This window comes from Nicotiana tabacum, chromosome 5 (genome assembly GCF_000715075.1).
Source record: "Nicotiana tabacum cultivar K326 chromosome 5, ASM71507v2, whole genome shotgun sequence".
In the NCBI taxonomy this organism is placed as follows: Eukaryota; Viridiplantae; Streptophyta; class Magnoliopsida; order Solanales; family Solanaceae; genus Nicotiana; species Nicotiana tabacum.
In genome coordinates this window covers 153,786,930-153,859,018 of record NC_134084.1, presented here as the reverse complement: position 1 = coordinate 153,859,018, position 72,089 = coordinate 153,786,930, and the positions used below count along the sequence as shown (strand labels likewise).

General features: G+C 40.0%; 2 protein-coding genes and 1 long non-coding RNA gene across 3 annotated transcripts; 1 reads left to right on the top strand and 2 right to left on the bottom strand.

The window, feature by feature from the left end:
- Positions 1–27,705: 27,705 nt before the first annotated feature.
- LOC107783786 (cellulose synthase-like protein D4) lies at positions 27,706–33,144 on the bottom strand. The gene is made up of 6 exons (XM_016604807.2): positions 32,432–33,144; positions 31,079–31,474; positions 30,199–31,003; positions 29,567–29,971; positions 29,156–29,490; positions 27,706–28,916 (listed from the first exon to the last, which is right to left on the bottom strand). Exons 1-6 carry the CDS (start codon positions 32,902–32,904, stop codon positions 27,956–27,958), a joined length of 3,375 nt encoding a protein of 1,124 aa, XP_016460293.1. The 5' UTR covers positions 32,905–33,144; the 3' UTR covers positions 27,706–27,955.
- Positions 33,145–41,594: 8,450 nt separating this feature from the next.
- LOC107783783 (pentatricopeptide repeat-containing protein At1g62350-like) lies at positions 41,595–45,878 on the top strand. The gene is made up of 2 exons (XM_016604802.2): positions 41,595–42,117; positions 45,423–45,878. The coding sequence occupies exons 1-2, from the start codon at positions 41,758–41,760 to the stop codon at positions 45,834–45,836; spliced, it is 774 nt and encodes a 257-aa protein (XP_016460288.1). The 5' UTR covers positions 41,595–41,757; the 3' UTR covers positions 45,837–45,878.
- Positions 45,879–47,580: 1,702 nt separating this feature from the next.
- Positions 47,581–48,268, bottom strand: LOC142180663 (uncharacterized). Its single transcript, XR_012709291.1, has 2 exons — positions 48,054–48,268; positions 47,581–47,926 (listed from the first exon to the last, which is right to left on the bottom strand). It is a non-coding gene; the product is annotated as an uncharacterized LOC142180663 (long non-coding RNA).
- Between the last annotated feature and the right edge of the window lie 23,821 nt (positions 48,269–72,089).

The window sequence follows — 72,089 nt, the reverse complement described above, 5'->3', positions numbered from 1 at the left end:
TTGTAAAAGTTAGTGTCAATAAGGCCTGGTATAAAGCCATGATTACTCCTGTAATGGTTTGGTGTTATTATTTGGTTCAAGCTGTTTCATCTGTGTTGTCTATCATTTTTGTCGCATATGAATTCAGTGTAGTTACAATGATTCATTTGTTCTTGTCTGGATTCAATTTAGGATTGTGTTAGTTCATTTCTATGTATCCGTAACCTTGACAGTTCAATAGGAGTTTGTCCTGAATCATTGTTCTTATGTTGATGCCATTTGATCTGATTTAAATTCTAGTTTGAACGGTCATTTGAATTCGAATTGAATTGGTTATAGCTGAAAGATGTAGTATAGATTAAAGGGTTTAAGGTAGGACATTAAATCACAGGAGTTTTCAGGGGTATTTTGGGGGTTTAAAAGGCTTGAAATGTTTAGTGTTAGTGGTTTGACCGTAAGGGTACTTAATTGACCATTAAACTAATACTTTGTCTAGTAGTAGTGGCTTGGGAAACATAATAGCATGGGGGATTAATTGAATATTATAAGCTGCCCATGCCTTTGGACACAAGACACTTGATAATGGGCTGTAAGAGAATATCATGGGCAAAGATGGTGGTGGTATTAGTTTAAGTGTTTCAAGAGGGCCGTGAAGGGGGTCAGTTTTGGTGGTATAAATAAAAGCATTGAGGACAGATTATGGGGTTTTTTGGAGGTCTTAAAATCAGTTTAAAGAAAGAATTAGAAGAACTAAAAAGAAAAGAAAAGTGTCTTTCTGTGAGTATTGAGAAAGAGTTGAGGTTCAGTTTTAAAACGATAAACTTCAAGGGTCAGTATTTGAGTGTTTTTACTGTTTCATTGGGGTTCAATTTGGTACTATTTTGATCTTGAAGAGTTTGGGGTTCAATCAGTTGCTGAATACTACTGCTGATTGGGATTTCTGGTCATTTGCTGTTGTTACTATTGTATTGGTTGGTTTGGTCTTTCCAAAGCTGCCTCAGTCGCTGGTGTTATTGTTTCATTGGTTGCTGCTGGAATTTATTTTACTGGTTTTTTTGATCTGTTACTAGGCTATTGCCGATTGCTGTTGTAGCTGCTGGTTATCTGTTGTTGCACTGCTGTTGCAACTGCTACTGCTGACCTTCCTCTCTTCTTCTTCCCTATTGTATTCCTTCTAGGTACACATTTGTACACTCTTGGCTTGAAGCGAAATGAAGTGTTGACCAGGCTTTGTTCCTGTTGAATTCATCCTGTTTAGATTTGTGCTCGAATAGAGTTTTCCTTTCTCTGTCTAAATATGTAATTGACTGATTAATGAGTCATAGGGTTGCATATGTATAATGTTTAGTTTTCTGTAATAAGACTGGTTCGTGTAAATGTACCTAACTGGACTGTATCTAGACCATGTGAGCTACCGTTTTCCAAGTTTTTTTTGGATTCAAATGAATTGAAGGTATCATCATATAGGTTCAAAGCTAACGAAATGGTTACTTGAATAATGTTAGCCTAATGTCAATTTTCAAATATTGAGGTATTTTCGACAGTTGTAAAAAGAGTTCAAAAATGGCTAGGTATTACATTTGGTTCTTCTAATAACTCATTCATCTAATAATGTTAGTTTAAATTAATCAAAGAATAGTTAGTTTGTTTTGATATTACTGTGTGTCAATCTCGTGTTCAATTCATAATCTCAACTTTAGTATTATTAACTAATAGAACAAGGAACGATACAATCTCCCTTTGAGCAAGCTCGGTTGCAATTTTCCGTTTGCATTTGTCTTAATCTAATAACTAATAAGAGGCACGAGCTTATAAACATGTAACTAATTAGGACTTCTTCTCTTTTATTTTAGAGACGAACTTAATAGAAAAATGTAGTCACTTTAGGATTGTCCTTTTAAAATAAACGAGATAGAATCACGGAACTCGGGAATGCCTAACACCTTCTACCAGGTTAACAGAATTCCTTGTCCGAATTTCTGGTTCGCGGACTGTAATATAGAGTTAATCTTTTCCTCGATTCGGGATTCAACCGGTGACTTGGGACACCATAAATCTCCCAAGTGGCGACTCTGAATTAAATAATAAATCTCATTTCGATTGTCCTTTAATTGGAAAAACTCCCTTTACGCCCCTTTGCGAGGTGTAGGTAAAAAGGAGGTGTGACAGCTCTGGCGGCTCTGCTGGAGATTGGAAACCCAGAATCTCTGGTTCAGGGTCCAAGAATTCGAGCCTGGAATAATTGTTATTATTTGGCTTCATTTATTATTTGATCTTATTACATGTTTTGGCCTAAATGTGCAAAATGTTGCTTTTATCGTTTTGATATTATCTGAACTGTATATAAACTGCTACGAAACCCTTCTCTTCTCACCTCCGGGGATGTGCTTACTGGTTGAGACTCCCTATTTTGTTAGTGTCATACCCTAAAATAAGAAAGAGGCCGGACAAGTTACAAAGCCAGACGATCTCGCGGGTCCCCGGTACGTAGCCCCCTCCTCGACTCGAGTTGTCCGCTCGGGTACACAGTCTAGAACAAACACCCAGGTTACGAACCTAGAATAACTTAGCTTCATACCGGATCCCTAGTAGGAACGTTTGTTTGCATCATGTGCATTTGACTTTGGAGACTCAACACAGGGGTTGGGTCTGTCTAGGACAGGTGTACCAAAACTACAAAAGACCATCCTGATGCATCCCAACTTGCTACCTGTGCATTTTTTTGCTTCGGACTTGCATGTTGACCGGCTTTTGAATACTTTGAGGAAAGAGAGATAGAGGTAGTTAATCGCCTGTTTTGAAAAAATCAATGTCCAGATAGCGTCGAAACTCTGTCGAATTTTTGAGAAAATGAAAAAAGGTGTTTTGTTTATGAAAAATGGTTTTATTTTCCATTGAAAAAAGTCTAATTTTCAAAAGAAGTTTGTTTTATCTACCCGAACTAAGCTAGTTTGATTCTCACAGGATGCGGGATACGTAGGTAACCCTCATCGGGTCCAACCTCCCCATTACAAAAATGTCAAAATTTTAATTTTTGTCATAAATAAGTCGGGTGACGCCGTTTTTGTCAAAATAGCCGAATGTTCCCAAAAGGGACGCCGGAAGGCTGACTTTGCATAAACAGCCACTTGTAGTCATTTTTTGGATTTTTGACCGGTTGACTCACCCAGCCTCAAAATCTTCGTTCCCGAAGTGCTGAAAGGCCATGTTCGGAACTGGATCTTTCTTTTAATCTGTGAAAAATTAAAAATAGCCAACTGGTTGAGTCAAATAAATTTTATTTTTTGCTTAATCACCTTAATAAATGTGCAGGATGAGCACGATGCAAAATGAACCTTTTTCAATAATGACTAAAATCCCTTTCAAGTTGGGGCTATGGTGGGATGATTTAGGTGGTGAAGGGCAAGATGAGGTCAAGAAATATCTAAAAGGTCTTACGAGTTTATTGGAAAGCCAGCCTCGAGGGGATATCATAAGAGCTTTGGTCACCTGCTGGGACCCGGCACACAATGTTTTCCACTTCTCCGATTTTGAACTCACCCCGACTTTGGAGGAAATAGCCGGGTACATCGGAAATGCTGAAGTTCCGTTGAGGCAAAAATACCTGGTTGCTCCAAGAACTGTCATTGTGCATCGGTTTTTAGATTCGTTAAAGATACCTAGGACGGTCCATAACCCAGATTTGGCCACATGTTTTTGTAATCCGCGCTTTATATACGACAGATACGGTCATGTCGGAGGATTCAACAACCCGGGTAACAAGTTATGCAACAAAAGTAACCGTCAGAAATGGGACGAGCATAGACGAGTGGCTTTTATGATAAACTTTTTGGGCCTTTTTGTATTTCCAAGGAAAGACGGAAACATTGATCTAAAAATAGCCGGGGTCGTCAGTACCTTGCTCACTCAAGATGAAAGCACTCTTGCGCCTATGATAGTATCTGATATCTTCCGAGCTCTCGCAACCTGCAAAGCCAGAGGGAACTTTTTCGAGGGGTGTAACTTATTGCTACAAATATGGATGACTGAGCATCTCTGCCACCGTTCCCAGCTCTTGAGTTATGGTTCCTCGAAGAAAACTTACATAGAAGAGTTTTACACAAGAATCGAGGGGGTCAGTCTACCCGAGGGAATTACGACATGGACATCATTCTTTCGGACCCTCACCGCCAGCCAAATACAGTGGACACTAGGATGGTTGCCCGTTGACGAGGTCATCCATATGCCGGCAGCTAGGACCCACTTTCTATTGATGGGGCTCAAGAGCATTCAGCCTTATGCGCCATATTGGGTTTTGAGACAACTCGGGAGATGCCAAACAGTGCCATAGGAGAAAGATCTTAGTGCTCAAGTAATTGAGATTAGCCCTGACGGACAGTTCCCTGAAGCAAGAGTCTGCCAGATCTGGAGTGAATGCCAATATTTAAAAGCAGATACTTGCGTGCAGGATCAGGCCAAAGGCGAAGTGGCACCAGGATACCTTGCTTGGTACATGAGAGAACTTGAGCATGAAAGGCCGGCTAAAAGACCCCATCTCCAGGAATTCGTCAAGGCGTCGCAAGAACAGTGAGATTGGTTAGCTAAAGAGCACGAGTACAGGGTTACAATAGGCAAGTTGGAGAAGCAAGTTATAAATTTGAAATTTGAGAAATATTTGCATATCGCTGCAAATGAGAGAGAAAAGAGAAAACTAGCTCAGGAAAACGAGGTCCTCAAAGCTCGAATCCAGGAAATGAAAATAGCTACCAGAAACCCAAAGAGAAGCTGGGCTGATGAAAGGCTCATAAACGGTCTAAAGAAGAAAGTCCTCGAGTATCAAGAAGACCTGGAAAAATCTAAAGCTGGTCTAGCGAGAATCCAGGTGAAATGGATAAAAAAGGCAGAAGAGCGAGCACAGTCTATGCAATAAATGAAGAGGGACTACGGAAGGAACATCGCTATATTGAGAGAAACAATATCCACTTACAAAGAGCGGATCTTCAGACAAGCCCGAGATGCCAGAGCAGATAGGAAATGCTACTATGATCTAATGGCCCGCATGGAGAAACAAATGAATGCGTTTCAGGATCAACTCCTTTACAACTCTCAAATGATAGGGATGCGAAATCAACAAATAGAGCGATTGCTTATGGAAAGGGACAGAATCAAGGGAACAATCGACGATATCGAGCACTACATCACCATAAAGTGCCTAGCTTGTGAGGATATGTCCCGTACCACCTTCTTTGCTTCAATAATGATTTATGTCCACCAGATCATGGAAGATTTGAAAGATCTGCAAAGGGGCCTTGCACCAAAGCCCGCGGCGAGGCCGAACGACGCCCCGCGGGCGCCAAAATTCAAAACTCTGAAACATTCATAGTTTGAGTCTGTATTTTCCTTGTCTTCAGAGTTTGTTGTCCGTCGGAGTTTGTATTTCCCTTTTTGGCATAAAGTCTGTAGTCTATATCAAGTCTGTCAATTTCCTTTCAAAAATGTTTTGCCTTGTAATAAAACGTTTTGCTAGTAAAGGTTGAAAAATCCAAAAATGGTGTCTTTATTTTCCGCACTTGTGGAAGAACTACGCGTGGTCTGATTCATGCGGGGACATGATACGTAGGCAATCCACATAAGATTCGACCACCACTAAAAAGAAAAGAGAAAAGGCAAAGTGAATAAAAGAAAGGAAAAGAAAGAAATAAAAAAGAGAGATAAAGAAAGTTTCAGAAACACTTAAACGAGGCACAAACAAAGTAAGCCGGAATGACGCATGCGGTCGAAGCAAAGACATGTTAGAAATGGTTAAACTGCCTAGAAACATTGCATCCCCCAACGTGAAATTGCAATATGTGTTAAACTCTAACGCTAACAAGTTTGTTGTTAATCCAGAGATTTTGAACCAGTTAGTTTGTTAGAACGTTTTGGCAGATTACCATTACCAAACAAGATCCAAAGGGCCCATACTAAAAAGCATGACTAGTTCAGACCAAAGTGTCGAGGATGAAAGGACGGAGAATCAAATGCTGAAGGAGGAAATGGATAAGATGAGACAGGAGATGAAAGAAATGCAGTTGGCCTTAGCTAGGGTATAAAAAGTGTCTGACCCTCCCGTTACTCCCACTCTCCCACTAGGACACATGCCGGAATACCCTTCCCCTGGCCCTTCGACAAGCTTCCCCAGTCACCAATACTATCAGGGAAGAAATGCCTATGATCCCCAAGCTTCACAACCCAATCAGAACCCTCCTCCACCAAATGTTCCTATTTTCGTGGCACCCCCACCAGCCACGCTGCAAAGATCATCCAGCGAGCCGTTGTTTCAGGCTCGCGATAACCAATATTACCCCCTGAACCAACTTTCAAAGCACCCGAGCCTCATACTTATAATACTCACTTCGAGATCCTAATAAAGACTAAAAAGCCGGCTAAGAGCCCAGAGCAAGACGAAGTGCTTCGAAAGTTTAAAAGCCTGGAGCAGTCCTCAGGAATATCCATGGGTTAGGCAACCAAGTCAGTGTGGCCTACAAAGATCTGTGCCCATTCCCCGACATTCAATTGCCGGCAGGGTTCAAGATGCCAAAGTTTGATCTATACGAGGGGCACGGTGATCCAATGTCATATCTGCGAGGTTTTTGCAGTAAGATGAGAGGGGCCGGGGGAAAAGACGAGCTGTTGATAGCTCATTTTGGTCAAAGTCTAAGCGGGTCTGCACTGGAATGGTACACAAGACAGGATCCTAGTAGGTGGTACACCTGGGACGATCTGGCACAAGCCTTTGTAGGCCACTTCCAGTACAACCTTGAGATCGTCCCTGACCGTCTCACATTGATGAAACTTGAGAAGAAGCCTGGGGAAAGCTTCCAAGAATTTGGGTTCCGCTGGAGAGAGCAAGCGGCAAGAGTTGATCCTCCGATGAGAGAGGGGGAAATAGTGGACTACTTTCTGCAGACTCTGGAGCCAACTTACTTCGGTCACATGGTGACGTCAGTTGGCAAATCTTTTAACGAAGTAGTAAAAATGGGCGGTATGATTGAAGAGGGACTTAAGTCCAACAAAATCCTGAGCTATTCGGCGATTAAAGCAACTACTCAGGCCATCTAGAGCGGCACGGGAGGTACGCTCGGAAAGAAGAAAAGAGAAGATGTCGCAACAGTCGAGGCAGGTACTTGGTCCAGATCCAGAGGTCCCCCCTCACTACCAACCTAGACCCCATCACTCAAATTACCCACACATTCCATATGGCCCTCCACAACCCTACTATCCACCACAAGAGCCACATTTCTCTGTCTATCACGCCCAAACTTACACCCAGCCTCCGGCTCGCCCGCAAGGGCATGCGCTGGCTCCCCAGAATACATATCCACCTCTACAAAATACATATCCACCTCCACAAAACACATATCCACCTCCACAAAACACATATCCACCTCCACAAAACACATATCCACCACCAAGGGCCTACAGGAATCCTTCGGGACCAGGTTTCCGTGGGAATCAGACTTTCAGGAATGAAAGGGTACAGAGGCAGAGAACATTCACTCCGCTGGGAGAAACCTATACTACTCTATTCCACAAATTGAGGCAGTTAGGCCTATTGAGTCATGCAGAGCCCAAATTGCCAAATCCCCTCCCCAAAAATCAGGACCACTCGGTAAGCTGTGAATATTGTTTGGGGGCTCCCAGGTATGATACTAAGAAGTGTTGGAAGTTGAAGACTATCGTACAAGATCTTATTGACACAAATAGGATCGAGGTCCAGGAGCCAGAGGCACCTAACATCAATCAGAACCCGTTGCCGGCACACCATGAAGCCCACATGTTCGAACTAGTGCACAAAGGAGGGAAGCTCAAGAAGCCCTCACAAACGGTAATGATGATCCGTGCCAGTCCGAAAGAAAAGTCGATCAATGGAAAAGCGGTAGTATAGTCGGAAAGGGTAGAAGGCAAGCCAGTGGTGGTGATGGGGAAGAGTTCGTCTGATGTTGCCAAGAATCCAGAGCCGGTCAAAGTAACAGTGCAAGGGATATCAAGCAAGCCAGTAGCCGTGAAGGGGGCATTCATAGGACTAGTTGTTATCAGGCCAGTAATGCAGTTGCCGATAATCAGCGAGAAAGCTGTGCCATGGAGCTACAGTCAAGTAATGGTAATACATAAGGGGACGAAAGTTGTGGAGGAAATATGTGAGGCACAGGGGTTAACTCGTTCGGGAAGGTGTTTTGCTCCCTCAGAGATAAGAAGGGCCAATCCAGTAGCGACAAAGAATCCAGTTACCGAGGAAGAGGCGGAAGAATTTTTAAAGAAAATGAAGGCGCAAGAATACTCCGTTGTGGAGCAGTTGAGGAAGACCCCGTCACAGATCTCATTGTTATCGTTGTTGATCCATTCAGACGAGCACCGCCGGGTATTGATAAAAATTTTGAACGAAGCCCATGTTCTAGATAAGATGTCTGTGAACCATTTGGAGAAAATAGCAAACAAGATTTTCGAGGTCAACAGGGTCACTTTTTCAGACAACGAGTTGCCCGTGGAGGGTACAGAACATAATAGACCCCTTTATTTGACCGTGAAGTGCGAAGACTCGGTAGTCACTCGAGTACTGATTGATAATGGGTCCAGTGCCAATATCTGTCCTTTGACCACATTGAACAAATTGAAGGTCGATGGTGATAGGATTCACAAGAACAACATCTATGTTCGAGGGTTTGATGGTGGTGGTACAGACATAGTGGCTGACATCATACTTGAATTAACAATTGGTCCAGTCGAGTTCACCATGGAGTTTCAAGTGTTAGACGTGACAGTGTCATATAATCTTCTGTTGGGGCAACCCTGGATCCACGCCACCAAAGCAGTGCCTTCTACATTACATCAGATGGTCAAATTTGAGTGGGATAGGCAAGATATCGTAGTACATGGGGAAGACAATGCGAGAGCCATAAGTGATGCCATCGTACCCTTCATAGAGACTGATGATGATAAGGGACCGTGGGTTTACCAGATTTCCGATACGGTTTTAGTGGACAAAGTTCCCGAAGGTGAAAGCATCCCCCTTCCCAAAATAGCAGCTACAACTATCATGGTAGCCTCGGAGATGTTGAAGAACGGGTTTGTGCCAGGCAAAGGTTTAGGGCCTGATCTTCAGGGTATTGTTCAGCCGGTTCTTTGCCCAAAAATCTGGATACCTTTGGGTTAGGGTTCAAGCCTACAGCGGCGGATGTGAGATGGGCCCGCAAGTTGAAGAAAAGAGTCTGGATCCTTCCCAAGCCAATCCCGCGCCTATCCAGATCATTTGTCAGAGCAGGTATCAGAAAGTTGTCGGTCTCGAAAGCTCTCGGACCACTGATTGGGCCAGATGGAGATTTAAATGAGGGCTTTGAAAGGCTGTTCGCCAATGTCAACATGATAGAAGCTGGATAAGGGTCCAGTAGGTTAGATGTATAGATTGTGGGGCCTAGGGAAAATATCAACAATTGGATGGCTACTCCCCTTCCTACCCGGAGGGAGTCTTGGTAGTGGGCTCTGATTTTTCTTTCTTGTTTTTTTTTGGATTATTCAAGGGTTGTAATCCAGTTTTGTTTTGTATTCGGCAAAGTGTGAAACTCTGTTATCCCGTATTTTAATAAAGTGAAAGCTTTTCTCTTCTTATTTTGTTTTAATTTTGTTTTCTTCTTTTCTCTTTCTGAACAGTTCTCTTTATATTGGTTCTAATGACATGGCATGCACAACGGATCTTCAACCTAGTCTAAAAAATCAATTTGATTCCGAACTAATTGTGCAAGAGGTCGATTATGGTGATGAATCGGAAAACGATGAGAATGAAGCCTTCGAAGAGATAAACAGAGAGTTAAGCCAGTTTGAAGAGAAATCCAAGCCCAACTTAAATGATACAGAAGCCATCAATTTAGGGGATGCAGATGATATCAGGGAAACTAAAATAAGCATCCACATTGCACCGAATATCAGGGAAGAACTAATCAAAGCACTTATTGAGTTCAAAGACATTTTTGCATGGTCGTATGATGACATGCACGGGTGAAACACGGATTTAGTGGTTCACAAATTGCCCATTAACCCGGCATGCCCTCCCGTCAAGTAGAAATTGAGGAAGTTCAAAATAGACATGAGTGTGAATATTAAAGAGGAAGTAACCAAGCAGCTGCAAGCAAAGGTTATTCGGATCACTCGATATCCTGATTGGTTAGATAATGTGGTGCCAGTGCCAAAGAAAGATGGGAAGATCAGGGTGTGTGTCGATTACCGCAATCTGAACAGGGCAAGCCCAAAGGATAACTTTCCATTACCCAACATCCATATCTTGATCGATAATTGTGCCGGATGTGAGATCAGGTCTTTTGTGGATTGCTATGCTGGGTATCACCAGATTCTAATGGATGAAGAAGATGCGGAAAAGACGGCTTTCATTACGCCGTGGGGGACTTACTGCTACCGGGTAATGCCATTTGGTTTGAAGAATGCTGGGGTAACGTATATGAGAGAAATGACTACTGTGTTTCATGACATGATACACAAAGAGATTGAGGTATACGTGGACGATGTGATCATAAAATCCAAGCATCAAGAAGACCACGTAGCAGACCTAAGGAAGTTTTTCCAAAGACTTCGAAGGTACGATATTAAGCTCAACCCTGCCAAATGTGCATTTGGTGTTCCATATGGAAAGCTATTGGGATTCATCGTCAGTCGGCGAGGCATTGAGTTGGACCCGTCAAAGATCAAATCCATCCAAGATTTGCCACCGCCGAAGAACAAGACAGAAGTAATGAGTCTGTTGGGAAGGTTGAATTATCAGCAGGTTTATTGCTCAACTCACAGCAACTTGTGAACCCATTTTTCGGCTACTGAAGAAAGATGCTGCGGTAGAATGGACGGCAGAATGTCAGGAAGCATTTGACCAAATCAAAGGATATTTATCAAATCCACCTGTATTGGTTCCACCTGAGCCGGGAAGATCATTAATTCTTTATCTAACGGTCCTGGAGAATTTGTTTGGCTGCGTACTGGGGCAACACAGCATTATAGGAAGGAAGGAGCAAGCCATCTATTATCTCAGCAAGAAGTTTACAGGCTATGAGGTTAAGTACACTCAACTCGAGAAGACATGTTGCGCCCTAACTTGGGTGGCCCAGAAATTGAAGCATTATCTGTCATCATATACTACTTATCTCACTTCACGCTTGGATCCACTGAAGTATATTTTCCAGAAGCCTATGCCCACAGGGAGATAGGCAAAATGACAGATATTACTCACAGAATTCGACATCATCTATGTGATGAGGACGACCATGAAGGCCCAAGCATTGGCTGATCACTTGGCTGAGAATCCTGTTGATGAAGAATACGAGCCCTTGAGGATGTATTTTCCTGATGAAGAAGTGATGCATATAGATTAGTTGGATATGACCAAGGAACCATGATGGAAGCTTTTTTTCGATGGAGCCGCAAATGCGAAGGGAGTTGGAATAGGAGCGGTACTTATTTCTGAAACAAGACATCATTATCCTGTTACGGCTCAGTTGCGTTTCTATTGTACCAACAACATGGCTGAGTATGAGGAATGCATTTTGGGTCTACGGCTAGCTGCAGAAATGGATGTCCAGGACGTCTTGGTCTTAGGAGACTCGGACCTCCTGGTGCATCAGATTCAGGGTGAATGGGAAACAAGGGATTTGAAGCTCATACCATATCAGCAATGTTTGCACGATCTGAGCAAGCGATTTCGATCAGTGGAGTTCAGACACATCCCAAGAGTTCATAATGATATTGCCGATGCTTTGGCCACCTTAGCATCAATGTTGCACCACCTAGACAAAATTTATGTTGACCCGTTGCATATTCAGGTTCGTGATCAGCATGCTTATTGCAACATGTTAGAGGAAGAACTAGATGGTGAACCATGGTTCTATTATGTCAAGGAATACCTCAGGATGGGGATATACCCGGAGCAGGCCACCGGAGATCAAAAGAGAGCCATTCGGCGACTGGCAAATGGATTTTTCCTTAGTGGAGGAGTGTTGTACAAAAGAACACCAGATTTGGGATTGCTGAGATGTATAGATGCTAGTCATGCCACGACAGTTATGACAGAGGTACATGTTGGAGTTTGTGGGCCACATATGAGCGGATATGTATTGGCGAAGAAGATTCTTCGAGCAGGGTACTATTGGCTCACTATGGAGCGTGATTGTATCAGTTTCGTGCGTAAATGCCATCAGTGTTAGATACACGGAGATCTGATTCATTCTCCGCTGACAGAATTGCATACAATGTCAGCGCCATGGCCATTTGTTGCCTGGGGCATGGATGTCATTGGACCTATTGAGCCGGCAGCTACCAACGGTCATAGGTTCATTCTGGTGACCATCGATTATTTCACTAAGTGGGTTGAAGCTAAAACTTTCAAGTCGGTAACCAAGAAGGCAGTGGTAGAATTTGTTCATTCCCATATCATCTGTAGATTTGGGATCCCAAAAGTGATCATCACGGACAATGGTGCTAATCTTAACAGCGGTTTGATGAAAGAAGTATGTCAACAGTTCAAGATTACACACCGTAATTCCACACCATATCATCCCAAGGCTAATGGAGCGGTCGAGGCGGCCAACAAGAACATAAAGAAGATACTGAGGAAGATGGTAGAAGGGTCCAGACAATGGCATGAGAAGTTACCATTGGCATTGTTGGGTTATCGCACTACTGTTCGTACTTCAGTAGGTGCAACTCCTTATTTGTTGGTATACGGAACTGAAGCAATGATACCGGCAGAAGTTGAAATTCCATCCCTTCGGATTGTCGTTGAGGTTGAGATTGATGATGACGAGTGGGTCAAAACCCGTTTGGAGCAGTTGAACTTGATTGATGAAAAGAGATTGGCAGTTGTGTGTCATGTCCAGTTATATCAAAAGAGAATGGCAAGAGCATACAACAAAAAGGTGCTTCCCCGGAAGTTTGAAGTGGGCCAGCAAGTGCTGAAATGCATCCTCCCACATCAGGTTGAGGCAAAGGGCAAGTTCGCCCCGAATTGGCAAGGGCCATTCATTGTAACCAGAGTGTTGTCCAATGGCACTTTATGTTTAACAGATATCGAAGGGAAATGCGTCGACATGGCTATCAATTCTGACGCAGTTAAGAGATATTATGTATGATTTCTTTTAATTGTAATTGTTGTTTGTTTGCATTTGGCATGGTATCGGAGAATGAAATGACGGAGGCAATTTGTTCTTCCATCCAAACACTTCAACCTTTGCTTCCCCTTTTGAGCTTTATTTATTCTTTCATACCCCTCTTTTGGAATCAGTAATGAAAATGAAAGAAAAAGAGAAGAGAAAAATAATGATAATAAAGACAAAAGAAAGTCACAAGAAAAACAAAGGAATTAGGAGCTACGTTTGACCTGATTCCTCAAAAAGGATACATAGGCGCCTCACGGCTCGGTCATAGTGTAACAAAAATAAAAATCCCCAAGCAAGAAACTGGGGCAGAAGTTGTGTTTGTAATTTTGGGAAGGAAGTTTGATTCCAAGAGTTGTAATGTTTTACCCATCAAAATTATTTTGAACCTTTTGATACCCCTTTTCATTTAGCCATACACAAAAACCCATATTGATGTCCAAAAAAGACCTCCCGATCAGTATCCTAAAAGTGCCAAGTCATGCAAATGGAAGTCGGGAATAACACTCTGATCCCCAGCAGAGAAGAGGATCATAAGCTGGAAATAAATTGATAGCCGAAAGAATCCCCATCAGAGAGAGTCATATCGGTAACACTCCAATCCCTAGCTGAAAAAATAAAATAAAATGAGAGAGTCTTATCGGTGAAAACCTCCACAGGCACCATAAGGCGACGGAAGTTGAGAGAAATAAAATGAGAGTCTTATCGGTGAAAATCTTCACAGGCACTATAAGGCGACGGGAGTTGAGGGAAATGAGAGAGTCTTATTAGTAAAAACCCCTCGAAGGGCACTATGAGGCGACAAGGGGTCAAAAGAGGCAAACAAGATAAGATTGACGGAAAGGATCCGTCGAGGCATCAAGCAGTGCAAAGATGTTGAGTCGACAAAAGAATTGGGCGCTTACATATCCCCAACAAAGTAAGGCCATCAGAAAGATTGATTGATATAAATAGACTGGGTTGGTTAATCCAAAATGCACGACGTGATCATTGGGATCGGTTGTACCATTCAGATAAAGTTTTTTTTTTCTCCCCAACATTTTTCAGAAAACTATTCTTCTCTTATTTTCTTGAATTCATCATTTTTTATTTTTAAAGACTTTATCTCCCCAGCAGTTTGTTTTTGAAAAGGATTTTCAGAGCTTATTACCAGTTGCCAAGATGGTGCAAAAACACAATGTGGATATGACGGGCCAAAGATAATGCAATGGAATGAGAAAGACATTCGTTGCAAGACCAAATGATGGATTGGTCTAGGATTTTGGAGAGAGTATGGAGAAAAGTGGGAAGTAACAATTGGTGAATAAAGAATCGTCAAGAAACAAGAGCCTCCCTGGCAGATTATCGACCAAGTTCCAAGAGGGTCGGACAACACGGAGCAGGGAAAGAAGAGGGGGAAAACCATCCTCAGCAGGAATATGATCGCCAGCAGAAATATCATCCCCAACAAATAATCTCATCCCCAACAAGCTTTGGTAATGTAATGGAACACAAACCAGGGAAAGGAGAAAGAGAAAACCATCCCTAGCAGGAGTGGCACGACCATTCACCACGTTTTAAACTAACAAAATTTTTTCTTTGATTTGAAGCAGGGACAGGAAATGTTATAGATGATGAAAAGACATCATGATACAAGAAAGATTGTCAAACTGGGGCAGAAAATTTTCTTTCATTTTGAAAATTTTTTGGAAGTCCGATACCCACTTGGGGAAGAAGCAAGATAACACAAGTTTGGGGGAAAATAGTATCCCCGGTAGTTTTCGGAAGAAGGCCAAACAAGTTTTAAAGGAAGCAATTTCAGAAGGAAGATAACACAAGTCTTAAGGGAAGTAGATCCAGTGGAAGGAAAGCACCAGCTTTAAGGGAAGTAGTCTTTGAAGAAGGAAAATAACATATTTTTGAATAAAACACCGGTGTTATCCCCAACAGTTTTCAGAGGAATGAAACACCAGTTTTGAGGGAAGCAGTTCTGAAAGAAGATAATTTCAAGTTAGAAGGAAAATGGTTCAGGAGGCAGGAAGGAGCAACAACAATAAAACGCATTTCTAAGAAGTAGTTGAAGTCAGGAGCCCGCTTGGAGAATGGAGGTATTATGTTTTGGGAAGTAGTGAAGTCAGGAGCCCGCCTGGAAAATGGAGGTATTACATTTTGAGTTGTAGCTGAAGTCAGGAGCTCGCCTGGAGAATGGAGGTTGTTGTCATTTCAAGTTGAAGTTGAAGTCAGGAGCCCGCCTGGAGAATGGAGGTTGTTGTCATTTCAAGTTGAAGTTGAAGTCAGGAACCCGCCTGGAGAATGGAGGTGTTATATTTTTGAGTTGTAGTCGAAGTCAGGAGCCCGCCTGAAAAATGGAGGTGTTATATTTTTTAAGTTGTAGTCGAAGTCAGGAGCCCGCCTGGAGAATGGAGGTGTTATGTTTTTAAGAAATTGTTGAGGTCATGAACCCGACTAGAGAATGGAGGTGTTATATTTTTGAGTTGTAGTCGAAGTCAGGAGCCCGCCTGAAAAATGGAGGTGCTATATTTTTTGAGTTATAGTCGAAGTCAGGAGCCCGCCTGGAGAATAGAGGCATTATATTTTTAGGAAGTTGTTGAAGTTAGGATCCCGCCTAGAGAATGGAGGTGTTATGTTTTTAAGAAATTGTTGAGGTCAGGAACCCTCCTGGAGAATGGAGGTGTTATATTTTTGAGTTGTAGTCGAAGTCAGGAGCCCGCCTGAAAAATGGAGGTGTTATATTTTTTGAGTTATAGTCGAAGTCAGGAGCCCGCCTGGAGAATAGAGGCGTTATATTTTTAGGAAGTTGTTGAAGTCAGGAGCCCGCCTGGAGAATGGAGGTGTTATATTTTTAAGAAGTTGTTGAAGTTAGGAGCCCGCCTGGAGAATGGAGGTGTTATGTTTTTAAGAAATTGTTGAGGTCAGGAGCCTGCCCGGAGAATGAAAGTGTTATATTCTGGAGAAATAGTTGCTGTTGAAGTCAGGAGCCCGCCTGGAGAATGGAGGCTGCATTATCATTAAATTGCTGTTGAAGTCAGGAGCCCGCCTGGAGAATGGAGGCCGTATTATCTTTTAAAGTCAAGTTGGAGTCAGGAGCCCGCCTGTAGAACAGAGGAGTACATTTCAAAATGAAGTCAGGAGTCCGCCTGTAGAACAGAGGAATAAATTTCAAGTTTGAAGTCATGAGCCCGCCTGTAGCACAGAGGACTATAATCAATTTCAAGTCAAGAGTCAGTAAAGCGGAGGGTTACAACAAAATATCCCCAGCATAAATTCCGCTGCAGAAATCAGAAGGAAGGCTACAAGAGCAAGTTTGAAGATAGATAAGATGTTGTAATCCCTAGTTTAGTCTAGCTTCTTGTCTTCTTTTAGCACGGTGTAATAAGGAGGTCGGAAAGCAGTAGTAACAGCATGTAGCAGTAGTAACAGCAAAATTACAGTTTCATGGTAGTCCCAGCTACCGAAACTTCCCGAACTACATTGACCTGATTCCCCTTTAGCCAAGGATATGTAGGAAACCTTTGAAGTAGAGGTTCGGTCAAATATTTCAAAGATTGCTTCCCACGGAGTATTCGAAACGGGTAAAAATCACTCATATCCGCTCACTTTATATTTGCACGAAAACCCTTCGTATTTTCGGACACAGAGGGGTAGCTGTGAGCACGTGATTTTTACCCTATACGAGAACTACTCCCAAAAATTCAAAATAAAATAATTTTTGTTTGTTTGCAATTGTTGTGAATTTTGGGTTATTTTTCTTATATTGTTTGCATTTCGTTCGTGCATGTTTATGTGTTAAATTAACAAAAAATACAAAAAATGTTCGTATTTGCATTTAGGATTCGATTCTACAATAAGGAGTAATTAAGTTTGTTTTACAAAATCAAATCACAAAAATAATGTACTTCGCTTTTTTTATCATTTGATGTCCCAATTGTGTGATTTTATTTTAATGGGTGTTTAATTTTGTGTGATAATTATTATTAAGAGTTAATTAATATTTAAGTTTATTTAGTTTTGTAATTTAATCTAGGATTTTTTTAAAAAAAAATTAGGAATAAAAAACAAATAAAAAATATAGAGAAAATCGGATTGGGCCACTTCAATTAAAAGGGAAATCAGGCCCAAAATAACCCCTTACCAGCCCAATGCTCGCCTGAAACCCAGTCCGCCCCAACCTCGCCCCAAATGACGACGTGTTGGTCGTGACAATCTGAACCGTCGATCTCATTAGATCGAACGGTTCAGTCCATCTCCAGCACCAACCAAACGACATCGTTTAAATCATCTCCACCAAAGCCGTTGATCTTCGTTGATCATACGGTCACAAATCCCCCTCACAACCCAACTCGTCCATCCCAATAACCGATCCAACCCCAGCACTAAACCAAACGACCCCGTTTCCCTTCCCCAAGTTGATCTGAACCCTCCATCACCCTTAATCCAACAGTTCACATTGATTGACCCTTTTTTAATATATCAAACCCCCCCCTTAATGCCCCTAAACCCATCTCTAGTACCAAACCCCCCTCTCTGTATCGTCTCCAAGTTCAGAGACCAAATCCCCTCTGAAACCCTAGCCGCCCCTCCACTCCTTCACCGTAAACCCGGCGGCTCCGGCTCCGATGACCGCCAAAACAACACCCCTGAACCGCCAGCCCACCCCCTCCACGAATCCACACCTCTTTTTCTTCGAATCATCTCCGGTGTCTTCGAATCTTCAATCGAAGATCGGTCCTAAACCTAGCTGCCTCCACTCAATCCCAAACTAACACCCGACGCCCAGCCGATCTCTCTCGTCCCTAAACCACCCCTAGTTTCCCTCGAATCTAACCGGAACTTGTCGAATCTTAATTCGACTGAACAGCTCCTAGAGAGCCAAAAGAATTCGAGGTTGTAATCGACCTTAGTCAAGTGTTCTCAGTCGAGAACACTCGATTAAGGTCCATTTTGGCTTCAAAACTCAAGTCGAAGTTTCAACTAGAACTGTTCGGAGTTTAGCCTTAATTTCGAGGTATTTTCTTTTCTTCTCCTCTTTTATCTTTCGTTGCTGTTTATCTGTTTTGTATTTCACCATCGTTCCAATTTGTATGGTTGGTTGGCATATGCTGAATCGATTGAGTGTGTTTGTCCGTTAGTTTGATTGTAAAAGTCAGTGTCAATAAGGCCTGGTATAAAGCCATGATTACTCCTATAATGGTTTGGTGTTATTATTTTGTTCAAGCTGTTTCATCTGTGTTGTTTATCATTTTTGTCGCATATGAATTCAGTGTAGTTACAATGATCCATTTGTTCTTGTTTGGATTCAATTTAGGATTGTGTTAGTTCATTTCTATGTATCCGTAACCTTGACAGTTCAATAGGAGTTTGTCCTGAATCATTGTTCTTATGTTGATTCCATTTGATCTGATTTAAATTCTAGTTTGAACGGTCATTTGAATTCGAATTGAATTGGTTATAGCTGAAAGATGTAGTATAGATTAAAGGGTTTAAGGTAGGACATTAAATCACAAGAGTTTTCAGGGGTATTTTGGGGTTTTAAAAGGCTTGAAATGTTTAGTGTTAGTGGTCTGACCGTAAGGGTACTTAATTGACCATTAAACTAATATTTTGTCTAGTAGTAGTGGCTTGGGAAACATAATAGCATGGGGGATTAATTGAATATTATAAGCTGCCCATGCCTTTGGACACAAGACACTTGATAATGGGCTGTAAGAGAATATCATGGGCAAAAAAATGGTGGTGGTATTAGTTTAAGTGTTTCAAGAGGGCCGTGAAGGGGGTCAGTTTTTGGTGATATAAATAAAAGCATTGAGGACAGATTCTGCGTTCAACTAGAATTGAAGCTGAGGTCAGTGGTCCACTTTGGACATTAAGAAAAGAAAAGAGTCTTTCAGTGAGTATTGAGAAAGAGTTGAGGTTCAATTTTAAAACGATAAACTTCAAGGGTCAGTATTTGAGTGTTTTTACTGTTTCATTGGGGTTCAGTTTGGTCCTATTTTGATCTTGAAGAGTTTGGGGTTCAATCAGTTGCTGAATACTACTGCTGATTGGGATTTCTGGTCATTTGCTGTTGTTACTATTGTATTGGTTGGTTTGGTCTTTCCAAAGTCGTATAGGGATCCCACCGGAGATCACTACCCATCGATTGAGCTTGGACCTAAAGTTCGGACCGGTAAAGCAAAAGAGAAGGCCCCAGTCCGAGGTTAAGCATGCATTCATCAAGGAAAAGGTAACCAAACTTCTCAAAATAGGGTTCATTTGGGAGGTAAAATATCCCGAATGGCTAGCAAACATAGTTGTAGTTCCTAAAAGGGGGAATGAACTTAGAATATGCATAGACTATAAGGATTTAAACAAAGCATGTGCTAAAGATTCCTTTCCTTTGCCAAATATCGATCGCATGATCGATGCCACGACCATCCATGAGATCCTTAGCTTTCTCGATGCCTACTCCAGGTACAATCAAATTTAAATGATCCCGGAGGATTAGGAAAAGACTTCGTTCATCACTAAGTGCGACACTTATTGTTATAATGTAATGCCATTTAGACTAAAAAATACCGGTGCTACTTGTCAACGTCTAGTAAATCGAATGTTCGAAGAACAAATAGGTAAATCAATGGAGGTTTATATTAACAATATGCTAGTTAAGTCCCAGTGAGTAGAGGACCATTTAAAATAGACCGTCGACATACTGAGAACGTACAACATGAAGAATGTGCATTCGGGGGTCGGCTCGGGAAAGTTCCTTGACTTTATGGTATCAAATTAGGGGATCAAAATCAACCCCGATAAAATCAAGGCAATCGAAGACATCACAGTTGTTGATAATGTCAATGTTGTACAAAGGTTAACAGGGCACATAGTCGCCCTAGGTCGATTTATTTTGAGGTCCTCAAATAGGAGCCACCGGTTCTTCTTACTGCTCAAGAAGAAGAGCAATTTTGCATGGACCCCGGAATGTCAACAAGACTTGGAGGAACTTAAACAATATATGTCGAGCCTGCATTACTTCACACCACAAAAGCGGACGAGCAACTCTACTTATACTTAGCGATCTCGGAGATAGCGGTAAGTGGGGTCATAGTTCGAGAAGAGCAAGGTACGAAATTTCCTATTTACTATGTTAGTCGGACCCTAGGTGAGGTCGAGACCCAGTACCCACACTTAGAAAAATTAGCGCTCGCTTTAATAAGCACCTTTAGAAAATAAAAACCATATTTTCAATGTCACCCAATTTGTGTGGTGATTACATATCTCCTTTGCAATATTTTGCATAAGCCCTAACTCTCGGGTCGATTGGCCAAATGGGCCGTCAAGATCAGCAGGTATGATATCAAGTATCAACCCCAAACGGCCATCAAGTCTCAAATCTTGGCAAACTTCGTGGCCGACTTTACGCCAACCCTCGTACCCGAGGTTGAAAATGAGCTATTTGGGTACATCATCGGGGGTGTGGACCTTCTTCATATATGGCTCTTCGAACGTGAGGGGGTCCGATCTAGGAATTGTTTTGAAGCTGCCCACAGGTAGTTAAAATTAGACAATCTATCAAAACTTCCAAGTTAACTAACAATGAGGTCAGGTATGAGGCAATGATTACAGGTCTCGAGCTAGCTAAAAGTTTGGGAGCAGAGATCATCGAGGCCAAGTGTGACTCCTTGATTGTGGTAAACCAAGTCAACAGAACTTTCGAGGTTCGAGAAGATCGAATGCAGAGGTACTTGGACAAACTACATATAGTCCTACATCGATTCAAAGAATGGACCCTCCAATATGTACTTCGAGAGAAAAACAGTGAGGCTGACGCTCTTGCAAATTTGGGGCCATCTATCGAAGACGACGAGCTTAGCTCGGGGACTATCGTACAACTTTCTCAGTCAGTAATCAAAGAAGGCCATACCGAAATAAAATCCGCAAGCCTAATCTAGGATTGGAGGAATAAGTATATCGAATACCTAAAGAACGGGAAGCTTCCATCAGACCCTAAGGAACAGAGATCTCTGCGCATAAAGGCCTCACGATTCATATTGGCCGAGGACGAAACATTATATAGAAGGATGTTCGATGGACCATTGGCAATATGTTTGGGTCCCGGAGATACCGACTACGTTCTTACGGGAAATTCACGAGGGTACTTGCGGAAATTATTCTGGTGCCAAATCATTGGTTCACAAAGTCATCAGAGTAGGATACTATTGGGCCAATATTGAAAAGGACACTAAATAATTTGTTCGAAAGTGCAACAAATGTTAAAGATATGCGCTGATGATCCACCAACCCGGAGAACAACTCCACTTAGTCCTATCCCCATGGCCATTCATAAAATGGGGAATGGATATCGTCGGCCCTCTACTATCGGCCCAGGTAAAGCTAAATTCATTTTGTTTATGACTGACTATTTCTCTAAGTGGGTTGAAGCACAAGCCTTTGAGAAAGTCAGAGAAAAAGAAGTCATAGACTATGGGACCACATTATATGCCGATTCAGGATGCCTGCCGAGATCATATGCGACAATGGAAAGCAATTCATCGACAACAAAGTGACAAAGTTTTTCAAAGACCACAAAATAAAAAGGATCCTGTCAACACCGTATCATCCTAGTAGGAATGGATAGGCCGAATCGACAAACAAGACCATCATCCAAAAGCTAAAGAAAAGATTGAACGAAGCTAAAGGAAAATGGAGAGAAATATTGCCGAGGTCCTTTGGGCGTATCGAACAACGTCGAAATCCAGTACAAGGGAAACGCCGTTCTCTTCAGTCTATGGTGCCGAAGCTCTGATCCTAGTCGAAGTCGGGGAACCTAGCTTCAGGTTTTGGTATGCAACAGAAGAGTCAAATCACGAGGCTATGAATATGAGCCTTGAATTGCTAGATGAAATACGGGAAGTTGACCTCATTTGAATGGCCGCACAGAATTAGCGGATCGAAAGGTATTACAACCGAAGAGCCAATCTTCGACACTTTAAAATCAGGGACTTAGTTCTGATAAAGGTAACCCTCAATACTCGAGACCCAAACGTAGGAAAACTTGGACTGAACTGGGAGGGACCGTATCAAGTCCTCGATATCGTCGGAAAAGGATTCTACAAACTTGGCACGATGGACAACGAGCAATTACCAAACAATTGGAACGTATCACTCCTCAAACGATATTACTACTAAGGTACGACCTTCTCCATTTTCATTTATATTTTATACTAACCAATTGTAGGTGTTCAATCGAATACGTCGAAGGATTCTTCATTACAAAGTCCTTAGGTCTGAAAGCACACGTTGCACTCTTTTTCCCTTGGACCGGTTTTTGTCCCAAATGGGTTTTTCCGACGAGGTTTTTAATGAGATAACCATTGTTCATGCTAATGAAGAGCAATTCAACAGTATTTGAGGCTTCTTTATAATCAATCTCGAATATTGTGGGCATCACCCTCGGATGTCAACTTTGTTACAAGGAAGATACTACGTTTCAACAGGGTCTCGATAGGTAAAATTTTGTAAGGGCCAAATGGTCAAACGAACCGTGCCCCATGTAGATTACCCAAGCCCCAAAGGAAAACATGTAAGCATGTAAAAATTACTCGAGCCCCACAGGCAAACATGTAAGCATGTATAATCTATTGAGAGAAGTATTTTTCTTTACCAAATATTTCATGCCTTAGAGAAATGTTTACTTTACAATTTCATACTTTTGGTCTATTGTGAAAATAGGCTTAAGGACCGATCACAACTGAAGTTCAAATAACTTACCCCATACTCGGGGGCTGCCGTCTGAAAAATTGACATAATCGAAATATTAAAGTCTCAAGATCATAAGACCTTAAAAAGGCAACCCTCATTTTTATAGGTCACGGCCACCCCACTCGGGGACTGACACTTCGAACAAGTTCAAAGTATAATCGGGAAACATGCCCAAGAGGCAAATCCCAAGTTAAAGGCTACAGCCAAACTAACACGGTTCAGAGACGTCCAAATTCCGTAATAAAACAGGCCTTCTAATATCTTCACAAAAATGGTTAAAAAGGCTACCCTTGGCAAAATTATAAAAGGTTTCGATAACATCAACCCTCAAAAACTCTAAGGGGTACCAGATTGTTCGAACTCTCGAACAACCTTATTTCATGCTAAGGCATAACAAATTTTTTAAGCCGAAAAGGGAAAAAGCCATTCTTTTGAGGCCATATCGGCCTAATTCAAGAGCCCAAGGGACATTTTATTTTTTGAGTTCGAGAAGTCATCCTCACTCAACTAAAACCTAAGGGTCATCCTAATTTGAGTTCGAGCAGTTACTCACTTGATTGTAAAGACTACACTAGCCAGACCTCGATCAAATTGCCTAAGCTTCGAACTTGTGAACAAAATTTTCATAAGGCATGAATGAAACACAAGACAGAAATTGAAATGAAAACAAGTCAGAGAGAAAAGAGGTATTGTATATATAAAAATATTTACAAGGACCGATCAGGGTCCTACACAAAATATTAAAAAGATAAATCCTAAGTTTCCTAACTATTCTCGGGTGCATCTTCCTCTCTACCGTGGTCCTCCCCACTCTCGGACTCGCTCTTACTCTCGGAATCATTATCATCGTCGGAGGAGACCAATGCCTTAGCATCGTCTTCAAGCTCTTTGACCTTCCTTATCTCTTCAGTAAGATCAAAACCTCGAGCATGGATCTCCTCGAGGGTCTCCCTCTGAGATTGGCACTTGGCAAGCTCGGCAATCCAAAGAGTTCAAGTTTGAGCGGCCTCGGTAGATTCTCTAGCTTAGGATTGAGCAGCTTCAGCATCAGATCGATAGACGGCCATCATCGCCTCCGCGTCCACCTTTGCTTTTTCTGCCTCAGATTTAGCTTTTGCAAGTTCGGTGGGCAACCGAGCCTCGAGCTCCTCTATTTTCTTGGCCTGAGATGATCTTTTATCCTTCATGCCTTGAAGCTGACTTTTGGCCAATGACAATTGGGCTCGAGCAGCCTCTTCTCTGAGGCAAGGCAGTCTGTGTTTTGTTTCTACCCCAAGGTCTCCTCCTTCATCATGTTACCCTCCTTACGGAGTTGTTCGATCCCCTCGGCTTCTGTTGAACCTGTGAGATTGAAGTGTTAGACATTGTACCCGAACTGATACCATGAGCTTCTAAGATTTTTATTACCTGCTCAATTAGGTCAGTCTGTTCTTTGTGAGCCGTGGCCAATTCAGCTCGGAGGTCCTTGATCTCCTCTTCTTTTTGCCCGCTGAGAAGTTTGAGGGCATTTCTCTCATCTGTGAGCCTTTGAAGATTGGCCTCACATCAGCTAAGCTAGGGATTTGGAAAATGCCTTCTGATGGAGTGCCAAGGCCTATGCAAAAAAAAGAAAGGAAATTAGACAAGAAAAGAAGAAATAAACACAAGTGTGATATCGACGAGGGGAGTTGATACTTACCTGACTCAGGGCTTGTTGAGCCTCATCGAAGAGACTCAATGCTTCACTTAGGTCGGTAGCGTCTTTGAACCCGGTAAAGTAACCACAGAACGGGTCCTACCCTCCGTGCGCTCCTTCTACATCGGGAGTCCTCATAGATTGGGCCTTCTGAATTGCCTCCTCAGAAAATGCAGGGAGAGTCAGCGAGTCTCCAATTACTATTGCCCCAAGTGATTCACTTGGGGCATTCTCTTCATTTCGAAGGGCCTCAGAGCCGGCCCTTCAGACAGACCCACCGATTGCTCATTTTGACGGGAGGCATCTTCAATATCCAACAACTCGGGGACTTTGCCTGGGTCATCTTCCAAGACTCCCTTGGTTCGAGGCGGAATCTCTTCGACCCTCACCGACTTAGCGGCCTTTGGGGCCTCGATGTTGATCTTCACTCGGGCCACCAGTTCAGAGCCGTCATCTTCATTTTCTTCTTCTTCCTCTCTTAGCCGCTGAACTACCTCCGCAGGCAGGGCGACAATGTCTTTCTTCGGCTTACGAGCTGGATTTTTCTTGGGCTTTGGATCCTCGAAGGTTGAGATCCTTTTCCTCCTTTTATCCTTCACCGGTTTCGGGGCCGGGGGCAAAGTATCCTCTACACTAGATGGGGGCCTCATAACATCATCTTTTCCAAGGCCTGCATGAAAGGAAATCAAGTGAGTATGAAAGAGACATTTTAACAAAAATCATCAAATATGTGAAAATGGGTTTACCATGATTTTTGGCCTTCCATCGGCCCCTTGCTAAATCGCGCCATGAAAACTCAGTGTACGAAAAAGTCGAGGCCAGGTACCGAACCTAGTTCTTGAGGTTAGGAATTGCACCGGGCATCCAAGAGATCGCTACATCATGGAAAAAGATATCGATAAGAAGAAGCAAAGGAAACAAAACAATAAATGGAAGCTAAAAGTGGGATTGTACTTACGCTTCATATTCCATTTCTCAGGTAATGACATCTTCTCGGTCAGGATTAGGTCGGAAGTCTTCACTCGAACGAATCGGCCCAGCCATTCTCTATCCTTGTCCTCATCTATGCTCGAGAACAATACCTTGGTAGCCCGACGCTGAAGTTTTATTAACCCTCATTGATAGAGACGGGGCCTGTATAACCTGATGAGGTGGTCAAGGGTGAAAGGCATCCCCTCGACTTTGCTCACAAAGAATCGGAGCAGAATAACAATCCGCCAAAATGAGGGATGGATTTGACCTAGGGTTATTTTATATTTACAGCAAGAATTGATGATGACGGGATCGAGGGGGCCCAACGTGAAAGGGTAAGTGCAAACACTTAGAAATCCTTCCACATGGGTAGTGATGTCTTCTTCGGGGGCCGGAATCACCACCTCTTTGCCTTCCCAGTTGTAGTTTTTCTTTACCTGCTTAAGGAAACTCTCAATTATCGAGCATATATACCTCGACATTGGCTCGCATCAACCAGGGACCAACGAAGTTTTCTCGATCTTAAAATTGGAAGTAACGACGCACCCCCTGGGAACACACTCCTCAGGGCGCGGCTCCACCGGTGTTTTTTCGCCAGCCGGTCACGATAAAGAAGCATTTTCCTTTTGAGGAACAGTTTTTGACGTTTTTGCCATTTTGGTGTGAGTTTGAAGAGAGAAGAAGATAATCGAACTTGGTGTTTGAGAGGGGATTAACAACAAATCCTGAAGATTTTGTAGAAAGGAAGAACTTAAGAGATGTAAAAGCTTTGGAGATTAGAAGAAAGTGAAAGTAAAAGCAATGAGAAAAGGGTTTATTTATGGGATTCACGGCGACGATTCAAAGGTACTAGTGGCCGACCACCAGCTGATACTCATTAATGACTTGGGGAACTGTACCGACGGGAGGTTTCCATCATTTCCGTCGATTACGTCACGAGGATGACGTCATGACAGGTCAAGGTAAAAAATCGAAGGCTCAATTCGTTTCTTGTCATTACACTCCAAAAAATGAGGGGACTACCTGTATACAGTTAAAATCAGGCCCATCCGATTTACTATTTGATCGAGACCAGGGAGTTGCATCAAAGGTCGGCACCGTAGTGGATCAGACCAAAGCACGGGGACACAGTATCGAGTTCGGGAATCGAGGTACCTGTCGAGATTGAGGTCAGTGGCGATCGAGACCAAATGAGACAGACATCGAGCAAAATCGGAGATAACACAATAATAGAAAGGCAAGATACCCGTGACTGGTCGAAGATCATGGCGTTAATCTCAGAACGGATCAAATCAAGAAAGGTTAATTAGCTAATCATGGGATTTCCTTCTGTAATTAGAGTTATACCATAAGTAAAATTCTTCTACTATGTAAAGGGGGGTTCCAATCATTTGTAGGACATTGTTCACAGATATCAAAGCAATATAACACTTTCTCTTTCGTTTATATTCTTGTTCATCAGCTTGTTATATTCTTAATTGTTCTTGCACCAATCAGTTCGAGGGTACTCTAGCTCGAGGGCTAATTCCATTCAAACACTGGTTTGCTTTACTTTATCGTTAATTTCTATCATTAACCTTCACGTTTATCAATTGGTATTAGTTGAAATCACGTGTCCTTAAAACCACATTATAAGTTTAATTGTTATCCAATTTTTAGGGTAAACAAGTATAAACACTATAAGCTCAAAGGAAGACGTTGATAAACTAATTAAAATTCAACATAGAGGTTTAGAAGCTTAACGGAAAAGATATGAAGCAAATTACGCAATTCTCTTTGAATTACTTAGATAATATGTCGATTTCCTATTTAATTTCAACAATGATTGAAATTATCTTTATCATTAATCTACATTCATTTTATAACAATTGTGTTTCCATATATGGGGTTATTCTAATCGTGAAACCCTTAAAACTACGAATTTTAGTTATTCCATTATAATTCTAGCGTTGTTTGGTAAAAAAATAAAATACTTTATCAAACTTCAAACAAAGACCTTTTTTGGTGACAATAAAGTGAGAAGATGTTTATTTATTTATTTATTCTTTTCTTACGAATATGTTAAAGCCAAAAATTATAATGATGCAGTCGGCCTTTATACGACGGTAAAAATGAAAGAAAGTTGATCTATCTTATGGAAAAGGAAAACGAGTTAGGAATTACATGTGCAAAAGAAAGTACAAAAACATCAAAAGGCAATAACTTAGCAAATTTTGTAAAACATAACAATGTTTCCTTAGTGGTCTCTTTCGAGATACATGCTACTGTAAATATTTCGAGATCCATTATTTTTTTACTCAGAACTCTATATACGCAAACAAAAATTAAAAAAAAAAATATTCATAATAAATTACATTAATTCCAAATCTACTTTCTCTAAATCCTGATGCAACATATATTTTGGTTTTAATTAATCTGAATTGATGACTTAAGGAAACTGAAAGCCACCAATACCTTGTACAGGCTTACCTTGCTGTGGATTTATAGCAATCCATAACAAGGAAAGTGTAATTGCAATAAGTCCTGACCAAACAAACACAATTGTTGGTGTTTTTCTTCTTCTGCCCATTAATCCTTTAGCAAAAGGATATAAATGAGCTAAAACCCAAAAAGCAAAGAAAGCTCCACCTATAAATTTTCCCCATTCTGGAACTGTAGCAAACACTGCCCTGGAAAATGCAATCACAATAGCAATAATGTTAATCATACCAATAACTATAGGTGGGATCATCAATGAAGTCCATTTGACTAAGTACAAATCGGCGTAGATGTCGTCGACGTCTTCTCCAGCAGATTTAGAAGTGAGTGTGAAAGAAATCTCAATGCCAGCAATTACTTTGAGTAGACCTTGAACTACAGCAGCAAGATGTGCACTAGTTCCTGAAATGAGCCAAAACTGTTCGTTTCGCCACCAATCTTCTAGTGCAACTCCCGACCATTTCACTTCCAGGAGAGCTAACCCGATGAGACATACAGTTATAGTTAATAGAAATATGAGGAATGCGACGTTGAGATTCTGGACGATGAATTGGCCTGAGATGAGGGAGAGTGCGGGGAGAAAACAGTAGACGATTAGGAAAAGGGAAGTGAAAGGATAAATGCCAACGTTTAGGTACGCGAGACGTTGGAGGATCTTGAGTTTTCTGGACGCGAGAAAGGCGTTGTTTCCTGAGAAAAAGATTTCAACAGAACCTGTTGCCCAACGGAGCACTTGGTGAAGCCTGTCTGTTAAGTTTATGGGCGCTGATCCACGGAAGGCATCGCGCTTTGTGATGCAATATACAGAACGCCATCCGCGGTTGTGCATTCTGTATCCAGTAACCACATCTTCTGTCACTGAACCATAAATCCATCCTACTCGATCACCCCACTCCGTCTTGTCTTCATACCTGCATTAATTAATGTTGTGAAAACGTGACACCTCAAGCGAATACCATATCGACAAAACACTGGAGAGATGCTGGGTATATAAGTAAACAAGCCTTAGACCCTAGTGGCGCGTTTTAAAGTCGTGCGACCTAGGCTCAAAGTGGACAATATCACTAGTGGATTGGGCTATTACATATGGTAACTGAGTTTACCAAAAACTTGTAATAACTTGGAATTAATTAAATACGAGGGAGCTTACCAACAAGATATGACAGAGACTGCTTCGGCGACAGTAGTGGCATCGAGTGGTTCCCTTGGGGCTCGAAGAGCACCAGGAGGTCGTCCAAACTTGACAGCAGGGTGATCAGCGATAGGGCGGCCTTGGAACTCAGCAATTGGAATAGACTCTGATAACATTGTTGAGTTTCCGAAACGCTTAGGTAGTAGATTCACATCTAAGTCAGGATCAAAATCTGTGGCTTTCAGTGCCTGAGCCTCTGCACCCTTTTGTTGTATCTTATCAGGTTGTGCTGGATCAAAGCCGTAAAGTGCAAATCGCCTAAACATGCAACCCGTGCCCACATACATAGGACCCTATATATAAATGGACGAGCAAGTTTAATACGGTTATGAAATTGAGAAAAATGCAAGTCATGTGTTTGATATGTACCTGGAGGCCATCAAGTGCACGCATATTTCCATCGAAAAACACAGTATTGTGATTGGCATAACGATCAGAGGGATCGATGCCTTCAAATCGTTGAGGGAATTGAATATAACATATGTCTTCTCCACCTCTATCCATCATGAAACACATCCCTTCACGAATAGCTAAGCAGTTGTATATATAGTGATCACAATCAAGGTTGAGTATGAATGCGCCATTAGACAATATAGCGGAAGCTCGCACCAGTGCGTTCATGGCACCAGCTTTTTTATTGTGATCATACCCAGGCCGCTTCTCACGCGACACGTACACAAACATTGGAAGCCTTATGTCCACGTCCGAAAAATCCAAAAAGTTTTCTTCACCCCCTCCCATTAGTGGATCACTACTTGGGGGTTTCAACATTACCTACAAATTAAATAGGCATATATTCGCAAAATGAATGTATGGCGATTAGTTTTCTTTTAAAAAAAAAAAGAAGAAGAAAACTATGTACTATTTGTTTAAGAACACCAACAACAAACCAAGCGTAATCCCACAAGTGGGGTCTGGGGAGGATAGTGTATACACAGACCTTACCCCTACTCTGAGCAGGTAGAGAAAGTAATTTGTTTACGAAAGTAACCATTATATACCTGAAGGATTCCAGGATGATCACCTTTGGCATGATCCCTACTCGGGGATGCCCATGTTCCTGGCCAGTGAGTTCCATCAGCCATCCAAGTAGCCTTTTGAACTTTGATTATCTCTGCAGGATCAGCGCCGCTCTCTTTCATGTGCTTTAACTGCTTCATTTCCTCTCGAGCGTTAAATGCATCTGATCTCCTTCTTATTGAATCTGGCAGACCATTTATCCTTACCTTAAATTCATCATATTCCCTTTTAACCCTACGTCTATCTTTGACGAAATCAGATCGCTTCTTGTTCTTAGTAGGATCGCCTTTCAAGGCAAAATAGGCTTCAGGATTCCTAGGCTCAATATCATGTTTCCTGCAGAATGGTACCCATAAATCAGCGAAGCTAGCAGCTTCAGCCATTGCCTCGAAAGTTAGAAGTGCACCGCCATCGTCTGAAATGTAGCAAGCTAACTTCTCCACGGGATAGTCAACTGCTAGAATGGATAGGATTGTATTGGCTGTGACAAGGGGCGGCTCTTTATCTGGATCAGCCGTTGACACGAACAAATCAGTTCCAGGGAGATCCGACCTGCCCGAAGGATTAGATGGTGATGGCATTTCAAACTTCTCGCGCAGTACCACTAGATCAGTAGAGCGGTTAACAGGCGTCACCTTAGGAATTTGATCCAAAATCCATGAAAATGCAAACCATATTTCACATATAATTGACATCAGCCATAGCCATATTGCATCCGGGTTCGGATGTCTTATTCTCCATGTCAAGAAGAATCCCAATACCACTAGTCGAATAACAATTAGCAACCTGTACATTGCCATTAGTTCACAAAAAAATTAAAATGCATATAGCTATCCATTGTAGCAAAATTGAAGTACATACCTATAAGGGCTAATAATACTATGAGGTATCGGCAACTTCCTACTAAGGGGTTTCCAAGGTATTTCAGCAGATGTATCGAGCACGCCTTTTTGCATTCCATCGTCGCCATCATCTCCATCTCTATCATCAGGCCAATAAGCATTTCCATATCCATAGGTACCCTGTGTCTCAAAGAGCCATTTGTTATGATCAAACTCTCCATTTTGATTTCTTTTCATCATAGACATATTGCCACGACTCCCTTTGGCACCATCTGGTGCCGGTAAAGACAATGCTCCATTATTAAAATTTGGGATCTCGTCATCAATATCTCCAATCTTGTAAGGTTCTTTGCAACCAGGGCATAGACCAGTGTCCTTTTGTGCGTCCATGTAACAATCTCTACATATTTTGAACCTAAACGCTCAAAAGAAATACTTATCAGCACAATTTTAATGGATTCAAATTATATACACTAGCAATGTAACAACTTGTTTGCATGGTTGTTTCGTATGTTGTATTGTATCGTATTGTTCCTTTAAATACAATGTTTTTTTTATTGTTACTTAAATTTTATTGTATCTTATCGTTAAATTCATCGTGACGTAACGACGAAAAGTGTAACTTTATGTAACGACCGATTTGATGTAGTCGCATCATTATCTTACCTCTTTTTTTCTCATCTTGCTCTTCCTTGTTAGTAAATATCCTATTTTATCCTCTACCCTTTTTATATAATAATTCAACCCTATTTTCTTTGTAATATTACAAGTTTATTCTTCGTATTGTTGATGTATGACATCATGAAATAACGGCAAACGATATAATCTATCCAAACATTGTATTTATCCAAAACAATATAATACAATACAATACGTTATGAAACGACATGTAACAACCATCCAAACAAGTTGTAAAGCAAATTTTAATATGTAAAAGTAAGGTAGTATCCATTTTTATCAGATTACCAATTAATGTTTATTACTCCCTCCATCTTTAGAAGAGGTAATTTGACTTGGTATAAAGTTTAAGAAAGAAAAGAAAGACTTTTGAAATATGTGGTCCTAAAAGCTTAAGGGGTAAAAGTTTAGTAGGACCATAATATTTGTGCAGCTATAAAAACTTCTCATTAAGGGTAAAGTGGGTAAAATGAAAAGTTTAAAGTCAAATTGTTTCTAAATATAGAAATGCGTCATTCTTTTTTAGAACGGACTAATAAAGATAAGTGTGTCATTTAAACTGAAGCGGAATGAGTAAAAGATTTACCTATAAATATTCTTTTACAGTATCTGTGCGTGGAACTTAAACTCATTTCAAATTGGTGGAATACACTAGAACAACAACATAAAGAGTGTTTCTTAATTAATTAATTACCTGCATTCACAAGGGATTACATCATTTCCCCTTTCATCTTTCATGATCTTTCCATCACAAGCAGGCATGGAACAGGAGGAACCCTTCGATCCAGCCATTTGAGGATGACTAACTTCAGATTCAATGACCTTATCCATGAGATGTGCCCGGGTAACGCTGTTAAATCCACCGGTAAACAGCGAATTAGAAACGTATTGTTCTTCAGCTTTTGCTGCCACGGACGTGTCCATAGGTTGATTATCAGGCGTTGGCGGAATTTGAACAGTGTAATTCATATAATCACCTGAAAATTCCCCTGACATGTCAAGATCTTCTCTAGACAAGCTCACATATCGTCCACTCGACGTTCGTCGTGCAAATTTTACTGTTTGTCCACTTGAATTTCCTTTATTACCACCCTGAGAACCACCTGGATTTGTTCCTCCAGGGCTACGTATTGCTTTTTTAGATGGTGCTCCTGATAAACTTGCCATTTTTTTAGTTTTTTCAAAACATAACCTATTAATTAAAACTAACTATTTTTCACCAAAATGTTGATGAAAAACTTGTGTTAATTAGGTGGTCTTTGGCAACAGATCTTTCTTTTCATCATTATAGATATGGGAATCACTCTTGTTTTTTCAACGTTGTAAAAATTTTATGAGTACTAAAAAGGAAAGAAAAGAAAGGTTGCCAATTATTATTCATTATAACTATCAATATTACAAGTTTTGTTAGCTAAAACAAAGGTTTAGAATTTTTTTTATTTAGTTTTCCGATTACTACGGAGAACCAATGAGAGGCTCGCCAAGCAAAGAAAGACTTTCGGAAGAGCTGAGGCTTAATTTATGGGGAGTGTTAATTTGGTTGGATAGGAGAGAGTTGTGCGGAAAAATAAACGAGTGGAAAATTTGAAAAGTTGGTTGATAATTTAATAGACAATTAGTTTTATTTATTTAAAAAAATTCTTATAAATTTAAAGATCACTAAACTGAATTTTCACTTTGAAATGGACTGAATCACCTAATATATCGTTGGTAATTAAGCAGGAGAATTACTCATGATCCAACGAGTTAGCATACCTCTTAGTGGTCCTCTAAAATTGATACTAATGAATCTATAGTTCTCATATTTTGAGGAAAAATTACAACAACTAATTAATACTAACACTCTAAGAAAATAAATGAGAAACAAAAAGAAGGATTAAAGATTGAAAGAAAAATATACAAAGAATATAATGTACCGTGCTTCAAGTTCTTATTTTTCACTGTATATATATACCAGATGGACCAACATGGAATTAATGAAGACGTCACATTTGGAGAAAATTAAAACAGAAACACGAAGCAATCAGGAGTAAGCATAAGAAGACACGTATAATGTCATGGAGCCATGCCCCATGACCCCTTGGACGCGCTCCATGGCATCCTGGCAAGCCCCCCAACGCCTAACGCCATGGACGGTCCTGTGGTCTTGGCCGCGCTAAGTGACAAGCGCACCTGTGCCTATGTCGCCCCATGGCATCCTAGCAAGCCCCCCAACGCCTAACACAATGGACAGTCCCGTGGTCTTGGCCGCGCTAAGTGACAAGCACGCATGTGCCTATGTCGCCCCACTAATAGTCTTCGTCAGCACCCAGTCGCAGGCAGATACCAACAGCGCCGCACGCGCAGACAGTGCCGCGCACAGACTCTAATGCTAAAGACAAGGCTGCTACCAACGGACTTGCTTCTACCGTGTAGGAATCTAAGTCTTTTTCAATGTAAATATAGAGTAGTTTTATTTCATGTATTTTCATTATGTCTCTCTAGCTTAGTTAGGTCAAGTCTTGTGACTTTGATTTTTTTTTTTTAAGCATTATTAGGGGGGATCAAGCAATCAAACTTTCTAGCAAGCAAACAATTCTCTATACTGGTGTCTCTCCCCCTCGACACCGTGTTGCTTTTCTGTAATAGCTTTCATTAATGCAATCAAGTTTTCTTTCATTCTCAATTCTCTTTTCTGCTCTCTCAATTGCTCTTGACATTGGTTTTCCCGTACGGAACTGACAATCTCGTCTAGCCTTACGTCGCCCTTCCAAGAAATCTCAGGAAAGCGCCGCATAACAGTTGGTATCAGAGCTTGGACTTGACATCGGACGAGGGAACACATTTCCATTACTCTTATTTCCGACCATGGTGAATCACGGGGACCGCATTGCGGTCCTTGAAAAGACAGTTAACGTATTACAACCCATCATGAATACGATACCTGATCTAAGAACCAACCTAGTAGAAAGGTTGGACGACCTGGACCGCAGGATGCGGCAGGCCGAAGGTGACATCGCGAACATCAGTCGCGACTCTGAAGGAGACCAGCAAACGGCAGCCATTGAGGCAACCGAATTTTTTGGTAAATTCGAGGGCCTCCAACATGAGCAGACTAAGGATTTAGCCTATAGGGCACAAGAGGCAGACAGAGTGACTACCATGCAGCAAACTATAGATAACTTGACAGGCCAGCTCAAAGTTGTCAATGCATCACTACAAGGCCTACTTCGAGCAGGCGAAAACCAGATCGGGGGTGCTATGAACCTCGCCCCTATGCCACAAAAGCTTAAGATCCCTAAGCCAAAACCATACAATGGAGCTCGGAATGCCAAGGAAGTGGAGAACTTCATCTTCAACAGCGATCAGTACTTTGATGTCATGGGGGAGCTAGAAGAGGCAAAAAAGGTAGCAACTACTACCATTTATCTTCAGGGTGATGCTAAACTCTGGTGGCAGGTGAAATACGAAGCCATTACGGTAGGTAAAGATAGAGATGGGCAGAACTTAAGGCAGCCATACGCCAACAGTTCTTTCCCAAAAATGTTAAGTACAATGCACGGAGAAAGCTACGGGAGCTCTACCAGATCAAGTCGGTGCGAGATTGCGTGAGGGAATTCTCCGTGTTCATGCTGCACATATAGGATATGGGGGACAAAGACAAACTGTTCACGTTCCTGGAAGGTTTGAAACCTTATGCTCGTATGGAGCTGCAAAGACAAAGGGTAGACAATTTACCCAAGGCGATCCAAGCAGCGAAATGCCTTGGGGACTATTAATTGGAAACTCGAAAGTATAGGCCTCAACCACATGTTCGTGGAGGATACAAAGGAGGCCAACCTAGCAATGGTGGCCCTAGCAGAAGTGGAGGAGATCGGAGTGCAACCAAATCTAAGACTCATCCTTCATGTAGCAATAGTGTTGCATCTCACAACAATAATCGGGGGAGGAAGCCCCCTTCAGGATGCCGTTATTGCAGCGGGCTACATTGGAACAATGAATGCCCACAGGTGCAGATGAACGCCCATCAAACTTTTGATGATGGGACAGATGACGACTTAGATGATACTGACCAGACATAACCAATAGGTGCCTTCAACACACTTGTTTGTTCTATTTCTGAGGCCTTAGCGAGAACCAGTGTTGGTATCCCTAAGAAGAATGACCCATGCCCAACCACCAAGAAAGGAAAAAATAAGGTGGGTGAGGGGCCTCCTCTTAACCAAGAGAAGACCTTGATGTTCGTCGAGATGAAAGTTAATGGCAAACCCATCGAGGTGATGATAGACACAGACACTACTCACAACTACTTAGCCTCAACTCAGGTAGAGCGCCTTGGTCTAGTTGTGGGAAAGGGTAGAGGTCGTGTCAAAGCTATCAACTCACCGCCTCAGCCAGTGGGTGGAATAGCCAAAGGAGTGCTAGTGAAGTTGGGTTCTTATGAAGGAAAATTCAACTTGCGTGTGGTGATCATAGATGACTTTGAGCTGATAGTTGGATTGGAATTCATGAGGCAAACCAACACCATTCATGTACCTTATGCAGGTATGCTGCTGATGATGGAGGCCAACGGGGCCAAGCCCTGTATTATCCCATGCACATCCATAAAGATAGTCGCGAAGAACATATCAGCCTTACAGTTGAGGAAGGGAGTCAAAAGACATGAACCTACGTTCCTGGCTGCCATTTATATTAAAGATATTGAATGCTCTTCGGGTCCCATTCATGCACCCATGAAGGAGCTTCTAAGGAAGTTTTAAATGAGTTTTAAGACGTCATGCCAAAGCAACTCCCGCCTAGGCGCATCATGGACCATAAGATTGAGTTGGTGTCGGGTGTGAAGCCACCTTCCCGGGCACCTTATAGAATGTCATAAACCGAACTCACCGAGCTTCAGAGACAGTTGACGAAAATTCTAGACACGGGGATTATTGTGCCCTCCAAGTCCCCTTATGGGTCCCTTGTGTTATTCCAAAAGAATCAAGATGGCACCCTACGACTTTGTGTGGATTATCGGGCCCTAAATAAAACCACCGTGAAGAAAAAGTACCCTATCCCAATAATGGCCGACTTGTTTGATAAACTGGGTGGTGCTACAGTGTTCACCAATATATACCTGAAGACAGGTTACTGGCAAGTCCGGATTGCGGAGGGAGACGAACACAAGATGGCCTGTATGACAAGATACGGGGCGTACGACTTTCCGGTCATGCCATTCAGCTTGACTAATGCTCCAGCCACATTTTGCACCCTGATGAACCAAGTCTTTCGAGAGTAAATTGACGAATTTATAGTGGTCTACTTGGACGACATTGTGGTATATAGCAAAACACTAGAGGAACACCTAGAGCACCTGAGGAAGGTCCTAGCCTGACTGCAAGAGCACGAATTATATGTGAAACTATACAAGTGCTCCTTCACTCAAAAACAAATTGACTTTCTTGGACATGTCATCGTGGAAGGGAGGATCAAGGTGGACCAACAGAAAATTTAGGCTATCACAGATTGGCCGCCACCTAAAGATATCCACGCGTTGATGGCGTTCCTTGGCATGTGCAACTTTTATCGGTAGTTTGTGAAAAGTTACTCTCTCATTGCAGTGTCGTTGACAAAACTCTTAAAGAAGGTCACGCCTTGGGATTGGGGTCCCAGGCAAGCGGAGGCCTTCAATGCATTGAAAGTGGCTATGTCTAGTAGCCCCGTCTTAGCCTTCCCTGATTTGGTTAAGCCGTTCGAAGTACAAACGGATGCCTTTGACTATGCTTTAGGCGGAGTCTTGCTATAAGAAAGGCATCCAGTGGCGTACGAGAGCCGGAAGTTGAAGGATGCATAACGCCGCTATGCCGCCCACGAAAAAGAATTATTGCATGTCGTCCATTGCTTACGCCTTTGGAGGAACTATCTGCTAGGAACCCCGTCCTTGGTCAAGACAGACAACACAACTATTAGCCATTTCATGACCCAACCAAAGATGAATGGCCGCCAAGCCAGGTGGCAAGAACTCCTAGCGAAATTTCACTTTAACTTGGAGTAAACAAGTGGGAAGACTAACCAAGTTGCTGATGCGCTCAGTCGGAGGGCTGACTTAACATTGGTATGCCTACTCCCCACCCTAAGGTGGAGCGAAATGGCCACCACTATAAGAGACCATATATAAGATCTACTCCCAAAGGATCCTACTGCACAATATTTGGTCGATTTGGTAGGATAGGGCAAGACTAGCCAATTCTATATGAAAGATGGGTTCCTGACAGTGCCGGCTTTTGGGTAAAGCCTTTAAAGCTCAAACTTTAGGCCCCCAATTTTAGGGGCCCCATTTTTTACTCTATAATTTTTTAATTAAGTATTTGTACTTTTATTATTTTGGTAAAAAACAAATAAATAAAGATATTTTCGTTTCTTAAAAATGGGCTCCTAACGTATAAATGCAAATTTTATGGAAGAAATCAAGTGATTATTCTTTTCTCTTTAGTTATTTTCTCATTAAATATTATGTAAACCTTTTCCACTTCCTTTCTTGGTTTGCACAATATTCAATTTTCTTTTTTAATCTTTCTCAATTCTCACCAAATGTTACTATTGTTATTTTTTTTTTGTGCCTTCAAGAGATCATATTGTTCCGTAATTTTCTTCAATCAAGCTAAAGCCTACCAATTGAAAGCAACAAATATTTATTTTCACATCAAATTAATGAATCAGGTTCTTCTATTCCAACTTTTTAGTACTAGTTTTCATCTACGTTTATTTTTCTTGATATTTTCAATACGTACGCATATATTATCCTTTTAGTATTTATTAAAATTTAAATATGCCAAATGTAAAGTATGAATTCGGTTATTCAAAACTTAAGGAAAAAAAGGTTGAATCTTTGATACAATCTCAAAAGGAAGAAATAATAGTACTCTAATTGATATACTTAATCCAATAAAAAGACCTGATTCTTTATCGAATGCTTATATTGCATATAGAATAATGGTAACAGTTCCTATAACAGTTGTCTCGGGTCGTCCTCGATCACAAACTAGAAATTTGAAAGAAGTTTTTTTAAATTAAAATTGATAAAATCTTACTTAAGATCAACCATGGTGCAAGAGATTAAAATGGATTAAATATATTATCAATTGAAAAATAACTATTAGAAGAAATTGATTATAAAATAAATATTCATAATTTTGCATCTGAAAAAGGTAGAAAATTATATTTCAAATAAATAATATATATGAAAAAAAAATTATTATAAAAACTAATTAAAAGCCTCTTATGGAAGTTTGGCTTTAGGCCCCCAATAGTATTGAGCTGCCCCTGGTTCCTGAAGGTGAAAGAGAACTAACTTTATGTTCCTAAAGGAGGAGATCTACGAAGGACTTTTCTGATGGAATGCCACGATACCTTGTGGGCCGACCACCCAGGTGAAGAACGCACCATGGCGTTGTTGTGTCGTGCTTATTATTGGCCTCAAATGGCTGATGATGTTGCTCAGTATGTGAAGACTTGCCTAGTATATTAGAAAGACAAGTCAGACCGCTTGACACAAGCGGGGCTTTTGGAGTCATTATATGTTCCAACAAGACCTTGGGAAAGCGTTTCGCTGGATTTCATCACTGGAATGCCCAAGGTCAGAGATCTTACAACTATCGTGGTTGTGGTGGATCGGTTTTCCAAGTATGTTACATTTATAGCAGCCCCACAATATATATCAGCATGAGATACAACTCAACTCTTCTTCTCTCATATTATCAAATATTAGGGTCTGCCTACAGACATCGTTAGTGATCGCGACTCCCGCTTCACTAGCAACTTTTGGACTCGGCTCTTTAAGTGCCTCGGGTCCAAATTGAGCCATAGTTCAAGTTTCCATCCGCAATCTGATGGCCAGACAAAGCGGCTCAATGGCATACTGGGGGAATATCTCCGCCATTTTGTTATCGGATCGTAGAAGAATTAGGTGAAGTTTCTGGATGCTGCTCAACTGTGTTTCAATTCACAAAAGAACTCTAATACAAACAAAAGTGCTTTTGAAATTGTTATCGGACAGCAATTGCTACTCCCACACACTATGAATGCCCAAACATGTCGAAATCTCCTCGACCTACTAGCTTCTCGAAGAAATGGAAGCGGAATTTGGAGATAGTGCATAACTATCTTGTCAAAGGCCAAAAGCAGATGAAGAAGCATGCTGATCAAAATCGTCGTTTTGTTGAATACCAAGTAGGAGACAAAGTGATGGTGAAAATCCCAAAGTGATACTTGTTTGAAGGGGTCCATAATCCCCGCCTATTGCAAAAATATATTGGACCCTTGTCCATTGAGAAGCACATTGGGAAAGTTACATACCGGGTGGATACCCCAGTCTGGTAGAAGATTCAACCAATCTTCCATGTCAGCCTTCTAAAACCTTTTCGGGAAGACATGGAGGATCCTTCACGGAGCTAACTCACAATACTCAGTATTCGAGGACTTAATTCAACTTGGAAAAGGCGTGTAGAAGTTATTCTTGATGATAGAGTAGTTCATGCTTCAAGGAAAGATCACCAAGAGTTCTTGGTGAAATGGCAGGGCTCTGATGTAGAGGAGAATACTTGGGAGAGGGGAACAAACCTCAAAGCCTACAAGAGCCTGATCGATGATTGTCTTGCAAGTAAGGTGTCGAAGGCGCCGTGGTCTTGGCCACGCCAAGTGACAAGCGCGCATGTACAAATGTCGCCCCACCGATAGCCCTCGCTAGTGCCCAGCCACAGGAAGATATCAATAGCTCCGCGCACGCAGACTCTAATGCTAAAGACAAGGTTGCTGTCAACGGACATACTTCTACCCTGTAGGAATCTAAGTCTCTTTCATTATAAATATAGAGTAGTTTTATTTCATGTATTTCCATTATGTCTCTCTAGCTTAGTTAAGTCAAGTCCTGTAACTTTGGTTTATTTTTTTTAAGCATCATTTAGGGGATCAAGCAACTAAACTTTTTAGCAAGCAAATAATTCTCTGTACTGGTGTCTCTCCTCATTGATACCGTGTTGCTTTTCTGTAATAGCTTTCATTAATGCAATCAAGCTTTCTTTCATTCTTAATTCTCTTTTCTGTTCTCTCAATTGCTATTGACATTGGTTTTCTCATACGGCACTGACAATCTCATCTAGCGTACGGAGGGGACCCCATTTGGCGGATAGTAACTATACGAATATTGGTTGCTTAGCCTTACTTTGTCTTTTCAAGGAATCTCAGACAGGCGCCGCGTAACAATAAGTGTGTTGTATACGCTTGAAACGAAAAATGATTTATACTATCAAGGATTTAAAATAAAATTGTATACGCTAGGTGAATTTTAATAGTGTTATATGTGTTACTAGATTTAGATATTATAATATTGGTTGTCTTTCATGGCATAATCACATTCAGGATTTAACTGTTGCGAGCTCGATCTTTAAGATTCTAATCATTGAACCCATTGCTTTTTTTTAAAGTATGTGCTCGCATTTTATTTGTTACAATTTAAGTGAATTTTTATATAGTTTTTATACTCCGTGTTGAAATATTACATTCAAATGAATTCGAAATTATAATTGCATCCACCTCTGTTTAATGGTAATAAAACAAATGCACATAATAATGAACGCTCTTAATAATTGAGATCTGATTAATTCAAATTATTTGACACCATTTATAAAAAATTTTGTGTATGTCCCAGTGCACAAATAGAATATTTCAGTGACACTATTGATTTTTTAAATAAGTGCTGCCTCCCGCTTGCATCATAAGCAATTACTTTTGACATTAAGATACTTCGGTACCACCATTAATTTTCTAAATAAGTTACGAGGGTAAAAAATTAAGTCCATCTATTTTTAAGCTTATTGGTGTATGTATATTTTTGTCATGACAGATTTCTTGCTTGAACTTTCCGGTCATTTGGATCGGGAGCCCGGGGCCTTATCCATATATAACCCCTGCTATTTCAAAAAGACAACACTTACGCTACAACCAGAGTTCTTTCTAACAAGAGAACAGAGAGGTCCTCTCTCCCCCTCTCTCTCTCGTATTACAATGAGTAGCTGGTCCCAATGTGCGAGGTTTACCGCGTATCCGCTCGACACAGGGAATAACGGCCGGCGACTTCAATCCAATACCGTATTCAGTTCAATAGCGTCTAGGACTAGGTCTAAATGTAGAAATATGAGAATTAGCATGAGAGATAGGAGCAAAAATCGAAAGCCCTTACAAAAGGGGAGAAACCTCAGTATTGAAGCAATTCAAGCTGTTCAGGCACTGAAGCGGGCTAAACAAAACGGTGAATCCGCGCTGGAGCAGGTGTTTAATAGCAAGATCACGCGTTTGCTCAAGAATGACTTAATTGCCGTTCTTCGCGAACTCATCCGCCAGAACCAATGCCTCTTAGCTCTCAAGGTCAGTCGTTTCAATGACTCTATCCACAAATTCTTTGTTTTCGAATTTCTATTTTTACAATGCTGTAATTGTGGCTCCTTGGAATTTGCATTTCCTTCAAGTAAACTTCCAACTCAAAGAACCAAAAAAAGCCCTAATTGCTATGTCCATTGTAGTTCTCATTTGCCTCCTTCAATATGAAAGGGCATCAGTACATCGCCCAATGAAGCGTTGGCGTCAAAATGGTAAAAGGAGTGATAAAAAAACTAAGAAAACAATTGGGTTTATACATAAAAAGGTTACTTCGAAGATTCCTGGCAGCTCAAGGCAGATAGTTAAGATGGAACTGAACAATTTGGGGTTTCCAGTCAATTATGAGGTTAATTCTGGAGACGAAAATTGAGGAAAAAAATTTGAGCTGGACCAATAAGGACCTATATTTCCGGGAAATATAGATTTTTCAAGATGCTATCCCAGAAATGGAAGGCAGACATTTTTCTTTCATGACACCAAAGTCCAGCTATTGAATCTGGGTCAATACTTAATAGATAGATTGATCAGGCAAAATAGGAGATGTGAAACAAGAAGAAACAAGAGACCTTTTTTGGGTTGCTACTATGCGGTGGCGGATTCAACTCTTGGTCAACGTGGTCATCCGAATCTAGTATTTTCAGCACAAAGCCTAGATATATACGTGAACACTACTACAGTTTCAACTAATATTAGATCTGGACCCATAATTTTAGAAGTAAAAGTGTTGAACTCAATGTTTTGTCCTTATAAAAAAAATTGTGTTCACACTAAAACCTTAAAGATGGAATCATGTTTAGATTCTAGATCTGCCTCTGACAGGTGCACTATGCATAAATGTAGTTCCACATATAGGAGTATAAGGCTGCGAACAATGTCGAAATTAGTTATGTAATTGTTCTTTATGCCTAACAATGTTAGTAGTAATCCGATGGTTAAATGTAAAATATTCCGCAATATCCTTTGGAATGTTCGAATATTCTATTCGCCTGTAGTAATGCAATGAATTTGGTGATTCTGTAATGTTCCCTTTCAAAATGGAACATCATATTCTTTTAATTTTTTGTTTATGACGATGGTGTCTGGGCCAGTTTGTGCACACCTCGACCATTTCATAGGGTACCTGCTATCTCCCTCCAATGCAAGTACCGAGTAACTCTACCCACTATGATTAAACAAATGGGAAGAAATCACCTAGTGTTTTTTAGCCCCGTTGAAATATAAACCCGAGACCTCATAGTTTTCCTCCCACCTCATCGACCACTAGGCAATTATATATAGGGGTTCCAATCTTGCCTCATCTATTATTTCAGGTCCTTTGAGTGCTTTGATGAATGTATGAGCTAAACAGAACTAGCAGAGAAGTCCAATTTGTACTTTTCTACAAGAAAAAGTGAAAATCAATCTCAATTTATGGGGGCCTCTCATGTAATGCTGGATTAAACAAATTGGGGCTTTAAGCGCAAAGCGCAACTAAAGTGCGGGCTTTATTAAAAAAGGCGCAACTAAGGGGAAAAAAATACACATGTAATTCAAGAAAAAAGAAACAAATTCACTCCTAATGTTTTCCTCAGCAACTAATACACTTGTTTGCTGATAATACTTGTTGTTTAGTACCTCCCAGTTCAAGAATAGAACTCATGGGCATTGAGGTGCACGCCTTAGTGCCTTGCCTACACTAAAGCGCATCTTAAACTAGGCGAAGCGCCCTCCTTGACCTTTTCTGAGCTTCAGGGCTTAAGCGTGCCTTAAATGAGCCTTTGGCAACACTTGTAGCGTGACTTGATTATCACAAATTCAATTTCATTTGTTTTATCTTCCGAACTTTCAGATTCTTAGGTAATTGTTTCAACTATATAAGCTCAAACCACCAACATCATAGCTCTATACTCGACTTCTGTTCTTGATCTTGGCCGCAACCACCTTTGCTTCTTATTGTTTCACAAGATCAATTTTCCATCAATCAGTACATGATACTGGATGTTACTCCCTCCGGTTCACAATAAGTGACCAATTTGCTTTTTCATTTTGGTTCAAAATAAGTGTCCAGTTATGTAATCAAGAAAGAATTCAATTTGTTTTTACAAAATAACCCCTATGTACATATACCTAAAAAGTTTTCTTACTCCTCACATTAAATGTTTAATTAGGGGTAGTTTAGTCATAGTAGGTATTTATGTATAGAATTTAGTATTTTCTTAATGGATGTGCTAAAAACAAATTGGTCACTTATTGTGAATCGGAGGGAGTAATTGCCTATCGGATAGATTTTCAACTCATTTTGATTTTTGCATCTGTATACCTGACAATCAAAGTAATTTTTAAATCTTCATATAAGAGTTTCTGACCAGGATAACTAAAACTTGATGTGGTGAATGTTAAGTTGAGTATGTCGAATTGACTTTATCTTTTGCTTCCGCTGTAAGGAAAAACTAACTGCATCATGGTGTTATCATGAATTCATGCGACATGATTAAATTTGGGTGCACGCCTTCTGCCAAATTGATTATATCACTAGTAATGATAAGATAGTACCAGCTTTGATAGTGGTCACTTGCAATGCACAATGCTAATTTGAAAGGGATATGGCGCTTACATGATAATTATATGCTAACTGGAAAACCGTGGGGTGTTGACTTAGTAGGTCAATTGGAATATATTGCGAACTTGAATAGTCAGGTGTAGAGTGATATCTTGACAAGTTAGTTAACTTGGAGTCTTGGACCAATGACGTCAACTCTCGACAATTGTGAATTGCTTTGGAGAGTGCAGGTGTGGTGATGTACTGGAGTTCGTCTAGAGGTTTTGGGTTTTCTTAGAGTGGGAGAGGGAGCAGGGATTCGAAAACGTGAGGAAGCATTCTTTAACTAATGATGCAGTCATCTTATTCCTCCAAGATGGCATGTGACTCCTTTATGCTGTCTTCAGATGAGACTTATTTATGTGATCCCAGATGGAGATCCTTCTCGTAGCAAATTAGAGGGGAGCTTAGCATGATCATTCTTTTCATTTTTTCCTGCTCTTATGTACTTTCTAGTTCACCTACCTTTTTTCTTCTCTGTGTTTCATTTTTTTCCCCAAGTTGTGCTTTGATTGGTTGTTTCTGATTCAGTTTTATGATAGGCGAGATTGTAGAAAAACATGGACATTGTATTGACAAAGTCTTGGCGATGTTTAGTTGTAGTTGGAACTTTTACATCACACTTGCTTTGTACTTATGGATTCATTAATTTTTTCTTGATTACCAGTTTACCACAATGTTGGCAGCTCCTAATTATTACCATACCCTGATATAGGTATTTGAGGAAGTTCAGACGGAGATATCGTATAGGCCACAACTCAAACTGTATGCTGAAATGGTGTCCTGTTTGGGAAGCAACGGATTTCTTGAAGAGATCAAGTATCTTATCATGGCATTGAAAATGGATAGTAGTTTACCACCTGACATTGAAGGCTTTTATGCATTGTTGGAAAGTTTATTGAAATTTAATCTCTCTAGTCTTGCACTGGAGGTCTTTTACTTGATGAAGTTGAGAGGATGTGATCCCGATAAGTTGACCTTTAAACTATTAATAAACGGTTTGGAATCGAACGAAGAAACGGATCTTTCAGCTTTTGTAAGGCAGGAAGCAGAGAAGTATTATGGCCACTCCCTTAATTTCCTAGATGAGACTGAAGATGATGTACCTAGCTTAAAGCAAATGTATTGAACTATAGGATCAGTGGTTAATATATGATAAAAATTTGTTGCATATGTGGATCAGCTATTTGTGGATCCCTAATTATTGATGTTTTTTGTTGATTACAGTAATTGTAATATGTAAAGAGTGTTTAGTTAAAGCTTATAAGCTGGTCAAACTGGCTTACAAATATTTTTTGGTTTATCTATCCGTTTGGTAAATACCCAAAATGCTTATAAGCCAAGTGTTTATAAGCTAAAATCAGTCATAAGTCATAAGTTGGTCACCTCCAACTTATGGTTTTTTTAGCTTATAAGCACTTTTAGTTTGAACAAGGTTTTTACTATTTTATCCTTGATAATATTTTCTAATTCATAAAATATTTTTCCCAAAATAAATTTTCTAACTTTCTTTTCATTTCATATTCGATGTTCTTCTTTTTCTTTTCAAAGAAACTTTTTAATTTATAAGCTTTTGTAAGTTTTTAAGAATATTTGAGTCATTTTAATAAAAGAACAACTTATCATCACTTGTCTACCAAACACATAAATGCTTATTTAAAAAATCAGTTTCAGCACTTCAAACTTATAAGCTATTTACAACCAGCTAATCCAAACCGGCTTTATATAAGATAGGATGTTCACTGATTTACATTTTCACCTTTTGAAATTAAGAAAGTTCAATTATTAGAGCATTTTTTCAGAAATACAATTTTGCGATAGTTCTATTGATTTTTGTAGTAAGGTATTTTGAATACAATTATCACTCCCAAGTGATGTGGTGGAACAAAGATTTGTTCACCCGTTAATCAGATATTATATTGTGGATTTGAGCTTTCGAGAATAGAGAAATTTATGGTAAGAAGCACTATCCCTTTTAATATGCTCTAAGCTATGCGAATTCAAGTCAGTCAATCAACAATATTAGATATTGAATGGTTAAACAAAAAAAAATATCATACATAGTGAACATATTTACCATGACTAAGATAATACAATAACCACAAAATAAATAGAAGGGGAAAGAATAAAAACAAACGAGATATAAAGAGTAAGTACAATATCGGGCACAATATCTTTAAAATTTGAGGACTTTTGGTTTATATATGGGATTATAATAGGGTAAAAATTGTAATGTGATAAATAGTATAGAGATCATTATTCACGAGAGTTGTATAGAGACTATTATGTAAAAAATAATAATATTTAAATTATTGTATATTTAAGTGCTTCTACCAAGTACTAGAATGAGTTAGAATAGCTAATTCAAAATAATTGTTGAGCATACCAAACTCAAGCGCCCCACTCGTGAAATGCCTCATAATTAACCCGAGCATATAAAAAAATTAATTACTATAACATTTTTTTTGTCAAACGTCTCCTACAAGCATCTGTTATTCGTAGAAGCTCCATTAAGCTGTTGTTCATGATGACATGTTCATTATACAACTTAAACATCACATATGTGATTGTTTGTTGTAAATGAACAATATTTCACCATCAACACAATGTTGTACCTTCATTTCATAATTTCCTAACCACTAGTAATCAACAATAATAAAAGTGTATATGTAAGATATTTCCTTCAAAATACCGGGCACATAATTATTATGCTAACATACACTTTTACTCGTTCAATTTTAAACATCTCTCATAATGTGTTTTCTCACTTGTTTGATGTGGATGACACATCAAACCCATACCATTTCCATTATCATTTTTTGTTTATATTCATCTACTAGTCCTTTCTTTCCTTCTTTAAATTAATTATATTAATTTAATTAATTCTACATGGACAAAAAAAGAAAAAAAGAAAAAGTGGCCAAAGAAGAGGATTTCATAAGCTTGCTTGAGTGGCCCATTTTTCTGTTGAAAGTTTCGCCGGAGAAGACCACCGAAATATCTGATATAGTTACACACATATATACAAATACTTTGTAGATACTGATAGCGCTACATTCGATTTCAAACTATCAATCACAACCTTCATATTTTTCTCATAATCCAACTCGCCACCACCGATTCTCCACACGAACCCCCACCCACTGCCACCAAACCAAAGACCAGGAAGCCAAGTGTACAACGAGACATGGCAGGCCTCCATTGCCTCTTCATTGTCCTCTGCATTAAGGTGGGAGATTAGGAAAGAAATTAATAATGATAAAGAAAAATAAAAACGAGAAGGAATAGGAAAACATTCTCTTGCTAAACGAAAATCAGTGAATCTTCACCCCCAAACAGTGAGCACCTGCAGTAACCAGCTTTTTTTCTTGGGTTCTTGAAAATTTGGGTATGAGAAAAGTGAAAAATAATTTAGAACTTCTTTGCCGTCAAGCTTTGTCTATTTCCTATTTTGCAGTAATTTAGGAAACTGATTTTCAGTTACATATTAGAGTGACATTTTTGGGGCTTGGGGGATGAGGAGATTGGGAAGAAGGCGGGGTTAACATCGTCTTCTGATACAGGGAGAAGAAAGGGGGCGGGGGAGAAGGGGGATAATCTAGCTTTGTTAGTTTTTTTTTTGTTTTTTTTAATATATATTTAGTATATATAAAAAAAGGTATATCTTTCATAAATAAGGAAATTATGGGACCGATAAAGATATTTTGGGAATAAAAATAGTAACTTACGTGTGAATATATTTTTGTCTCCTTTATATTTTATGATTATTATCACAAGACCCGTGTTACTTTTATTACTTTCTCTTTAAACTAGTTTTTATTTAATCTTTTATATTCCTTTTAGCCTTTCTAGACTTATAAGTCCACTGTCTCATAAAATATTCTGCCAAATATGATAGTAGAAAGAAATTTCGAACTCTTTTTTTGTCAAACTTTCCCGGCATTGCACCAAAAATATTGAAATAGCAAAAGTAATATCAAGTTATCTATGACTATTTGTTAAACTAGGTTCAATTGTTCTATACTTTTTTTATTACATTCATCTAAAAAAAAATTAATATCTTTTGTTTGTAAGTATATGTATTATCTTTTTTAATTTATTAGAATTTTAATATGTCAACAAAGAAATATGAATCCGCATGTTAAAAATACCAAAAAAGAGAGAAGAATTGAAACTTTAATACAATCCCCAAAAAAAGGAAGAATTTATGGTAGATAAACGAATTACTAATATAATTGAGCTAGAAGAGAATGGAATCCAAGAAGAAGAAGAAGTTGGTGCGAGTTTAACAAAGATGTTTTAGAAAATCTGAAAATCCTAAAAGAATTGAATAATAACTCTAGAAAGTAGAAATATATATATATATATAATCATAGTTAAGAAATCGATTATAAATAAATTATTAAAAAACTTACATCTCAAAAAACTAAAAAAATAAAATTCAAAATAAAATTTTATTAAATGAGTTTTTAAATATGAAAAAACTTAGGGCCCTTCGTTGAAGTTTGACTTTAGGCCCCGGATACTGTTAAGCCGCCCCTGAAACTCAATAAATAGTCAAAGTATTTAAAATAATATATTTAAACAAGTAAATGTGTTTGGATGAAACTTCGTAAAGTAGGGGGACCGGGATGCCAAAATCGAATAAATAGAGATATATGTCAAGCTATTCGACTAATTATTAACTACACAAATATTATATAAACATCTCAAAATATGAATATAGAGTTGTTTATCTGATTATTTCATTATTGATATTGATCCACTTCACTCCATAACACAAAATGAGGATTAGGACAAAGTTTACAACTATGTAATTGTTTAGCGCTATTAATGCTAATGGAGATGCCCTTTTATATCGGAAGGGGCTAGAGAAGTCTACACATGCAGCATTCATGTTGTGTTTAGGTTCTTTGTTTTACCTATGTTTGGACTTTTAGTCAATTTAGAACTTTGTTACTTTTAATGAAAACATTTCCATTTTGTAGATTTCCTACAATAGAGATATTGCCAAGAAGGGTGTTGTAGGAACTAATCATCATATATATGATTCATATTATAGAGAAGCGTTCCCATGACCGGTTCACACTTCACGGATAAGAACACTAAAATAGTAACTTTAGGTTCCCAAAGCTTTGATATTAGAAATTTTTATTTATATTGGTAAAAAAAATTTCAAGCTGATAAAATGTTAAAGCATTTGTTTCAATACACTATCTTGATTCTTGTTGTCAAAAATTTTATTGACATATATGAAAATTTGGATAGTTTAATTCAATTTTGTAAAATATTAGAAAAAAATTTACTATCGAAAACTTAAAAAGTTAAAATTAAAACTTAAAACTTGAAAATGGGATTTACTACATTACTAATATCATGACCATACAGGGGAAATAATGATTTTTGTTTCTTATAACTGAAAAGGTTAAATTACGAACACAAGAATCCAATGAAGTTTCTAAATATTAGTTGTATTTGTTTGGTGGTTATAATTCATAAAGGTCTTTGGTAGAGAACTGAAATTAATTATAACCGGAGATGATGGAATGAAAACTTGAGACTTTTGAAAGAAAAATTCTTATGCTACTATATAGGAAAATTATGAAGTTTTGTACTAATGCTAAAAATAATTTTTAATGCATCACTATATCCTTTCCTGATTCTTTTACTGTGTTAAAAACTTAGAAAGAAAACTTGCCAAAATTATCCCTTATCTTAAGGGTAAGTTTAATTTTGTCTTCCAAATATAACTTTGAGCACCAACTATCCTCAATTTGTAAAAGTTGAGCGCATTTAGTCCAAATAACAGAAAACACAACATACGTTAAAAAACTAACAGCAATATGTGACCTTGCACATGAGTCCGGAACCTAATTGTGGTTCTTTTAGACTCAAAATACCGAAATAGGCAGAAATTTTTTTTGGTGACCAATGTATATAAAATGCGCTTTTAAACCGCGCTTTACCTTAATGTCCGTTTGGGACGTTAAGGTAAAGCGCGTTTCAAAACCAAGTTTTATATAAAATGCCTTTTCAAACCACGCTTTACCTGAAGCTAATAAGACGTTTAGATAAAACGTGGTTTGATAAAGCGCTTTATATAAAACGCTTTAATAAACCACGTTTTGCATATTCAAATACCCGTCTCATTCCCTTCCCCCACGTTCATAACAAAATTGTTTACCCACTCCCCCCCCCCCAATTAACGACCCAAAAAACTAGAGTGGATCCCACACGTCCCACAAAAAGTAAAGAGTGTTGGTCCCACATCCTAGTTAAGGGCTTCTCTCGTTGTGGGTTGTTCATTTCGGACTCAAATCTTCAATTTTTCAACTTTTCAAAAAACATAAATCGAGGTATTCCGATTTAGTTTTTGCCGAAACTCGTATAAAAATTGATATTAGTTGGTTTACATGTGTTCTATGTTGTTTTGTGTGTTTTTTGCAATTAAATTGGTATGTTATTTTTATCCGGACGTAGATATTAGTGTGCTAAACAAATATATAAAAATAGAGAAATCGTTATTATTTGTTAAAAAAATGTAAATAAGTTTTTTTTTATTGTTGTATATATATTTTCTTGAATGTTTTGTGATTAAATGTATTTGTTGTTTTTATCTGGTTGATATTATTTATTTGCTTAAAGACTAGTAATATAGTGCCCTTTTAGGGTAGTAAAATGTATTGCCTTTTAGTGTAATAAAATGTAGTGCCTTTTAGCGTAGTATCCATGTAGTTTAAGTATCTCTTATACTCAAAAATACGTCAAAATAATTGATATATCAAACACAAACTCTGTCCAATTATAATCAACGATCGTAAGAAAATAATATGAGAAAAGAATAATATTTTTCGGATATTCTGGTGCTACTGGGCCTCAAATATCAAGCCTGGAACTCATATGGGAATATTTAATAATTAAATATTGTATAATTATAAAAATTAATTATTTAATTTACAAACAAACATATAAAATAATAAAACTAACACATACAAGAATTCAGGATATCTTGGTGCTATTGGGCCTCAAATATCGAGCCTGGAACCCATATGTGAAAATTTAATAATTAAATATTATATAATTACAAAAATTAATTATTTAATTTACAAACAAACATATAAAATTATAAAACAAACATGTAAAATAATAAAACTAACACATACAAGAATTCAGGATATCTTGGTGCTACCGGACCTCAAATGTCACGACCCAAATTCCACTAAGGGTCGTGATGGCACCGGATGCCGCTGTCAGGCAAGCCAACCATAAATACTTAATTAAATTCTCGTTTAAATAATTGTGAAAACTATAATTTTCCTTCAATTTGGCTAGTAAAAGATAATCTTTACAAAATAAATAAAAGAATGTCTAGAAGTTAATACAGAATATCTCATATTCATCCCAGAACCCGGTGTCACAAGTACATGAGCAGTTTCTAGGAAATAATGTAATACAACTACTGCCTGGAATACAAATTGGACAGAAAAGAAAATACAGTACAATACTCTGAAGGAGACTCTGTTGGCTACGGGTCGTCTCAAGAGGTGCAGCTCACCTAAGTTTCCGTATCAACCATGCCTCTGCGCCCAACTAGGTCACTAGACATACATCTGCCTGTGCAACAAAAATGCACAGCAAGTGTAGTATGAATACAAGAACAACGTGTACCCAATGAGTATCCCGTCTAATCTCGAAGAAGTAGAGATGAGAGGTCGACTTTGACACTTACTAGTGGCCCAATGATAATATAGTAAAAATGTGAGGAGATCAGAGAATTTTATAAAACAACAATTATAATTCATAAAGCCAGATAGCAGGTAAACAACTTCCAAATAATAATGGATTTCCAAAGATTTACTTTTCATTATCTTTATCACTTTATCTCCGGCCAAGAAAGGCAAATATCAACATTAAAGGATCTCAGGCAAACAATACAAGCATATGCATATAATGCCGAGGTCGTACGGCCCGATCCAACATAAATGTAAAATGTGCACTGCCGAGGGTCGAACGGCGAGAACCATAGATGCATCTATTACCCCTCTCGTGAATCATACATGCGATGCGGACAACATAAAATAAACAAACACCCTTCTCGCGAGTCATTCATGCGACGCAGGTACACATAGAATCACATATTCAAACAGTTAATCAAGACTTCATCAGGGAACAACTATCCAAGGAAAATTCAATTCTCTTTTTACAATTCAATAAAATGAGCTCAATCTTTTAGAAATTCACTTACAAATCCGATGTAATTTAAGCAATTCAAACCGTCAACAGGATTACAAATATTTCCAAGTACAACATGCTTTTGGGTCCTAGACTACCCGGACAATAGCATAATAGTAGCTACACACGGACTCTCGTCACCTCGTGCATACGTAGCCCCCACAAATAGGAGCACATAACCAATTAACTCACCTATGGGGACAATTCCCTCTTAAAAGATTAGAAAGGAGACTCACCTCGCTCCGAAGCCTATATTCTGATTCAAGAACGTGCTCAAACCTCCAATTTGGAGCCGAACGATCCAAAACTATTCAAATAGGATAAGAACTAGTCAATACATGCTCAAAAGTTCATATTCTAATTATTAAACCAATTTTCCAACCTTAAATGCAAGGTTCCTAAATTTTATCCCCAGGCCCACGTGCCCGGATTCCGAAATTTTTTGAAGAAAATTGTTACCCATAACCTAAGGATCAAGAATATATGATTTTTACTCCATTCCCTAATAAATTTCGTGGTTAAATCTTGTTTTTACCAAATTCTAGGTTTTCCATCTAAAACCCTTGATTTTCCCTAATTTTCACATGTTAATCTACCCATAATCTATATATTTAACTTATGATGTGTAGAAATTACTTACCTCTTTGATGATGATGGAATCCCTCCTCAAATTCTCTCAAAAATTGCCTAAGGCCAAGTGGGAAATAAAGGAAATGGGCTAAGTCTCGGGATAAAAAGCCCTGAGTTCAAGTCGCAGATGTCGCATTTGCGACATCCGGCTCGCAAATGTGAAGCCTAGCCCACCCTGCCCTGGTTGCATTTGCGACAATATTCTTCGCAAATGCGAAGGTGACAGCCTCGCAAAACCAATCCTTCGCAAATGCAAACTTTGCCCTAGAAGCCCAGGCTCGCAAATGCGAACAGAAACTCGCAATTGCGATCATACCAGTACCAGCAATCCTATTTCTTAGCAAATCACTCCGAAGCTATCTCGGATCACACCCGAGCCCCCGGGCTTCCAAACCAAACACCTGCACAAGTCTAAAAACATAACACGTACTTGCTCGAAGCCTCAAATCACATCAAACAATGCTAAAACCATGAATCGCACTCCAATCCAAGCTTAATGAACTTTAGAATTTCAAACTTCTACATTCGATGCCGAAACCTATCAAATCACGTCCGATTGACGTCAAATTTTGCACACGAGTCATATTTGACATTATGGACCTACTCCAACTTCCGGAATCAGAATCTGACCCCGATATCAAAAAGTCCACTTCTGGTCAAACTTCTCAAAAACTATCAAATTTCTATCTTTAGCCAAATGACTCCAAAATGACCTACAGACCTCCGAATTCACTTCCGATCGCGCTCCTAATACCAGAATCACCATACGGAGCTATTCCCAGACTTGGAATCCCAAACGGGTATTGATAACAGTGAAATGCACTTCAACCCAAACTTATGAGATTCTTCCAAAATGCTAACTTCCACAATAGGCGCCAAAATGCTCCCGGTTCTTCCAAAACCCGATCTAGACATACGTCCAAGTCCGAAATCATCATACGACCTGCTGGAACCTTCGAATCCCGAATCCGAGGTCGTTTACTCAAAAATTCAATCTTAGTCCATTCTTTCAACTTAAAGCTCCCGAAATGAGAATTCTCTTTCCAAATAAACTCCAAACTTCCACGAATTCAATTCCGACCATGCGCACAAGTCATTATACCTGAAGTGAAGCTGGTCATGGCCTCAAACTGTTGAACGACGCGCTATAGCTCAAAACGAACGGTCGAGTCATTACATTCTCTCCCACTTAAACATACGTTTGTCCTCAAACGTGCTAAGAACTGTGATGGAGTTGCCCGAAATCACTATTTAATACCTCGAGCACTTACCCGTGCTACCACAACTCAGCTGGGCACCCTAGCTCGTTAAATCTAAAGATACCCTTTTTCACTTTGGCAAATAAGCTTTAGAGCCCAATTCCAACATCCGGAATTCTCTGCCAGGCCTATTCCAACATACGCTCACCGAATCAATAACTACACGCAGCACCAAAACATGACTGCATACCTTGGCTGAATTCACACCTTGCACCACTTTACTCACAGGACCACAATAACATTCTCTAATCAATTTAGTCGAAATTCCATGAATTTGATGCTCACATTGTACCTTATGACATACATAGGTCTTTCTCTAACTCTTACAATACCGCCACGACGGGAGAGATGTGTAGAAATTCATAACTAACTGCCGAATCAATAATTCATTAGGTCTATACTCCTGACAGGAACCATCACCTCATTCTGAACCAAATAATGTTCTTCGCTCCTTAATATACTTTATATAATCAGATTGCAATGATCCTAAATCCACAATCTCGTCTCACCCAGTACGAACTGCTCAGGCAATAAGCCACCCCGGACATGATCAAAAAGTCTCATATGCTATCCCAATGTGCCAATAGGCTACCAATTCGGACATGATACATAAAGGAAACGAACTCTGAAAAGGAAATCCAATTACCCTTCTTGCTCATCCGAGCTCGTGACATCATCACATAGAACCGCAACCTTGATCCTCACTTTCAAATTTCATACCGCTCACTACACCTAACAAGCCAATATGCGATAGTACAAGAATTTCATTATAACTCCTGAACCACTATTAGGGTAAACACTTCATCACATAGAAACTTTTTATTTAACTCATTCCAAGAGAACCATAGCTACACCCGAGTGAATTCTCATAACCATAGAACATTCAAATCCTCAAGTAGTGGTCTAAACTACCATGACCCTTCCGGGATACGCCTACACATAACAAGGCCATGTTACTTTAATACTTACAAATAAAATCAATTACGGCGGCCGTCAAGCCTCGTACGTACCACCACAAATCACATGCATAACTTAATCACGGTGAAGAAACTGATCACCGCCACCATTATGCCAATTCAACCATGGCTAATCAATCTAACTTCTTCTAATTCATCCTTAACTTGCCTTAGAGATAATAATATCTCCATTCCTTAAATCACCAACCTAAATCCGCACTCATCTTGAGTAACCCCATTCCACGAGATCATATTGTCTCCAAATCCATGAACCGTTTCACACCCTTCTTGCACGCACATTCGTATCTTCAACCGATGCACCCATTCTGATAATTCCTCTACGAATCCGAAGTTTTTTTCTCATTTTCCTCCCAATGCTACACTATAAGTTGAAAATATCATAGAACATTTCGAGCCTGTTATCATAATTTTCTACAGAAGCTCGATTCTTAACCATACTTATGGACTCGAAATCCTTAGGCACCACACTTTAACCTTTGATCCACTAGGACCATTATTCACATGAACACACATCTCCACAAAGCAGCCGACTGAATCACTTCCCTTTTAAATTATCTCTGTATGAAGCATAAATCCCGAATCTTCCCAAAGCCCGAACATGAGCCAATAAGGCCAACTATAGCACACCTTTAACAATTCTTTCACTCAAATTACTACTTATGTTATTTCCCTTAGCTGAAATAACTCACCAATATGCTGGTAATCCTAAACCTTACAAATAGATGACCATACAACCCAACCGTAGGCGGTGGGACTCTCCCACTTAGCTTGAAGCCACTATTACATATCTCTGAAACCCACCAAGATTCTTTATTTCTTATTGACATGACCTTACAAAATTATACCGCCAGATTCCTCGAAATCCTTCAATTAGCATTTCATGAACACTCTGAGTCTCTATCAACATCTACATATTCCATCCCTTACCGGATAGCCAGTAAAATCCTTCGCAGAAGTTTCGCCAACCACGCGACCGCTGACATGCTCACAGGAAATAACCAACCTGAGCCCGTGCTCATTCACCAGCTGCACAAGTACATGCACTCCTCGAGGACATCAACTAAATATGCGACAATATCTTCCTATCCAAAGTCATGTTGTATCCTTCTTCATATCAAGCAACTATTTTCCGTCATCTCCAACCTCCTGCCACATAATAGCTAATACTTCAAATTAAATCAGTAGACCTTATCACCATCCACTAGAACTCCTAAATCACTCCAAACTTTTCTCAAGGATGTAATTATCCTGCGACTGAATCCATATATACTCTGCCACTCTCCCACTTTGGTCGAACTTCGACTTTTTCTCCTTACACCTGGATTCCTTGGAAATTTAACCATCGCATGACACTTCCCACCTGTCCTTCTTCTTCCCTTGGTGCCCAGTTGTTACCTTGATTTGAACCCTATTTCTGCAGCATTTGAATCAACAGATCGCCGCTGACTTTAAATCTCCCCGAAGAACATCTTTCTCGGGCCATCACCACTAGAATCACTAGTTCGATCCTAAACCATCGCACACGGCGATCTCTGGCAGTCGCTTCTCCAATTCTATTTCACAATATCCATTCGCAAAGGCGAATCACAGAAGATCTTAACATTGGCGACCTTAACATATTCCATCGAGGGTGACGACACCGTATTGCAGATAAAAATTTCCACCACACTTGAAAACACCAAGTCTCGTTACTCCATCGATCCAAATCTGGACATTCATAGGCCAATTGCTTTTCTCTGCCAGAAATGAAATACCGAATCTCGAAACCATGCACTGAGTAGACCTCCTATCAAGTCATACACTACTTCCACACATGGACAAACATCCCACCATCACATCAAATACCGTGCGATCACCATTCATGAGCATCATAGCAACTTGTGCATAGCCTCAACGCTCTAAAAAGTATAGCTACGGAGCTGAAATGACAAACTACCCTTCTGCAAGGCGATGACAATAGTCTAAACAACCACGCGGGGAGAAACATCCCGCACCACATCTGTAGTACCATTAAAATTCCTCAATTCCTGATTTATAATAAATGCTTCGCGTCGCATAAGATCGAATATAAAGGAAACAAAGGCATAAACCTCAAAGGAACCTAATCGCACGATGAGGAATTAAGGAGGGAAGTGCTCCTAACAGCGTTGTAGCCTCTCAAAGATAAGTACAGACGTCTCTGTACCGATCCACAAGACTCTACTAGACTCGCTCATGACTCGTGAGACCTAAGGGAACCTAGTGCTCTGATACCATGTTGTCACGACCCAAATTCCACTAAGGGTCGTGATGGCACCGGACACCGCTGTCAGGCAAGCCAACCATAAATACTTAATTAAATTCTCGTTTAAATAATTGTGAAAACTATGATTTTCCTTCAATTTGGCTAGTAAAAGATAATCTTTACAAAATAAATAAAAGAATGTCTAGAAGTTAATACAGAATACCCCATAACTATTCCAGAACCCGGTGTCACAAGTACATGAGCAGTTTTTAGGAAATAATGTAATACAACTACTGCTTAGAATACAAATTGGATAGAAAAAAAATACAGTACAATACTTTGAAGGAGACTCTGCTGGCTACGGGTCGTCTCGAGAGGTGCAGCTTACCTAAGTCTCTGTATCAACCATGCCACTGCACCCAACTAGGCCACTAGACATACATCTGCCTGTGCAACAAAAATGCAAAGCAAGTGTAGTATGAGTACAAAAATAACGTGTACCCAATGAGTATCCCGTCTAATCTCAAAGAAGTAGAGACAAGAGGTCGACTTCGACACTTACTAGTGATCCAATGATAATATAGTAAAAATGTGAGGAGATCAGGTAATTTTATAAAACAACAATTAAATTCATATAGCCACATAGCAGGTAAAACAACTTTCCAAATAATAATGGATTTCCAAAGATTTACTTTTCATTATCTTTATCACTTTATCTCCGGCTTGGAAAGGCAAATATCAACATTAAAGGCTCTCAGGCAAACACAAGCATATGCATATAATGCCGAGGTCGTACGGCCCGATCCAACATAAATGTAAAATGTGCACTGCCGAGGGTCGAACGGCGAGAACCATAGATGCATCTATTACCCCTATCGTGAATCATACATGCGATGCGGACAACATAAAATAAACAAACACCCTTCTCGCGAGTCATTCATGCGACGCAGGTACACATAGAATCACATATTCAAACAGTTAATCAAGACTTCATCAGGGAACAACTATCCAAGGAAAATTCAATTCTCTTTTTACAATTCAATAAAATGAGCTCAATCTTTTAGAAATTCACTTACAAATCCGATGTAATTTAAGCAATTCAAACCGTCAACAGGATTACAAATATTTCCAAGTACAACATGCTTTTGGGTCCTAGACTACCCGGACAATAGCATAATAGTAGCTACACACGGACTCTCGTCACCTCGTGCATACGTAGCCTCCACAAATAGGAGCACATAACCAATTAACTCACCTATGGGGACAATTCCCTCTTACAAGATTAGAAAGGAGACTCACCTCGCTCCGAAGCCTATATTCCGATTCAAGAACGTGCTCAAACCTCCAATTTAGAGTCGAACAATCCAAAACTATTCAAATAGGGTAAGAACTAGTCAATACATGCTCAAAAGTTCATATTCTAATTATTAAACCAATTTTCCAACCCTAAATGCAAGGTTCCTAAAATTTATCCTCGGGCCTACGTGCCCGGATTCCGAAAATTTTTGAAGAAAATTGTTACCCATAACCTAAGGATCAAGAATATATAATTTTTACTCCATTCCCTAACAAATTTCGTGGTTAAATCTTGTTTTTACCAAATTCTAGGTTTTTCATCTAAAACCCTTGTTTTCCCTAATTTTCACATGTTAATCTACCCATAATCTATGTATTTAACTTATGATGTGTAGAAATTACTTACCTTTTTGATGATGATGGAATCCCTCTTCAAATGCTCTCAAAAATCGCCTAAGGCCAAGTGGGAAATAAAAGAAATGGGCTAAGTCTCGGGATTAAAAGCCCTGAGTTCCAGTCGCAGATGTCGCATTTGCGTCATCCAGCTCGCAAATGCGATGTCGCAGTTGCGACAATTGCATCCCAAATGCGAAGCCTAACCCACCCTGCCATGGTCACACCTGCGACAATATTCTTCGCAAATGCGAAGGTGACAACCTCGCAAAATCGATCCTTCGTTCGCAATTGCGAACTTTCCCCTAGAAGCCCAGGCTCGCAAATGCGAACAAAAACTCGCAAATGCGAGGTCGCATTTGCGACCAATGCATCGTAATTGCGATCATACCAGTACCAACAATCCTATTTCTTAGCAAATCACTCTGAAGCTATCCCGGATCACACCTGAGCCACCGGGCTTCCAAACCAAACACCCGCACAAGTCTAAAAACATAACACGGACTTACTCGAAGCCTCAAATCACATCAAACAACGCTAAAATCATGAATCGCACTCCAATCCAAGCTTAATGAACTTTAGAATTTCAAACTTCTACATTCGATGCCGAAACCTATCAAATCGCGTCCGATTGACCTCAAATTTTGCACACGAGTCATATTTGACATTTCGGACCTACTCCAACTTCTGGAATCGGAATCTGACCCCGATATCAAAAAGTCCACTTCCGGTCGAACTTCTCAAAAACCATCAAATTTCTATCTTTAGCCAAATGACTCCAAAATGACCTACGGACTTCCGAATTCACTTCCGATCGTGCTCCTAATACCATAATCACCATACAGAGCTATTCCCAGACTCGGAATCCCAAACGGGCATTGATAACATTGAAATGCACTTCAACCCAAACTTATGAGATTCTTCCAAAATGCTAACTTCCACAATAGGCGCTGAAACGCTCCCGGGTTTTTCAAAACCCGATCCGGACATACGCCCAAGTTCAAAATCATCATACAAACCTGCTAGAGCCTTCGAATCCTGAATCCGAGGCCGTTTACTCAAAAATTCAATCTTAGTCCATTCTTTCAATGTAAAGCTCCCAAAATGAGAATTCTCTTTCCAAATAAACTTCGAACTTCCCGAATTCAATTCCGACCGTGTGCACAAGTCATTATACCTGAAGTGAAGCTGCTCATGGCCTCAAACTATTAAACGACGCGCTAGAGCTCAAAATGATCGGTCGAGTCGCGCCACAAATATCGATCTTGGAACCCATATGTGAATATTTAATAATTAAATATTGTATAATTATAAAAATTAATTATTTAATTTACAAACAAACATATAAAATTATAAAACTAATATGTAAAATAATAAAACTAACACATAGAAGAATTTAGGATATCTTGGTGCTACTAGGCCTCAAATATCGAGTCTGGAACCCTTATATGAATACATAATAATGAAATATTGTATAATTTTAAAAAATTAATTATTTAATTTACAAACAAACATATAAAATTATAAAACTAACATGCAACTAATGTTATTTAATTTACAGTAGACGACATAGAGGTGTCGCCTATTCATCCCGGACCTTCCAGCGATAAGCTACTATCGTTACAGGGCGATCATATGTCCGCCCATATATGGGAGGGAGAGTTACTAGCCCAGACTCTCCACGTCAGGAGAGTGGACGACATGTGGGACTTTCTGAATGGCAAAGTTCTCCATCTCGTGTAGTCAGATGCCTGCGGGATACGGGCTTCTACAGAATTTTGGAGATCAGGCGGCTGCAACTCGATTGTTCTTTGGTCACGGCCCTGATAGAGCGGTGGTGATTGGAGATGCACATATTCCACCTGCCCATTGGTGAGGCCACCATCACACTACAAGACGTGAAAGTTTTATATGGGCTGCCTGTTGATGGACACCCCGTTGCTCTATCGCATAGCATGAGAGAGATGACAGATGTGCAGTACCTGGACATGCTCCAATGGCTCACTAGTTTCCATCCACAGGATGAGAATGTACTGGCTGGGATTGGTTTTCGTTGAAGACTATTCGATAGTATTTTGAGGCATTGCATCCTGACATCGATGGCGATACACCGGATTATCATGTTCACTGGTATACGAGGTTGCTACTACTCCTTATGTTTGGAGGGATCTTGTTCCCAAACACTTCGGGGAACCTAGTCAGCTTGAGATTTCTTCATCATCTTGAGCAGCTAGATAATTTACACCAATACAGCTGGGGTATTGCTGTTTTCGCCTACTTGTAAAGGCAGATGTGCCGGGCGAGCATGGGCACCTAGGGTGAAGTTGTTGGATTTTTTCCGCTAATACAGGTGACAACATATTCGAATACTCTATTCATTTTAACATACCTAGTAAAAATATATCTTAAATTTTACGTCAACTTGTTATGTTAGGTTTGGGACTGGGAGCGTTCCTACAGTTGTAGCCACCTCTACCACCATTAGATATGGATGTACCACCTTTGTTGCTCCCTCTAGCTAGGAGGTGGGTTCTCCGGCGGGGACATACGCGTGAGTACGAGGCTCGGCATAATCTCTCCTTGTGCAGGGATATCTTGGATTTGTTGGAGGGCGCACAGGTAAATGTATATCTTAGTTTACTTGTCATAGCTTCACATATGTTGCATATACTCATGTTTTATGTTGTTACTTAATAGTTCATCTGGATGCCATACAGCGACACGTTGATAGTTGGCTTGCCCGATTATTGCTTGGTCGGCCGACTTATGTGGGGCTCTTCCGTCCCGTTGATCTGCCTTGATATTGTGGAGCATGATAGTTTGTATGTGTCCACCAAGTCTTAGAGTACCCGGTCCTCTACAAGTTTCTGCTGAGAGCACTTAGTAAAGCAGTAAGTAAATGAGGCAGAGGATTTTTACGTGGAAAAATCCCGCACAAGGAGATCAAAAAATCATGGCCTACACCTGTAGGCTTTTAACTTTACTAACTCGTAATCTTACCTATTATAATCCACTTTACAATACTTCCGATTGCAAAGGATTTACTCAACTAACTTGTGGTACCTTTACCACAAGCCACTTTGTGACTATCCTAGTTACAAAGGCTTTTTCTAACTTGTGGTGCTATCACCCCAAGCCACTTTGTAATTCTACAATTACAAAGACTTTTCTTTATGACTAAATCTAGTCACAACCTAAACTCAATGAGTTTGAGGATTTACAAGAGGACTTCGAATCAGTATGCTTCTAAGTAAGCGATTTAGGAGATATAGTAAGTACAATAATAAGGTTACAACTCAACTAGGACAACAACAATCAATCTTTTAGGAACTGGTCTGTAGTGGCGTTCAACCTTATTCTTCAAGCTTGAGACGATGATGAGTTTTCTATTTTTGCAAAAAGCTTGAATGAGAAACAAAAACCTTCCAGTGATGTCTTTGTATAAAGCTTCATCGAGTACATCTTGATCACATCACTTGAGGTGATGTGAGTGCTTTGTTTAGTTAAAGAGTGAGTGGGCTGACAGTTATTGCAGTGTGGCAGAAATAGTGTCGTTAGTCACTTCAGTTCTAGCTATGTCCACATGACTTTGTACTGTTACATAGGAACCATAGGAGCACCAGGTCCTTGATTGGTTCCTAGCTCCTGAATCTGTAGCAGTTCATCCTTAGCTGGAATCCATTTATGTTTGCAGCAATCCAAGTAGGTCAGGTTCCCTATCTGGTTCTTATCAGTAAATTTGTTAGATCATCAAAACACAAGGCAAGAGTATTTAAGATCTATCAATTTCCCCCTTTTTGATGATGACAAACTTAAACAGTTATAAGTTTAGAATTAAGGCAGCAAAGAGCAGTGTCAAAGAGTTCCCCCTGAGACGATGCCTTAATTTTTTTCAATTTATATATAAAGAACCAGTTCCCCAATGTGATTCCCCCTGAGTCCATATTAATCTTTTTCCCCCTTTTGGCATCATTAAAAAGAATAAAAGCACAAAGAATTCCAGCCAAGCTAACTCATGCCACATATGTGCACACTAGCATGAGAAAGAACAGAAAGCAAAGAGAAAGTAATAGACAAAATAAAAGAGAATTTAGATTAATAATAGTTTCATATGCCCCTTCCTTTGAAAAAGGAAGAGGCAGCATTTGGACTTGATCACGGGAGCAGTAGTAGTATTACATCCCAACCACAACGAAAAAAACAACAAAAAACATCTACCAATCATCAACAGAAAAAAAAAAGAACACATCCAAATAACTGGTCACTGAGAGGAAACTTAGGGGGCACTAGGAGGAAAAGGCTTGGAAGCAGCGGAAAGTGTCTGGAGAACTGGTCACTGAGGGGAAACTTAGGGGGCACTAGGAGGAAAAGGCTTGGAAGCAGCGGCAAGTGTCTGGAGAACAAGGTCTATTCGGGCATTTCCCAACTTTTGCTCGTTGAGCAGTTTGGCTTTCAGGTTCTCAACCTGCGCCCTGAGGTCAACATTTTCTTGAGTCAAACGGATCACCTCATCATTCGACATGGTAATCGCTCGAGCTTGCTGGCCTCTGGCCTTCCAGGATGGCATTCCTGGCCTTTAGTCGACGTATCTCCTTAGCTGCACTGTTTTGGGCATTGATGAGCTGAGACACAGTTGAAGTGCTTCCTACACCCCCATACTTCTCAATACACTCTCACTCTTCCAAGGTTGTTTGTGAGAATGTCTTCTTACGGGTCTCTACTTTACCTGTTCCTAGTGGAACCTCAAAGTATTTAAACACTTGCGTGAGCAAGAATCCATAGGGAAGCCCGTGATTGCCATCCTTGAAATCAGCTACTTCTGCATGTGCTCAATCATTATAGCAGGCAGACTCACAGGGTTGAAACCGTCCAATTGCTCCATTAAGAATAATCAGATTTGGAAGTGATAGATCTCCTTTCTGCTCGAGGCAACAGGACTTTGTTCACCAGTTCAAACAACAACTGGTAGACGAGAAGCAGTGCTTTCTTATGAACCTGGTTCCCCTTCTGATTAGAGTTATCTTTCACGACTACATTTGGAAGTTGTATTGACAAACATCTCTTACACTAGACACCCCAAAAGTAGGAACCTGCAGAATTTCCCCAAGTAATTTTACGTCAAAGACAATATCTACCCCATTTACTAAAGCACACACATGGTTAGTATCCACTGGAAAGAGACTGACGAAAAAGCTCTTGACCTCCTCCTCATACACTTTTGGAGCGTCAATGTAGAACAGATGCGTCCATTGCTGAAACTCCACCATTTCTAGAAGCTGACATATTCCTGCCATCTCAGAGATTGTTGGGTCAAACATGCGACCCAGCAAAACCTTTTGATGCCTTAGTCGCTCAGATCCAAGGCAGAAGTCACTTCTGGCTTTCTTCCCAGAACTAGGTTCTTCAACTGTTTCTAATTTGCGTTTCCTATGCTTTTTTCCACTAACTTTACCTTTCCCCTTGGACTTCACAAGAATATCTTCATCACTCGTTGCCTCCTTTGTCTTGGACTTGGAAGTAGATCCGTTTTCTATGGAGACAGACTCAACCTTTTTCAAGGACCTCCTAACAAAGGAACTAGGTTCCTCAGGGGTTCCTTCCTCTACCACAACGACAGGGATAACTTCATCACTTACAGGGACACCATTTTTTACCAACTTTCTCCTTTTCTTTTACTACTTTTCTTGCTCTTTTGAAGTAGAATCGTAGGCTGCTTTGACTTAAAGCCTGGTAGTAGGCCACTTAAATTCAAACTCAGGAGTGGTGACAACCTTGCGCTGACTCAAGAATGCATCTAGGGCCAAATTGTCCAGGTCTTCTTCGTCACTAGACCTCATTTCTGATGCTTGAATTTTCAAGGGCACAACATTGAAAGCAGGTACAACACTATCCCGGGGATGAGAGTCCTGACCTGGGTCCTCCGGAGAAGGATCAAGTTCCTCCTGAGATACCCCAGTAGTGTATACTGTTGCATCCCCTTCAACATCCAGAAGGGTCCCTTCTACCCACACGCTTTATGACTCTTGTCTCTAAGAAATAACTTCATGCAGTATGCCATCCGCGGATATGAATAACACAGTCTTTTCTTCCTCAATAGGTGCTTCCACGACCATGGAGTCGACGGTAACGATGGTGGAGCCTTTTGTGAAGTCAGTATTTTCATCTTGTTTTCCAATTAGGGTTTTACTGGTGTGGGCATCAGATGACGTTGAGGACGGAACAGTGGTTTCAGGAGTTTCAGAGTAGGGAGGAGGTTGGGAAACTAGGGAAGGAGTGATTGTAGTTGTAGAGGTGATAGAGGGTAACACGGACTCAGTGAAGGGGAGAGGTTTCATGGATGGGTCGGAGGTTTTCTCAGTCATTGGAAGAGGAGGTGTGATGATCCTTCCTTTTTTAGTGAATCTAGAATATGGCTTATGGTTAGGAAAAGCAGACGAGATGGGTTTTTAAATGGAGAGGACAATTATGAAGTGAGAAGAATAGGTACCGATTCTGAAACAATGGTTGGGCGTGGAGAATCGTGATGTTTCAGAGGGAGATGGAACGTTTTGAATTGAAGAGACGTGACAGCCGGATCTGAAAAGTTGATGACATGAAAGTTGTATTTTTTGCCTTTTAAGACGTGTATTAAAGGATGTACAGAACTACTAACCTTTAGTACAAGAACCCGGTTCTTGCGAAACATTTTCTTCAAGTCCTCCTTCCCCTTTTTTGAAAAGAATTAATCCTCTTTTATCAGTCATGTAGTGCGTCTATTGCTTCTATGCTCATCATGCGTGTTTACCTGCAACGGTATTAAAGTGAGTTAGGTAGGGCCAGAAAACACTTTGAACCTATTATTTCTTGATAACTCTAGCCAACTCAAAAAGGGATTAGGTTCTTAGTTTAGCCTCAACAGTCCTAACTTTACTCTGTTTCTTTCAAACTGTTCCATACTTAGTGCCTTGGTAAAAATGTCTGCAATTTGATCTTTAGTGCTGCAGCACTTCATGCATATCACCCCTTTCTCCACATTATCTCTCATAAAATGATGCCTCACATCAATATGTTTGGTCCTTTTATGTTGGACTGGATTTTTTGCCATGTTGAGTGAATTGGTGTTGTCACATAGGAGAGACACACTCTCAATGAGAACTCCAAAATCTTCTAGTTGTTGCATGATCCACAGAAGCTGAGCACAGCATGATGCTGCAGCCACATATTCAGCTTCAGCTGTTGAAAGAGCCATTGAATTTTGCTTCCTTGTACCCTAAGAAATAATACATGATCCTAAGAAGTGAGCCATCCCAGAAGAACTTTTTCTATCCACAAGATAACCTGCATAGTCTGCATCAGCAAACCCAATTAGATTAAAATTGTCACCTGATGGATAATATAGCACCAGACCCTGCGTGCCTTTGAGATATCTCAGTATTTTTTTGGCAGCCTTCAAGTGAGATTCCTTAGGGTTTGATTGAAACCTCGCACACAACCCCACACTGAAAACAATATCAGGTCGACTGGCAATGAGATAGAGAAGAGACCCAATGATGCCTCTATACATTATTTGATTCACATGAGATCTTGTTTCATCCATGTCTAGGCGAGTGGCAGTTGCAATGGGAGTGTCTATCACCTTTGGTGCTTCCATGTCAAACCTCTTCAAGAGTTCCCTGATGTATTTTTGCTGACAGATGAAAGTACCTTTTGGGGACTGTTTTACTTGAAGACCCAAGAAGAAATTTAATTCGCCCGTCATGCTCATTTCAAATTCACTCCCTATAGGTTTTGCAAATTCTTCACATAGAGAGTCAGTTGTTGCTCCAAAGATGATATCATCAACATAGACCTGAACAATGAGCAGGTTCCTTCCTCGTTTCTTTAAGAAAAGAGTGTTGTCAATCTTCCCTCTCTTAAAGCCATTTTCTAAGAGAATTTTTGATAATATTTCATACCACGCTTGAGAGACTGCTTTAGCCCATACAAGGCTTTGTCCAATTTGAACACATACTCAGGGTGCTCATGACTTTCAAATCCGGGTGGTTGCTTCATATAGACTTCTTCCTTAAGTAGTCCATTCAAGAATGCACTTTTGACATCCATTTGGAATAGAGTGAATTCCATATGAGAAGCAAAGACGATCAGAATTCTGATGGCTTCCATGCGAGCCACTGGAGCAAAATTTTCATCATAGTCAATCCCTTCCTCCTGATTGTAACCTTGAACCACTAGCCTGGCCTTGTTCCTTGTGGTAATTCCATGCTTATCGAGCTTGTTTCTAAATACCCACCTGGTTCCTATAATGATTCTATCTGGGGGTCTGGGTACCGGGTGCCACACACTGTTTCTCTCAAACTAATGGAGCTCGTCTTGCATGGCTATAATCCAATCTGCATCTTTTAGGGCCTCTTTGATGTTTTTGGGTTCTATCTAGGAGAGAAAAGTTGAGAAGGCAAGTGAATTTCTAGCTCTTGACCTGGTTTGGACTCCGGAATCTAGAGGAATGATTATGTTGTCTATGGGGTGAGAACTTTGATGTCTTCAGTTAGATAGTTGGGGTTCATTCTGAGAAAAAGAAGGTATGATTGGCTGATTTTCCTCTATCCTTATCTCAGATGCAAGTAGAGTTCCCTGAACTGCATCAACCACTCTTTCTTCAGTTTCAGTGGTTGTAATTGAGGTGTTTGGTTCTATAGATGATGAGGCATCATTGTCTTCATTTGCCTCCTTCATTTGACTCATCATATCTGTCTTTCCGTTTGTCATGTTAATGACTTCGCCAGGAACAAGTAAGGGTTCTCCATCTTGATCTTCCTCAGCGTTCTTCTCAAATGATGTGTGAGATTCATCAAAGATAACATGGATGTTTTCTTCAACACATTGAGACCGCTTGTTATATATCTTGTAAGTCTTGCTTTAAGAAGAGTAGCCAAGAAATATCCCTTTGTCACCTTTGACATCAAACTTACCAAGCTGATCTTTTCCATTGTTGAGAACATAGCATTTGCATCCAAACGTTCTTAGGTAGGTCGGCTTGGGTTTTCTTCCATTCAGCAGTTCATATGGTGTCTTGTTTAGAATTGATCTAATCATGCACCTGTTCACTAAGTAGCAGGCAGTGTTGACAGCTTCAGCCCAAAAGTTCTTTGCAAGTCCACTGTCAATCAGCATTGTTCTTGCCATTTCTTCCAAAGTTCTGTTCTTTCTTTCTACTACACCATTTTGCTGAGGAGTTCTGGGAGTTGAGAAGTTGTGAGAGACACCATTTTCATTGCAGAAATCATCAAATTTGACATTGTCAAATTCTGTCCCATGATCTGATCTAATGCATACAACTCTAGACTCCATCTTCACCTGAATTTTCTTCACAAAGGCCACAAATACTTCACTCGTTTCATCTTTTGTTCTGAGAAACAGAGTCCATATGAATCTGGAATAGTCATCCACAGTCACGAAAATGTATCTCTTTCCTCCTCTACTTTGCACCCTCATAGGTCCACACAGATCATATGCAAGAGCTCAAGTGGTTTTGAGGTGCTCACATTTCTTTTTGACTTAAAGGAGGACTTTATATGTTTTCCTCTAGCACAGGCATCGCAAACTTTTTGAGTTTTGAATTATGACATAGGCAAACCATGGACCAAGTCCTTCTAAATTAGTTTGTTCAGAAGAGAAAAGCTTGCATGGCCCAGTCTTTTGTGCCATAGTTCAGCATCATCGTCAACCACCTTCAGACAACTCAGATCACCACTCTGTAAAGATTCGAAATCAGCGACATAGATGTTCTTGTATCTTTTGTCCACCAGGACTATTTCACCAGTCACAAGGTCAATGATTGTACATATTTTGGACAAGAACTCTACCTTGTTTCCCTTATCACAAATTTGAGAGACACTCAGGAGACTGTACTTAAGTCCATTGACATAGTACACATTTTCAATAGAGTGAGTGAGTGACTTCCCAACTTTTTCAACTCCAAGAATGTACCCCTTTTTCCCATTGCCAAAGGATACACTCCCTCCCTACAGGGCTTTTAGTGAAAGAAAGTTTGTGGTGTTCCCAGTCATGTGTTCGAACATCCACTATCCATGAACCATTGTTGACCACTTCCCTTCACTGTCCCCTGCACAAGAATTTTAGGAGTTATTTTTAGGAACCCAAACAAGTTTGGGTCCCTTGTAGTAACCAACAGGATGAATAAGAGCTCTTTTACTCCATGTAGGTAATGTGCATTTTCTGTGAGTGGAACTTAGTCCCTCTTTTGTGATCACAGTTTCAGTAACCACTTTATCTTTTGGTACTGATTGATTTTTGGCCTGGACACCTTCCTTGGAGTGCCCAGTGTTCCCACATTGGGTCCGAGGCCAGTTATCAGATGCAGTGGCGCTCTTACTGTGAGGGTTGTAAGGATCCTTTTTCCTTGAAAACTCTGCTCCCTGCCCTTTTTCACTATCATTAGTGAACAAGGCAGTGGTAGCCTCTACGGACCAGGTCCACTTTAGAGACTTTTCAAGGTCATTCATTACTTTTTCTAGATTGGCTTGGAGGAGCTCGTTTTTCTCAATTTCAGCACTCATCCTACATCTCAAGGCCTTTACCTAATCTTCAAGCCTAACATATTCCTAACTAACTATCTCTTTTCCTCTTTTAGGGTTTTCAGGTTTTGACTTAGTCAAGGGCTCTACTATTTGTTCCCTTTGGTCAGCAGCTTTTGCCAAGAGATCACTCTTTTCTTTTCTAAGAGTTTCAATGGCATTCTTTTGATTGGTAATTACAACCACTAAGTATTTCCTAGTATGTTAAAATTCTTCTAATTCTAACAACAAGGAATCCATATCCTCCGCAAGACTACAAAATGCAGTAATTAAAACATCAGCTAAACATATGAGTTTTTTTGGAGAGTAGGATTTCAGATTTTTCTGAACATCTCTGAAGTTTACCTTTTCGTTGCCATTATCTTCATCATTATCTGATTGCCCCATCAAAGCAAGTGTTGAGTCATATCCAGTCTCCCTGCCTTCAACCGCCATCGTAGAACTATCGTCAGTGTTAGATTTATTTTGTTTTACTTGTGTAGTTCCACCATAAGCTATTTGCAAAGACTCCCATATTTCCTTAGCAGTGTCGCATGTAGAGATTCTTTCGTACTCATTAGGTTCCAAACCATATACCAGAATTTTCTTGGCACGAGCATTTTCTTCAATGCTTTCTTGTTTGCTTCAGTGTATTCTCCGCTGGTCTTGATTGGAACAAACGGACCATCGCAAATAATATCGCAAAGCTCTCAATCCTCAGCCATGATGAAATCATGCATTCTAGCTTTCCACCGTCAATAGCATTTTCCATCAAACTTGGATGGGTGGTATATGGATTGACCTTCTTCAAGATTTAGTGGAGCCATCATAAAGATCTTTCCTAGGTGTTAACCTGATAGGAGGAATCTGCTCTGATACCATTTGATAGTTTGTATGGGTCCACCAAGTCTTAGAGTACCTGGTCCTCTACAAGTTTCTGTTGAGAGCAATTAGTAAAGCAGTAAGTAAATGAGATAGAGGATTTTTACGTGGAAAAATCCCGCACAAGGGGATCAAAAAACCACGATCTACACCTGTAGGCTTTTAACTTTACTAACTTGTAATCTTACCTATTATAAGCCACTTTGCAATACTTTCAATTGCAAAGGATTTACTCAACTAACTTGTGGTACCTTTACCACAAGCCAATTTGTGACTATTCTAGTTACAAAGGCTTTTTCTAACTTGTGGTGCTATCACCCCAAGCCACTTTGCAATTCTACAATTACAAAGACTTTTTTTATGACTAAATTTAGTCACAACCTAAACTCAGCGAGTTTGAGGATTTACAAGAGGACTTCTAATCAGTATGCTTCTAAGTAAGCGATTTAGGAGATATAGTAAGTACAATAACAAGGTTACAACTCAACTAGGACAACAATCAATCAATCTTTTAGGAACTGGTCCGTAGTGGCGTTCAACCTTGTTCTTCAAGCTTGAGAGGATGATGAGTTTTCTATTTTTGCAAAAAGCTTGAATGAGAAACAGAAACCTTCTAGTGATGTCTTTGTATGAAGCTTCATCGAGTACATCTTGATCACATCACTTGAGGTGATGTGAGTGCTTTGTTTGCTTAAAGAGTGAGTGGGCTGACAGTATATTGCAGTGTGGTAGAAACAGTGCCATCAGTCACTTCAGTTCCAGCTGTGTCCATATGACTTTTTACTGCTACATAGGAACCACAGGAGCACCAGGTCCTTGATTGGTTCCTAGCTCCTGAATCTGTAGCAGTTCATCCTTAGCTGGAATCCGTTTAAGTTTGCAGCAATCCAAGTAGGTCAAGTTCCCTATCTGGTTCTTATCAATAAGTTTGTTAGA

What these genes read in the sequence shown, in the direction of transcription:
- LOC107783786 (XM_016604807.2), bottom strand. Translation starts at nt 32,904, where the DNA reads ATGGCAAGTTTATCAGGAGCACCATCTAAAAAAGCAATACGTAGCCCT. An exon ending in GTAATCCCTTGTGAATGCAG is followed by an intron (nt 31,475 to 32,431) that starts GTAATTAATTAA and finishes TTGAGCGTTTAG; the next exon opens with GTTCAAAATATGTAGAGATT. An exon ending in AGTATTATTAGCCCTTATAG is followed by an intron (nt 31,004 to 31,078) that starts GTATGTACTTCA and finishes GGCAATGTACAG; the next exon opens with GTTGCTAATTGTTATTCGAC.
- LOC107783783 (XM_016604802.2), top strand. Translation starts at nt 41,758, where the DNA reads ATGAGTAGCTGGTCCCAATGTGCGAGGTTTACCGCGTATCCGCTCGAC. An exon ending in AATGCCTCTTAGCTCTCAAG is followed by an intron (nt 42,118 to 45,422) that starts GTCAGTCGTTTC and finishes ACCCTGATATAG; the next exon opens with GTATTTGAGGAAGTTCAGAC.